Source organism: Phoenix dactylifera, chromosome 3 (assembly GCF_051530095.1).
Source record: "Phoenix dactylifera cultivar Ajwa chromosome 3, Ajwa_hap1_PhDact_Kaust_v1.1, whole genome shotgun sequence".
Taxonomy (NCBI): domain Eukaryota; kingdom Viridiplantae; phylum Streptophyta; class Magnoliopsida; order Arecales; family Arecaceae; genus Phoenix; species Phoenix dactylifera.
The window spans coordinates 6190113-6253045 of NC_143192.1; the positions used below are offsets into that span (position 1 = coordinate 6190113).

Genomic DNA, 62933 nt, shown 5'->3' on the forward strand with positions numbered 1-62933 from the left:
TGACTAACTAGACCATGCCAAGTTGCATAGAAGCGAGAGTTTTCGTTAAATTTTTCTATATTTTTTTTTGTTAAAGATCGTATTAAATATTAGCTAGTTTCTACATTTGTTACTAAAATAATTCAAGCATGTTTCTTTATTATTGAGTCATATTTGAAGCATTAGTTTGTATTTGATTTAATGCCTAAATTAGAGTTAAAGGTCATGTCATAAAAATTTTTTTGGAGAAACCTACCTTCAACCAACGAGCGGTTCTTCAATTCAATTTGCTTTAATTTGTGTATTGATTTTTGAAGTGCAACCTCTGTGATCAAATCACTCTTCACCCTTCTCGCTCTATGTATGTGTTTCTATATGTGTTATATGCATGTATGTATAGGGTATCACGTCTAGAAAGTCATTTGAATTTTTAGAGATGGCGGAATCCAAATTTGACTACATAATAAATGAGACTTCTCCTTGCTGATGTCTTAATATAATAAAAGACCTGTCATTATTTGTAGGGTGTTCATACCATCAGCCTACAATTCCCAACAACCATTTCTCCACAAGTGCATAAACTTCTTAATCTTTTCCTCTGTTATTTTATTTCGTTGGGAGAAATACCCCTCATCCCTCCATGGTTTCCACTTTCCTGTCAATCCTGGGCATTCGATGAGATTCTATGCAAGGGTGAAATTCTGCAAAGTTGTAATGCAAAAGTCTCAATTTTAGTTCATTGCATTTTCTACCCTCTCTTTTCTTGATTTCCCACATAGGAGCAGGATATTTCAAGAAGATTTGTTGCAAGGCTTTACAAAGTTGCTACTCCAAAATCCACAAAAGCTTTGTTGATAAAAGGCAATTAACACCTTAAAGCAATACCATGTGCCTCAAAGCCTACAAGATCGCAATTTCCTAGTTCCTCCACCACATCTTTCAAGCAGTCTGAATAGTTGGAAAAAGAAAACAATGATACATATCTTGAATAAAAAGATGTTACAGAACATTAATTTGAGTCAAAATATAAGTTTGTACTGCTCTATGATAAGTTTGAAATCATGTGCAGAATTTTCATGGCTGCCCTCTATGATTGTCAGAACCCATTAGCAAACTCAAATATCGAAAGGACAATTAAAACCTTGCAGTAAGCAATACTACATGCCTCAAATATTGAGGAAGGGACAATTAAAACCTTACAGTAAGCAATACTACATGCCTCAAATGCCATAAGATCTGACTTTCTTATTTTCCATATGATCCAACACCATCTCTCAAGCATTTTGAATACTTGGAAAAAAGAGGACAATTGTAACGCAACTTCAGTTTAAAGATGTAACATCAGTTTGAAACTTAACAATCTGTTCCATGATTAAGCTTGAAATCATGTGAAGCATTTTCGCTGCTGCTGTGAGTGGGGTCTTGTTGGAGCCCATTAGCATAACTCATACTGAGTAGAGGATAATTAACACTGACAGTAAGCAATACTACATGCTCAAGCCTAGAAGATTTTGAGTTTTTGTTTCCCAACTCATCCACCAGCATCTATAAAACAATCCGAGTATATGTAAAAGGAAAGGGAAAATGTAATGCAGCTTGAATAAAAGAAATTGTGATTGAGGAACATTAGTTTGCAAAGAATATAAGATGCACTGTTCTATGATGAAGCTTGAAATCATGTAAAGAATTTTCACTGCTGCGCTGATTCACTTGTAAAAGCACATGCATGGAGTTGAAGTTTGTGGCAGGTGATGGTGGCACCATCACAGCAAGGAAATAGCGTAACAGAGTCTGGACTGTTGAGGATTAGAGAGTGCAATAAAACCTAGCACAAGTAACGACAAATTTTTGATTTACCACAGATGATTAAATTCTAAACAGCAGTTGAGATCATTGTCAACTACAGAACTGGCACCAACCTCTAGTTTCTCAAGAAAGCAGTTATTCGATGAAACATGACATGACTGAAAGTGTAAACTGAAGATGATATATTATTTACCATCGGAAAATGATGGCAGTATTTGCTTGAGTTCCATGCAAACAAATGCTACTTGCTCGGCCAGAGAGGGGAGATGGTTTTCTTCTGACATGTTGCTATACACTCCAGTGCAAACTTTCTTAGCTGCATCTCTAGATCCTCCACTGGAAGTTGGGCATCAACAACCTACGACATAATCATTGAACCAAGTGTTAGTGTTGAAGAAGGCCTAAAACCATGAAATGCTAAAAGTTCAAAGTATGACTCAAAGCCAAAGAAAGCAAGCAGATCATTTAAACTGGGTTCATATCGGAGCATTTTTTTTTTAAATTAAGAAAACCCAAGTAACATGTACGGGGTAATTCGCCCACCTGCTAAACTTGTTTTAACAAAGGATAGAGTAGACTACTAAATGAGCAGGAACAACCAACAATAACAATGAATGCTATATTTTGAACAAATGATATCGGACCTACTAGGGCTACCATCATTTATTCTAATATATAGAAAATAATGGAGGTATCTCAAATCTGACAACATAGAGACTTACCGGTCTCATAAGGACAAAAGGGTAGAATAATATTAAAATTTTCTAATCCCTCCTTTCTTGAGTTAATTCTTTGTCAAGCAATTAAGCCCTTATTTGTAGATGAGATCTAGAGAGATAGACACAATAAGAGAGCATAAATCAACAAAAGGAGTGTAAATTATCACATTCCAAAAGGTTCATGATTAGTTTGCAAGTATGCACCTCTTTTCATCCCTTTACTATGTTGAGACTTGAGAAACAGGGAGATGAATATAACAGGAGATCATGTATCAGATATGGGTTGAGATTAATCAATTCCTTCTCTCATCCTAATACAATATGATATATTTTATGCAACTAAAAATTTTGCAGTGCTGGTATTGTGTCAAATGATCAAAGAAATTGTATATATGAATGATTCTGCCCTTGCTCAGGGAGTTCAACAAGAAATTCAAGGATGATATGGCAGATGTTAAAGTGCTATATAGTTCCAAACCTTTCAAACCCATCATCTTCTACCAAAATCTCAAAACCTGCATCTTAGCAATCATCCTTGGTCAATATGTCTATCTAAATCCCAGAGTAGGAAGACAAGGACTAGCTAAGCATTCTACTCTTTATATATCACTCTTCAAATGAATTAATAAGTTTTTGATGTGCCTTCCAAAAAAATCGAAAGCGGTCAGCCTTTCACAAGTAACAAGCAACCACATGTCATGATTTGTAGATCTGCAAACGGATTGGGTCAGACAGGGGCATGCTTGTCGTCAACCGACTCTAGGGGTCATGATTTTGGACCCACATCCAACCCATTAACTGATTGGGTGAGGTCAGATCAGGTCCGTGGAAAGAATTTTAGCCCTAGTGAGTCATTCAAGGAGGGTCAGGGTCAAGTATGTCGCGGAACCAATTCAAAATGTTTGGGTTCAGGTCAGGATTGAATCGAACCAGTTTTGCAACTCGAGTCGAGCATCTAGCTAATCTTCTATAGCTAAAATAAATAATTGATAATTAAATATAAAATCACTAAAAATTTAAATAAAACTAAAAAGAGCCAACTTAAACTTTCATTCCAAAATTTTTAGTTTCATCTAAATAATTGATCATTCTTAAGTTTACAAACTACAATTTTAAAATTTTGAAATGAATATGTTACAAACTCACGAGCATTATAAATAAGAATCCACCAAAACAAACAACAAACTTATGAATGTTTACAGAGAAGTAGTTGTTGAGATGAATAAAAGGAGTTAGTTCAAATGAGTATTTATTCAATGAATTGGGAAGATATTTAGGGTGAAGGGGAGGTGATTTATATGATTTGGGTTTTTGGTTGGGGCATACTGAGTTTGGGCCGGCTTGGTCTCATTTTTTGTTGAACTAAATTAGACTCCAATGACATAGGGGCCAGATCAGGTCGAAAAGTACAAGACCAAGACCCAACTCAGAATTTAAATCTGGTCTAGTTTTTGAACCAGACCCTCTTCCAATATAGATTGGGTCGGGTCTAATTGGGTCTGGGCCGAGTCGGGTCCCAGGCCTACCCAACCCATTTGCAGCCCTACTAATATGTAGTTTTCCAAACTCCAAAACTAAAACCTTTGGAATATAATCTGAAACTATAAGCACATTTCTGAGTATTGGCAAAAACTAACTTATGGGGCTAAATTCGATGTATATATAGGCCATGTATTCTAATCATTTGCATTTTTTTTCGTTTCTTTAAATTTTGGAAAGAATTTTTTATAAAATTGACTTCAATTTTTGTATGTTTTGAGAATGTTTGGAATCATTGCCATGCTAGATTCCAAAGAAATGTGAAAGTAATTTTGTTGGCATAAATTTGCCATTCTGGAGCTCAAAAATCTTAGATATTTCTGTTACTTGCTAGATTGACAATGATATAGTACACTCTAATCATGACTTCTTTGAACTTTTCATTTTCCAATAATAAATTGATTCAATAAGAAGTATCAAAAATATACATCTAATGACCTAAAACAATATAATATATTTTGAAATATCTAGTTTATTGCTCTAGACTTATATTTTTTATTTTTACTGCTTATTTTCTTCATCCTACTTGACATTCTTTAAATTTCTTCATAATTTTTGGCTGACGCTAAAGAAAAACTGACAAAACTATCAAAACAAAAACCCATTTTGTCCAGTTGCATCCGAAAAGAAATAAAAAAAATTGAAATCTTGCTTCACAAGATAGTGGACATGATGAGAGGGCAATTCTTGCTGCAAGGACTAAAGTCAATAAAAGGGAAAAGACGAAGTGAACTTGAAGCAAAACAAAATCTTCAAAACCATGATGATTTATGGTGGGAAGTTGGTCAATGTGATCCTTGATGGGGAAACGATTGTTTCCTTATAATCAATGAAAAAGGTGAACATAAAGATGATCTGTTAGTGTGTTTGCACAACTGTCATTGAATCATCACAAAATACCTTTATATATTCCTTCTTTATTAGAAAATTTAAAGGGATCTGTTAGTATGGTTTCATAACTGTGATTGAATCATCACAAAATATCAATATTGATTCCTTCTTTCTTGGAAAATTTAAGGATCTGGTATTTTGGTGTCATTCGAATGATAGCTACTTGCCTCTTACCAGGAAGAGTGAAGTTTCTTTTACCGGAGTTAAGAATAAAATGCTCAAGCTAACAAATATTCCATTCAACATCGAGGTATAAAGTCCATCCTTTTGCCAAGCAAACAAACTGATCATGATCATGGAGCAAAAACTTTTATATTGATGTAAAACATCCCAAAGCACATCCCATCAACAAAAGGAAACCTAGGACTACATCTAAGATGGTTAACGGAACAATAAAAATTAACTGAACTTGAGGGCAAGCTGTTCGCAGCAGAAATGACTAACATAGCCAGCTATGAGATTTTTTGAGCTTCACACGATCTTCATTCAAGGTTTTAAGTTTCAGCTGAAACCAATCTGTTTTGGTTGAAACTGATCCCGAGTTTCAAGCTTTGGTTAATTTTAACTAGGCTTCAATATATCCAACTAATTTAGCCAAAACTAACAGAAATTAATCATGAATGCTTTGTTGGAAATTTATTTTAATGTTTACTATCATATCAGGTCATTTCTTTATTTATTTAACAGCATAAGCTATATAATATCACTTGTCAATTTTCTATCTTTCTTTTCTTCTTGAGTTAAAATAGGGGATAAATAATAAACATGACACTAGACAAGCCGAGCTCTTAAAAAAGGCCCTTATTATAGTACCTTATAAAGATTGTTGATTGCTGTAAACAACTAAATAAAAGATATTTTACAGGATTAACATCTTCTTACAAAATTCTGACCCAACCTGCCTAAATCTGATTTTGGCTTAGACTGAACAAACAATTGAGGCCCGATGGTCTGGTTTGGGTCCAGCTTTCTCTGCTCGACAAGATATAGACTGGACTGTTCCCTCATTTAAAAATGAAAAATCATATAGGCCTGGCTTGACCAAACTTGACTGCTAAAACACTAAATACGTAATCAAACAGATATACGATAATATATTACACATTAAATGTTTCTGAACATAGTCAAAATATCTTCCTCCTCCAAAAGACCTATTCTCTGATCCCGTACCTTTTCCCCCAGGGCTATCAAACCAGAAAGCTATTTATAGACAACTCGAGTTCGGCTTGTTCAGTTAGCTAAGCTTAGCTTGTTCGAGCTCGGCTCAGTTTAGCTTAAAAAATGAACATGTAAATTATTTATATGTTTATATTATTTTAATTATTATTGTCTATATATTTTTTTATCATTTATTATAGATTAACTTAGTTTATTAAGAGTAAAATGCATGCAACTATAAGATTAAAATATTATCAGGATTATGAGCCTAAACTATATAAATGAAAGTCTGTGCTAGATCTCTTAAACGAGCTGTTTGTAACCAGCTTGAGTTCAGCTTGAAATTAAATAAGCTAGCTTAAGCATGTCTTAATTACAAAATGTGCCAATCTTGAGCTAGCGCTAGCTCACTTGTGTTCGGCTTGTTTACATCATTATTCCTTTCATTTCTTCTTTCTTGACACACTTGAAGCTAGACCCAAATAGCTTCACCCAACTCCTTACTCAAGCTGCTCATTAAAGACCATTGCTGCTCTCTAATGACCCAAACATGTCTGCCCCCTTTCCACCACTCTCTCTCTAATCACTACAAACCGCCAAAGCCAGCATGCAAACCCAGAGCAGCAACCATCTTTCCTCTTCCTCTCTCCCACCCTCCTTTAATCCCTTTCCTTATTCATCCCATCTGCTTGCACCCAACCCCTATCAACAGCTACCTCTCCCCTTCCCTACCTCCATCCTCTTTGAATCTCTCCCTATTTTTGCCTTCCTCTCTATTCCTTCTCTCCCTTCTTTCTCTTTCTCTGTGTACATGCATATGCTCACCCAAGCCTTATGCCCCATCTCCATTGTATGATACCGAGGCCAATTAGGTTTTTGTCAAGCCAAGCCAGGTAGGTCCATGACATAGCTATCATAACAGAGTCAGGCTCAATTTACAAAAACATGGTTAGATGTAGAGTCGAGCCAAGCTTTCGCAAGCAGATTTTCATCATTATATTGTGCCTTCGCCTGGTGAAATCCAGCTTAGACTAACAGATCTCAAGTCTAAAAAAGAAAAGAAAAGAAAAGAATGAGCGTATATCCAGAGAAGGACAATATTTATCATAATTTGAAAAAAAATTTCTGAAAATCTGAAATTCACCATAAGTTTTGGTTTCAGCCTGAATTGGATCTAAAACTGGCACAAGTTCACTAAATTAAGGAACCAAATATAATGTACATATAGGTTCTTTAATCTGATTTTTTTTTCATTTCTTCAATTCTTCAGATCTTAGGAAAAATTTTCTCTAATCTAAACTTAAATCAAGTTTTGATAAACAGAGAATGCCCTTCTACTGGAACTTTCAAAAAATTGTTACTGCTGAAACCATGTAAAAAAACCAAGCAACTGAATGTTCTGTATAAAACCAATCCCTGAGAAATGATGAGATAGTTTAGGTGTTACCTAAAAAATGCTTAGAAATATAACATAATTATGGATGATTATGATAACTTATTTTGTTTAAATTGAAAATTTAGCTTTTCTCTTCCGAAATTTGACACATCAACTTCGTAGATTAGTCAAACACAAAAGATTATGTGGACATTTAGAAACAGAATAGATTATTGCTCATCAAATAAAAGAGAATGAGAATTCCAACTGACATCTGACATGCACCTCAAGGAATGATTAAGGATTACGAGACCTCTGAAATATAGGAATACCTTCCATGTACTATCACGAAGCTTCTGATATTGCTGGGCCACATTCCTTTGGAACTCAAGCTGCTCATATCTCTCTGTTCCATAACCTCCTCTTTTTGCTGCTTCCTGGAATCATTCATATGAGAACAAGTTCTAGAAGCATAGAAGCAATAACACTACGGCAGCTTGAGTGGTATAGGGCTGATTTATAGCAACTTTATAACAACAGAAAACTTTATTGTAAAAGATATATATATATATATATATATATATATATATATATATATATATATATATATATAGATATATATAGATATAGATATAGATATAGATATATATAGATATAGATATATATAGATATAGATATAGATTATAGGATATAGATTATAGGATATAGATTATAGGCAGGTATATAGTTAATGATGCAATTTCTTTATTGTTAATCATAAATAATTCAAAAAATGATAGGTAGAATACAATGATATTCTGTTCAAATTTTAGAATTTTCTATAGTAATGTGCTGACTTTTCTGATGGAGACTTCATATACTTTTCATCACATAAAAAAATTTAGCAGTACAAGAAAATGAGAACATGTAATTATGATACCTCTGGTGGTAAATCAAGGTAGATTACTAGATCGGGAGCTATCAACCCTGTCTCAGGAGCCTGCAGGAAAATATCACTTAATTGGTTTCCTTGTTAGAAAAGGCTTCAGGTTGTTCACACAGTGACCTGCCTAATGGTAATTGTACCTTACACCATTCTATATCCAGTCCTTTGGCAGCGGAGAAGGCCACTCCTGAGTAGGAATAACGGTCAACCACAATGGTAGTTCCACTCCTTAACTTAGTCTCCATTGATAATCTGCAGGGGAGGCACATGATGAACTAATATTGTCTTATTTATTTGGCATGCTTTTGTACAGCCATGTTAGTTTGTTACCTTCATAAATCTGTCTGTTACTATGTCTTGCATGCTCTAAGTAAGCAGACAACTCCAAGATCACAAGTAAATAGATTCAGTTAGAATTTCAGAAGATGTTTTTGCATTCGAATTCAGTCGTTATTGCTAGATGATGCATTCATCGTAAATAAACTGTGCAATTCAACAAGCTAGTTGTAATCCCATATCAGACAATTCGCATGGAATCAATCTATGCAAGATTATTTCAGCTCATTAATGACCTTCATTCTTCTTTCCTTCAGGAACAAAACAAGGAGATGTTGTAAAATACAAATTCTTCTGAAATCTCCAGTCATTTTTATCTAAGTAGTAAGAGTACCAGGATTGATTAGCAAGAACAGATAGAACTACTTGTATCATAATCAGCTTTCCTTAATACGCCTTGCTATTGCATGTCATTTGGTTGCAGACAGCATTGACAAGCCTTCAACAGCTCATCTGTGCTATCATGCATGTGCTTGATGGTGCAGAGCTGCGTACAACCCCTTAAATGCTCCTTTTTTACAGAGGTTCAACAACATCTGATGTTTGTTTCATGAAAGAATCCATCAGGATATCAACTTTTTGCAGCACATTTATTTTTTTTTCTCTATTAATCAGCACATCTTGTCAAAGTCCCTCTCTACTAAATTTGGACTTTAGAAAAGCAACTCTAGCATCAAACTAAGAAGATTTCACTAGTAAGAGAAAGCAAATATGATAAACATGGCATGTGCTATAAAAATTAGTCTTGAAGGTTCGGCTCCCTGTTTGGGTGCCAATATTCAATGAGATCAGAAAAAGCAGCAAAAAGAGAAAAAGAATAGCACAGGGGCAATAGGAATTCAACAATTTTTTTAAAGACACTAAACGCTCGTTATGCACTTTAAGCAGAACAGTTTGAACAAGTCAATTACTGGATATCTTCAGATTGAAATTAAGAACAAAGAATTCAAATTATGGATAGAGGAAATAAAGCCATTTTTTCCTATCATTTACATTTCATAAAACCATTCATTCATTAATACCTTCCTATTAATACAAAATTCTAAACACAATAGCACAAACAACTAAGAAATAACATAAACCCAAAATTACATCTATATGTTCATATTCAGATAAGATGTTCAATTTAACAAACAAAAACTGTATATCACAGTTAAGCTTCGAAATTGTATATAAAAGTTAAAGTTTCGATGAAATCACTGATATCTTATCATCATTTACATGGATAGATAATAAGCAAATGAAAAATATTAGACTTCCAATTGCGTAGAAAAAGCATTAAAAAGAAAAACATTAGCGATCTTGAATTTCAATATTGATGACTTTAAGAGAGTGGCAGCAAGGACCTCTATAGAACAGCAAGAACCATTATAGATCAGGAAAATTTCATAAAATGAAATATAAAGGCCACAAGCACCATATATTTTACTAACATAAAGAATTGTCTGTAACCTAAAATGATCATAATATTGGCAAAGTGCATTATAAATATAGTGACTGCACAAACTTATTAGATGTAGTACCGTGACATATAATAAGTCCATATGAACACAAATTAACTGCAAAGAAATACAAAATAACCTCTTCTCCCAACGGTTTGCACTAAAAAGCAAATGAACTGCTTGATCATCCAGTTGGGATTTGTTGGCAAGATATGATGATATCATTGTACCAATGTCAGTTTTTCTATCTGGGAATCGCCATGCTTCAACTGATATCCCTTTCCCTTCTAAGTGTGAAACTAGTCTACTGCATTGAGATGTTTTTCCACTTCGGTCCAATCCTTCCAAAACAATCAGAGCACCTCTTGAACCACCATGGTGTATACTGTCCATCGCCATTTCCCTGGAAAAGCTCTTGCTAGATAATCTGAAGTGTTTTAAGGGTGTTGCAGTTCTAATCCCACCAAATTTCCTTCATTTAAGACAAATTGTTAGGTATGACAAGGTATAGCGCAAGTTTTACCAACAAATATAAATATTCTTTGCTTCAAAGTCAAATTAATCAAAACATTTCAAAAGCAAGTCTCTTACATACTGAGTATTAAAGAATATTTTGCACAAAAAATAAACTAAAACAAATCCATCTTCTTAAGGAGGTTAAATGCGATAATTTGGCAAAGTTATTATTTTAAATAATTTTATGTGCCACCAGAATATTAAAGGAGACATTAATCTGAAACCATCATTACAACCAGCAAGTGTCATCATTATGGATATTATTTTTGTTATAAATTCCTATTATGACAACAATGCATTCAAAGCAAGCCCTTTCAAGCATTTTCTTATGTTCAAGAACCTATAGTCTTTGCCACATTAATACAATTCTCCATTACAACCAAGCTTTTAAAACTCGGTTTTGGTTTCAATCCTCCAGCTAAAGTTTCACTTTCAGCAATCTTGGTGTTTTTGGCAGTTTTGCTCCAAGTTTGTCATTCTATAAAAAAGACAAGAAAAATCCAAAAAAATATAAAAATTAAGAGAAAAATGTAAGTAAGTTATGACATTATTTCATTGTGTTTTGAGTTATTTAGGATCATAGTTTGGGGAGTTTGGATAGTTTCAGGTTGAAACTGAACTACTTTAAAGCTTAATGCATTAAATGTATAATATTTTCCACTAATTTCAATAATCATCCTACACTGTCTTTAAGTTTTATAATTTTCCTATACTTTTCTCCATCGTCTATAATTTCCATAGTTGCTCTAACTCTTGCATTTAACTCAACATTTTTCTACACATATTATATTTTATTGAAATAACTCATCAAAGCAAGAAAAAACAATTGGAGCATATTTTATTATGATCCATCTTTAAAATCTATATAAGCAAGAAAAAGACCCATCCAAAGAAACCCATTTTATTTCACTATGTCATCTTAATATATCAACTTATTTTAAAAAAGATAAACAAGGCTCATTTAAATAGAAAAAGAAGCAAGGGAACATATAACACTTATTTATTAGTAAAGACACAATAAGGTTGCATCTTGCACATTATAACAACAAAACTTAGCCCCAAAAAAAAAGATGAATAGAGCCTTCATTAAATGTGATATTGAATAACTTAACAAATTCCAGAAAAACATTAGAAAATATTGAACATATATAGCTACAAAAAAAACTATTAGTTCTGGCTGGTTTCAACTGAAACTGGCCCAAATGGGCCGAAACCGGCTGAAACCCAAAATTCCCGTCAGTTTTGGATCGGTCTCAAGCCAAAACGATCCATTTTGGCCAAAACTTCAAACCTTGATTAGATCACACTATCCTACTTTAGCTACCTTCTAAGCCCCTTCATCATTACTTTTTAGCTTTGTTTTTCCTAATTTAACCAATTATTGGCTTTTATAGCTGCAAAAGGATCAGGTTAATTTTGAGATTTGCTTGCCCTGAACTGTGGAATTGCTAAATTTGGGTTCATACATTTGGCTAACACCTACACAACTTACAGATCCAGGTATAAGTTTGCATTTGGAGATCAATGATATGAAAATGACCTAGACCTAAAGGTTGGGTCGGAAAGAAGTTTGGACCCACAAAATCTAATAAAGCAAAGGGCAGGTTACCATTATATTAAAATGATCAAGACCTAACAGCCTCAAGGTTGGGTTGGAAGGAAGTTTGACTCCAACATGGCCTAAACCTGGCCAACGTTGTTGTCGTTTACTATTCTTCTCAGTTATTACCAAAATGTCTTATATTAAATTGAACACCATAGATCCATATCTTCATTACCAATAAGAAACCATGTAAACATTACATACAAGAGATAACTATGAAGATTAACACCTAGGATATTATCAAAATTCCAACTTATATCAACATACAAGGAGCCAGGTGATATCTAATGAGCTACTTGTACCTTTTAGGATTACATTAGATTATCTATGACAGTTTATTATAGGCATGCTACTTGAGTACCCGACCAATACAAGAGCACGATCCCAACTATGATGAGTTTTCTGTATCCCAACTATGATGAGTTTTCTGTATCTTAAATCTTTCCCTCCACTTACCTGACCAATACAAATTTTCATTGCAAGTCTTAGCAGCAATGCTCAAATTTACATCGGACATACCTAAACAATCTACAATCAACTCTCTACCACTTTATCCATACTAAGGAAATTCAAGAACATGCTTAGCACATGCCATTTGGTAGATTTAAGATGTATATAATTTGTATAATCTAGCTCAACCTAGTGCTTCATTGTCTCCATGACTAACAATTAAAAAAAATCAGAATTTAATTCAAGATCAAGCTAAGAACTCTAATGAGAAGTAGGGAAAAATGATAATGCACCTAGATGTCAACTATACTGACCTAACAAATAACAGCTGAGAGTTGGGCTCCTATCAGTTTTGTCAATGTCAGTGATTGAAAGTATTTATTGATTTTAGAACCAGGCCACAAAGAGCCAGTCTGGAAAGATTACAAAAAGTTCACTCACAATGTAACTACTTTAAGATAATTTTTCCATTTTCCTCGCTTGTCTAACAGAATAGGATGAAAAATATTTGAATTTTACAACAACATAGTGATATAAGAAGTATAGGTTATCTTTTCTGACAAAAAGTTCTAGACTTCCTTTTCACATTCCTTAGCTACCTAGCTTACAAATCAATAAATGCTGCCTATCCAATTACTAGTTTATCTATCTTAAATTTTCACTATGAGCCTGCATTTGGTTTACAATTAAACCCGGAATAAGGGCCGAATAAGGTCTGTATTCAGCCAAATACCGAATTTCCATTCACCTTAAACAAGAATAACTTTTTTTGGATCAACAGGTACTAACCATTTTAACTTGCATAAATCTATTCAGTTTGCAGGGACTGAATAACTTTATTCACCTTTGAGATCCCTTTAATTCATCTCAAACTGCACAAAAGTCACAATTGTTCATTTATTTGAATTTATCCAACCAAAGAAAATTTGCAGCCATTTCAGTTATTTGAAGTTTCCAACTAAATGGAATTACAGATTTATTCATATAAAAACAGGATAAAGTTAAATACAGAGGAATGCAGAGAAACAAGTAGCTTATTCAGTTTTCCTTATTCATGAACCAAATATGGCCCGAAAGTCCTTTTGCTTAGCACTCATTGAAGCAAGATGCATTTTCTTAGCCATCATCAAAAAAAAATTAATTACATAATATAAACTATACGATTAATGTGGTGAGTTGGGCTTCCAATTGTGAAGCCAGCTCTAGCCTATCTATGTTTGATATTGGGGTGGATTAGCAAAAGTTGAAATTTAGATTAACCAAGGGATTCCAAATTCTATTTGTTTTATGCAACAGGTCAATCTAGAACTAGACAAATTGTATTTATTTTATGTAACAGGCCTATCTAGAACTAGACATAGTCCATGGGTCTAATTTTTAGTCTCATAAAAGTTCAGAGATCACACAATGCTCAAATGCATATTGCCACTTTATTGATAGCAAACTGACTCTACTGCAAGTTACTCCATAAATCAATTGACTATTTTGTAAAGTCAATCCAAATAATGTAAACAATCACTATCAGGAATATCTTTGCCTTGACTTTGACTAAGCCCTCATTACCATTTGTGTGGTTTAAACTTGATTTGATTAGTATCGATCCTTAACCTTTAATGACTTCCTCCATCAATATTAGTTATTACCCATGCGTTCCTATTTTTAATTAGACTACATAAGAATGTAAAGAGATAAGAATGTAAGGGTAAGGTCATGCTTGTGGTTACCCCTAAAAAAATAATACATTATATCAAGGTTTGTCGTATTGGTGTGTAATGCCTTATAGTGAACGTACCATACAATACCGTACTGGTACCAAACCGAGAAGTACGGGAGGCATACCGAGTCTTGATACAAGGGAGTATCATGTCTCGGTACACCAAAGTGACCTCTATATCAGGTGTACCGATACTGTAATAGCGTAGCAACAATACAGGTTCGATATCAAGATGGCAATCCTTGCATTGTATCTTTCTTCGTTAACGACCAGCAAATTACATCATATCATACTTCAACATATTCTCTCCATATAGATGGAAACCCTCGGTGATTATCTAAATATTTCAATTATTGCTTAAATGAGAAATATGACTCAATGGTGAACCAAGAAATAGAAAACATCTCTATATATAAAGATTATGATTGCTTCTTTAGGAATATGTCTCATCAATTAAATTCCTCAATAATCTAACTTTCTGCCACCTTAACTCATATAACTTGTCAATTTTAAGAACAAGAAAAAATTTTGTCATCTATTTTTTACCTATATTGATATAGTTTGCACAATAATTGTTGATGCCCTCATTATTTCATTTTTCCTTTTTTTACAATTTCTCATAAGATACCTGATTGAAAAAGAATAACCTTTATTTTAATGTTTTCCCATGGCTATGTTTGTATATACTCAAAAGACTACCTTATTCAAATTCTTTATTTTGATTATCAAAATTGACATTTTGTAAGGCATGCTTCCCACTAAGTTTGTTCTGTATTATAATCAGTCTTATTATTGACTTTAAAAGAGGAGAAAAATCAAACATCAGATAAGTACAAAGAAAATGACTAGAAAGAATATAGGAATGGAACAAATACTCCTGTAAAAACAGAGAAGTAACAAGATTACTTCATAAGATATTAAATATGAATACTTGTCAATTCTATTAAGAATGAAAATGTATGACCCTTTCTAGTATCCAAAGCAATGTTAATAGTTGAGATATTGTACAATCAAAGTGTTGCAGAAAACTATTACAAGCAATATAATTCAGATAAGACATAAGAGATTTCAAATAACACCCATGGAGATATGTTCACCATCTAGTTGACAAAACTTTTGAGCTATGTGGATTGCAGTGACTTACTCAAATAAATGTCTAACTAGAGAACATGTACCAACATGTTTAAATTCTTTAAATTCCAATTAGTTAATGCCAAACTAGGGGTAAAGAATAGGAACAAAAATTCTTACTTAGAAATGCTAAAAGAATATAAATCTAGCTACACTAGAAAGCATGTATCTTTGGGCCTGTCACTTTTGCCTTCTTGGAATCATAAATAATTTAAATACCAAAACCTTATATTATATGTTTAAGGACAATGGGTAAAGCTGGAAAAAGAACTTTTAAGATTTCAGAGCATATCAAATGCTTCCAATTGAAACCAAAGAAAAAAAAAGTAGAACATTATTCACATCACATTATTTGCCAGAAAGACAGATGCATATTCTAGGATTGGACAAAACAACAAATAGAATGGCGTGACAACATGTTATAAAATGTGAATGAAGCAACCAATAATTTTTATAACATGAAAGGAAAATAGAAAAAGAAAAAAAAATTACAGAAATTTTGCGCTACTGAATGAGCAGGCATGTGACATATTCCCACCTATCCAAAGGCATAAGCTGCGGGAAAGAAGAGAAGACTTACTATCACATTTGAGATCAGAAAAATTGAAAGGCTCTTGCATAAAGATTTGGTTTATTGCGTAACACAAAGATCACATTTAACTATTAATCAACTGCAAAGATTTTAAAGTAAAAAATTTTGCATTTTGACGTACATGGCATCAGGAAGAAAGAGGTGGCAAAGTGAGATCCCTTAATCAAAGCAAAAGAGACGGAATGAAACTTGATGCTCAAATACTTCGCTTGCACCCACCGAAGAAAAAAAAATCCAATACGAAAATAAAACCCCCAATGATGAAATTAAAAGAAGAAACATTAACAAGACAAAATGGAACAACGGTATAAAAGATGGTTGCCGAATTGAAGCATTTAGACTAATGGCATACGAGAAATAATGGCAAAATAGCTGAAATCAAGGGGGGAACATAAAATAATAGGGAGTTAAAACTAAACCCACAAACATTCATAAGAAGGAAAAAGAGTAAAAAAAAAAAAACGAGAAAGTAATGATACACGATCGCTTTTTACCTGACAAATGGTGGAGTGCGGATTGCGGCAGAGGAAAGTGGAGGGGGAGCGGAAGAGGGAAGAGGAAAGTTAAGAGAAAGGAGCGGAGCAACGCAGCGGAGGAGGAAACGGGAAGCAGCGGCGGCGGAGGTGGAGATGGAAAGAGGAGTAAAAGGGGGAAGACAGTCGGAGGTCGGGAATCGGAAGGAGACGGAACATTGTATAAATTGTACATGTAGGCCCCTTGGTGTATAAATTTAATGAGACCAAAGTTTCTATTTACCAATTTATCCATACTTTTATGCTTATCTACGTGAGAGTAAGTTATTTTTTCATAAATAATATTTACCTATGAAACAAAGAAAAAGTTTTACCTACCTAAATGCTGGGTAAGATATTTTCCATCAACCGAAAAATATAATTTTTTTTAATTTTGTTAGTTCTTTTCCCACAAATAATATTTATCTATAAAATAAAGAAAAATTTTTACCTACATAAAAGTTAAGTAAGATATTTTCCATGAACCAAAAAATAAATTTTTTTTTATTTTGTTCATAAAATACGTCTAATACTATAATAATAATATAATATACTAATATAATATAATAGTATATATTACATTATTATTATTATAAAAGGGAATTATATTTATATAATGTAGTATAATATATAATAATATTATATAATCTAATATATTATATATTATTTATATATAGTATATCATATATTATAATATAATATTGTTATTATATAATATTACAGTATAATATGTATTATCTATATTGTATTATAAGGTAGTATATAATGTATAATAATATAAAATATAATATAATATAGGTATTATATATTATATATTATATATATTATATTAAATATAATAGAGTATGATATAATATATTGCTAATATATAATAATATTTATATAATAAAGGGTATTATAGAAAATATAGATAGATCTTAGTAACTTATTCAGAAAAGCAATAATACAAAAGAACATGGGTAATAGATTCGAGAGATATTTTCTAATGCATAAAAGAATATGGGTAAATTATTTTTCTATCTAAATATTGTTTGAGAAATACTTACTTAAGAAAATACAGATCTTCGAGTAAGTTTTTTACCCTCCAAAGAACAGATCTATAAAAGTATTTCAGTAGTTGAATTATTAAATTGATTTACAAGGTTTGGGCTAAAAATTATTTGAGTCTTCAAACTTTCTAAAGTTGCAATATCATCCCTGACGTTTCAAAAACTATTCATTTGAGCCACAAAAAAAAAAATTTGGTACAACGGTAGTTCATGTCAGCCTAGCATTTTCATTTGGGCCATTACCATCACTTTTTCATTGCTAATCAAACCAAACTGCATCGATGGCATGTTTTTTATGATGTGGTTTGGAGATACCACATACAGGGCTAAGACATGGTAGAGAGAGATAAATAGGAGGAAAAATTGCTCATCGTCCCATTACCAATCAAGGAGCAAGGAAGGACACAATAGATTGTCTAATGAGGAGTCAAGGCATGCAAGAGAAGTAAACAAAGGAATGAATGAGGGAAAGGAGGTTGTATTGCGCAATTTCACATTCATGTTGTCAACCCCTTGATATGGTAAGAGTAATGCCCACATTTTATCTATTATGAATGTGTTTATGTGTGTGTGTGTTTTTTTATTTATTCTGTTGTTACTGTATCTGTGAAGATGATTATTTTAAGCAGCACCCCATACATACACGCATGTTATGCTTACCATATTGAAGATCTTTTTATTAAATTGCTTTTTTACATTTGATTTGCACATCTAAAAATGAGCTGGCCATAATTTTATATGTCAGGTGTATGGGAATATGTTTGTTTGTGAGAACATGCTTGTGTGTGGGGACTCGCCACAAAAATTATTACCAAGTTTAGTTGCAGAAAGGACAGACAGTAAAGCCAACCTTCACCAAGTAAAGCCATTTTTCAGCTCCTCTTGTCCATCCTCTGTCTATCTTTTGTGACATGATTAACCTGAGTTCCAGATCTAGTAAAGCCACTTTCACCAAGTCTTTCACTAAATTGTGAAATTACCTTATTTGCTGTAGTGATTATCTACTTCTCTGCCACACTAGTATGAGCAATGCACTAGTTAATACATTAGTACTAACTTGAAAATTGGCTAGAAAATTGAAAGTGTATATATAAACTTCTGAGCTCCTCTTATCTATCCTCTTGTGTGTATACAAAGTGGGTAGCTACTGCTCATGCTATTGGTAAATGGGAACAAGGGTTTCCCTTAACCTCACTACATTGACCTCTACGAATGTATCCATTTGCAATTTTATCTTATCGATTCCATCTTATTTATTTGTGATTGCAGTCATGTCATGTAACAGCCATATGGAGATTAGACTATAATGAAGACCTAATAAGCATAAACCCTAAGGGTATATAATGTATGCCAAAGGCCTAAAGTCCATTATTTTTTTTATAATAAAAAAAATATAAATTCTAATGATTCTGAGGCTTCTTGTACTTGGCTCTCTTCTCTAATTCCTATAACAAATGTCTATGAGTATAAGTAACTAATGGACTTCTTATCTTCTCAATCAGTAAACTACTTGTGACTTTTCCATTGTCATGATTGCATCTTGAGTAGAGTTACTTAAAGACATTATGAACTCGCAACTATGAAATAATGAACTAAGCCGCAGCAATACTAAAAACCCCTCATGTAGAACCATCTTCATGGTAACAAGTTGATTTATAATAGTCTTCTTCTTCATGATAACAAGTTGAACTAATCATCTGGAATTTCTTCTTCACTAGCTTCCTGATCAAGAAAGCATTGTTTCTTGATGTCTTCCTCTTTCATCCAAAAACAATATATCTATACAGATACATACATACATACATACGTACATATACATATATATATATACACACACACACACACATATAGATATATATACATACATACATACATTCACACACACACACACACACACACACACACACACACACACACACACACACACACACACACACACACACATATATATATATATATATATATCTGTGTGTGTGTATGTATGTATATGTATATTGTTGAATTCTTGGTCAACACACCGTGCAATAGATTGTCCTTCAACCATTGATAAATACGCTTGACAACTTTCCAATTTGACTTCTTTCACTCTGCACCTTGTATCTCTTTCCACTTGATTTTATCTCCCTTAATTGGGGCATATAGATCTTTCCAAAAGAATAAATCTTTATTGTAGAATTTTATATGGACTAGTTATTCCTATTTAGACTAATCATCTTGCAGACATTTTTATGCATGACGCATACAAGAGTTTTGGGTCCCAACCCTATGCTACGGTGTCATTTGTTAATAAACAATGCTTTTTTTTGTATAATAAATTGGTAAACACAATAACATAATAGTAAAATAGGCATATAAAATTTATATAAAAAATCATAGAAAATCATAATCCACTAAGCCATAGAGGATTGCAACTTCACCTTTCAATCCAATCAATTACAATCTAAAAATTACCACTAGTGTATGCAACCTACCCCTTCCCTTAACACAAAATCATCAGGAAAGATGACAAGAAAAATATGAAAGATAAAAGATAAGAGACTACATAACAAACTTTTAACCCATGTTGCATACTCAGGATGAGAGTTGGAACCAAGATCGGAGCAATGAGAAGAGGATATTTTTCTCTCTTCCTCTTCCATCTTCTATCCTCTCTCTCCTATTTTATATTTTTTTCTCTTCTATTTTTCTTTCCACTCTTCTGCTCTCATTCGTATTCTAGAAGTACAAAACAAACAAATGTTATGGGCTTTCTATGAACCCACACACCCTTCCCCACCTTTTTCTCCTACTTTAACTTAAAAAGCATAAGCGCGGATGGGCAACTTTAGAAGAGGGCTCAGATAATCTAGACTACTCCATCAACTTGTTATTATTTTATTATATAACATTTATATTCAGAAGAACTAAGGTTTAATCTAGTGATTACACTCCTTCTCTCAGCAACTAGATGCTATAGGTTTAATTATTAGGTGGCATATCCTTCAAAGTATCATGGAGGATCTCTTCTCCTATGTTAATAGAAAGAGGATTCATATTTATTGTTAATTCTACCTAACTGCACCTAAAATTCACCCATGAACCTTTGATTACTACATCTTATTTCCATGCACACATGGTCACATGCACTTAAATTTCTACTCTTGTTTTGGCACTCACTAGCATAAGTCAATATCTTCCTACTTTGTCTTGTCTAACATGCAATAGTTTTGAATATACTTTTCTACAATCATGTACATATTTTAAAAAATCACATAAGGTATGGCCACTTGTCTTGCATATCTGAATTACTTTCTAATGAACTATCACACACATACACATGTATACACCATTGAACCTTGGATTACCCATCTTTTGCCACCTCATATCTCATCGATATATAGCTATATAGATGGCTAATGGATGAGAGAATCATTATATCATCCATCCACTATCATAACTAATTTTATTTTCTATTATAATTCCTATATCGTATAATTCTCTCACATTTAATGTTGTTTAGTGTGGGAGTCACTATGGGTGTCAGAGTTACTGTCCAGCTTAAGGTAAGCTAGATATTTATAAAGAAAAAGGCTAGAAATTTAGATCAAGGTTAGAGGTGGAGGACCATAAGAAGGTTGTGTTTCTTTTAGGATTCAATGATTTAGAATTTTTCTAGAGAAAAAGGATCGTTTAATGATCATCATGAGGAGAGCTCTTATATCTAGTGGCAGTGGTAGATATAAAATGGCAAGTTGTTATGGCAAGAGGAAGAGAGAGGAGGATCAAGGAGGCATAGGGCTAGGATTCATAAGATTATATTTTTAAGTTGTATATCTTTTAATGGATGAGATGAAAGGATAGGGGAGGATTAGGAGAAAGCTCAACCCAATAATAGAAAGAGATCCTAGATGAAGGAAGATGATGTGCCAATACTTTTTTTTCTTGGACTGATGATGTGGAGAGGGCATAGATAATTGAGATTTTGTAGGATGGAGAGAATAAAATCCAATAGAGAAGAATTGAATGTAATAGTTATGATTTATGATATATCTAAGAAAGATTTAGAAAGCGTAAGTCACTAAGGAAGTATGACACAATACTTTAAATTTAATCAAATGCATGTTATGAAAATGGTATCAAATCTACTTAAGGATAATTCCTACCTTTGACTTTTAGTTAGTTTAGGATTTCGTGCAAGAGAGAGGCACATGCATAAGGGAGGAAGTAAGAAATCAAACTAATTACAAGAAATAATAAGGTGGAGGCATATGAAGGTGCCACTTGTCATACTAGGAGACAAGTTTTTTCAGGATGATCGTAGCTAGAAGGGAGAGTGGTTTTAGCTAGGTACATACCCTCATGAAATAGATTCTATTTCATAGTTTGTATTATGATAAAAAGGAGGGAGAGAGTTTATCATAGCTGTATTCATGACAATAGATCTAGCCTAAGCCTATACTGAGTTAAGTTAGTCTAATTTTAATATATAGGGTATGATTAAGAGGCATGTATGATCAGGTTCAACTACATGTGATAAGGTGTGATTAGATATTGTTGTATCTAGTTGATTGGCTTAGGTTGGGATCTAATGCAACCTAATAACAAGATTATTTACCCTGATATAGTTGGAGATGTCTTCAAATCTCTTAATCATTCTTGATATGAGAGATATATACGTAAAAAATTCTCTTGAATTACCTAATGTATGCACCAAACAAGATCTAGCATATGTATAGCTTTGATATGCCATTGTAGAATTTTTCTATGTATCTTCTCCTTCAACATATGTTAATAATATCACTCTATATGCTTTATCTTCCCTAAAACCACTAGAGTCATTGAATCTACCCTTAATCACTTGCTAATTAATGGCCATCATACCTCCAACAATATGTGTCTGTAAGTTTAGCAAGCAATCAATTTCTTTTGGATCCTTTGACAATAGGCCTTCAACACATTAGATAACTCTAGAAACTAATCCCAACCTTACACTCTAGTAATCCGTGGGACTCTTTATTAGCAAATCAAAATCCTCCACATCATGTTTTATCTCAACCTTTAGATCTAAAGAATTCTCTAGAAGCATTAATCTTAACCATCCAACAATTCAAATATGTCAAGAAAAAAATTGTGGGCTGCATTTATGGTTTTGTAAAACCACTATTTTTTTGTATGCCCCTAGTTTTATAAGTCCGCCCCCTTTCACCTATATAAAGAGATATAGATAGGCATCTTTCAACTCAAGCATATGACATGACAACCTTCTAAAGTATGGAAGGTATGGATGAGAAATGACAAAGACAAGAAGAAAAAGTGGAAAGGAAGAAGAGTTACTAGAAATGATAGGAATGGGTATACAGGAAAGTACCCACAATCGCTTATGGTGGGCTATCTAAATATTTGTAAGTGTATTTTCCTAAACTACCCATTCCAATGGCTTCTAGTTGCTCCTTCCTTTCCTTCTATGCACCGGATTCATCTTTTTTCTTTTGTTTAGTTCCACATAACAATACTTTTTATTTTTGACTTTAAGGTATCTAAACCTTTCTTATTATTGTTGGCTTCTTTTGTATTTTCTTGTATTGGTTGAGATTTTACATCTTGAGTTCTATGGTACATTATTTTTGAATTTTGTAATACCTAAGCACAACTTTTCTAACTTCTTTATTTGATGCATGAGAAAATAATGCAAAAGTAAATTTAAAAAAAAAAGTGCTTTGTGATAACATCAAACTATCAATGCTTTTTATTATGATACAAATCAAATTACTACTTTCTTATTAGTTATTTTTATCTCTGTTTATTACTTTCATTAAAATTATTGATTTTAAAATTTAGTAGAAAGTTCTATTAATTTTTTATTGTTTCATTTTTTTTCAATTGCTTAAATCATCCTTCTAAATTCTTTCTCTCTATATACATATTTTATAAAGAGAACCAACCTCCAAGGATTTGTGTTGCCTGCTCAAACTCCAAGGGACATACTTTTTGAGCATATTTTTGATGGCTGCACCAAATTTTTGGGCCTTGTTCACCATGTATAGCTCTACTATGTTTGTAAACCTGTGTTAGTGCCTTTCTTTTGTTGCTTTCTTATTCTTCCCTTATTTTATCATGATTAACAGAATAGATGTTCTCCTACTAAGATCTATTTGATTTCTTGTGGCCCTAGAGGAGTGGATCAAATTAGAACTCTAAATCGAAGCTTAAGGAGGCATCTGGTGAATTCTTTGATTGGCATTCAACTTGATTAGTGAATAAATCGAATGCTTGTGATACCAAAGTTTGTTGATAGTTGTTTTGTTTTTGGTTTTCTGCCTTTTTTTTCCCCTCTAGCATCATTGTTTGGCAATTTGATAGAGAAGAAGATGGGCATCCATGATGATGCTAGATATTGACATCCCCTACTATGATCTGTTTTATGGTTCTCTTTGTAACATTATGGGTCTTGTGGTGTCCGTTGTTGTAATGTGTTGGCTTACAAACTTACAAGGTTGTTCCCCTCTTATGTGTTGATAGGTGCCCTTGACGGGCTCACCGTTTAGTCACTAGGCCTAACTATTTACCAGCTATTGAGGATATGATGGTTTGTACATCCCATTAGCATGTACCAAGAAGTATTGTATGACATATTTTTATGAAAGAAGAGAAATCTTTCATAGACATTTCTATAGTTTCTCTAATATTTGTTATCTATGATTTACCAAACATAATCTTGCATTATTGGATGACTGTTACAACTGGACCTTACTGAATATCAAAAGTCAAGGTAGTTATAGTAGGCACGACTACCATTAATGTTAGCCCAAGAATAAATCATTTCTATTATGCCAAGTTCAAACAAGACATGATATCCCAAAAAGAAGATAGTAAGGAAAAAACTATATCGGGTACATTGAGAGGCAGACTTTAATAGCGTAAGATAGGGCCTTCTTCTTCCAAATAGGAAGGAGTATCAAGATTGATGACTCAAGTTGCACTTAAATTGATATTGAGAAAACTATTGTGGCACTCATCTAGATCTAAGTTGAAGCCTCGCCTAGCCACAATCCTCCAATAAAGAGGTCACAAAACCAACAAAAACACTTTCAAAATAGAAACCATTGGTGATTTCTCATAGAGTACTTTCTCACATAGCGAGAAAATACAAAGCCAATCTATATTGGTATGTCGCATTAGCTTTTACCAAGAGGTATTGTATGACATATTATTTTAAAAGAATAGAAATCTTTCATGAAATTTCTAAAGTTTCTCTATTAGTTGAGTTGTTATCTATCATTTAAAAAAACATGATCTCAGAATACTACCTAGACCTTATTGAATGTCAAAAGTTATAGTAGCTATAGTAGGCAAGACCGACATTAATGTTAGCCCAAAATAAACCATTTCTATTATACCATGTTTAATCAAGACACTTGATATTTCCAAAAAAAGGTAGTAATTAGGGAAAAACCTTGTAGGATATATTGACAGGCGGACTTTCACAAGGTGTGATAGGGTCACCTTCTCCAAACTTTAGTCTTCCCCTATCAAATTGGATGGAGTATGAAAATTGTTGACCTAAGTTGTGCTCAAATTGATACTGAGAAAATCATTGTGGCACTCATCTAAAACCATAGTAAAGCCTACACAAGCCACAATACTTCGATAAAGAGGTCATACAATCTAGAAAAACTCTTTCAAAATGGAAACAATTTGTGATTTCTCGTAGAGTAATTTCTCAAGCAATGAGAAACTTTAAAGCCAATCTGTATTTGCATATTCCGTTAGTATGTACCAAGAGGTATTTTATGGCATAATTTTTTGAAAGAAGAGAAATGTTTCACAGAAATTTCTATAGTTTCTTAAATATTTGTTATTATGATTTACAAAACATGATCTCATAACAGTGGATGATTGTTACAATGATTGTTACAAAACATGATCTCATAATAATGGATGATCTCAATATCAAAAGTCAGGGCAGCTATAATAGGCAAGACCACCATTAATGTTAACCCAAAATAAATCATTTCTATTATGCCAAGTTCAACGAAGATGCTTGATATCACCTAAAGAAGGTACTAATTAGGAGAAATTCTTATAAGGTACATTGAGAGGAGAATTTTCCACAATGTCTGATAGGGTCACCTTCTCTTAATGTTAGTCTTCCCCCATAAAATAGGAAGGAGTACCAAGATTGTTGACTCATGTTGTGCTCAAACTTATATTGAGAAAACCTTGGTGCTACTCATCTAGAACCATGTTGAAGCCTCCATAAGCTACAATCCTTCAAAAGTAAAAAGGCATATATAACCTAGGAAAACTCTTTCAAAATAGAAAGAATTGGTGATTTCTCATAGAGTAACTTCTTGTGCAGTGAGAAACTATGAAGCCAATCCATACACTATCCCACCATTGGAAAGCCATCTCGAGAAACAAATTTCACCTTTATTTTTCTTCTCTCAGCCCCAACTCTGATAATTTTCGAACCTAGATTACAATTGAAATAATTGTATCAATGAAAATTAGCAAAATGATCCAAGTGTAATTCTAAACTAATTGCAATGAAATAGTATCTAATATTGGTTTATGTTCAAGTCTTGGTTCTTATCTATACTAGTCTTTGTAAATAGATGGTTTTCTTGTTTTCTTGTTTTCTTTACTTTATATTGTAGTTTATGTTTGAAAGGGTGATGAAGTTTGAAATATGGTTTGAGATAGAAAAATTGGAGATTGCTTGTGGCACTCAAAACTTTTCTCGAATCAACTAACAAGATTGAGACTGGGCAATACATTGGTTGACAAGGAAAATCAAAATTAAATTAAAAATTCAGAATTTAATATTATTGAAATCATACTAGAACAATAAAATGTAGGTCAATTTTTCAAAAATTGATTTGTAAAACTAATAAAATGTATAAGAGAAGCTAGATCAGAGACATTCTACATTGCCATAATAGCAATGCTACCTGTCTCATGTAGGGTGGATGGTGCTAATGCTCCAAGATAAATCAAATTTCTGGCTCAGCTTGGCTCCCTCCTAGCGTAATACGAGTAGGTGGGAGGTGATGACCCAATGTGTCACGCCCCCGCCTCTGCGAGGCACGTGCAGGGGCGGCCCAATACATTTGGAGGCCTAAGGCGAATCCAATAGATGAGGCCTTTTTTTTTAATAATAAAATTTTAAATAAGTATAAAATATTTTTTAAAAATGATATAAAAATAGATAGTAATCAAGTATAATATTTCAATAAAAATACAAGAATCTAATAAGAATAGATAAGAAGTCTTTTCAATTTAATATAATTTTTGAATAAAAATATAGAAAAGTAATTAATCTAAAAAAAGAGCCATGAAACTGATTAAATAATTGAGATAATGCTTAATAATACTTTTATTCTGTCAAGAGCAGAATAGGAAAAGACCATCCTATGGCACTCTTTATGGGAATTATGGTAAAGCAAGAGCAGAATTTGTCCAGGCCTTTTTTATAAAAAAAGTAGGGGCATTATGGAAAATTCACTCGATCTAATTAATAAAAATCCCATCCCACCATCTCCCTACCATTCAACACCCCCCCCCCCCCCAAGAAGTCCATCTCCAATCCCCCTCCCTCTTCCCTCCTTTTCTCTCTCTACCCTCCAAGAAGTCCATCTCCAATCCCCCTATCTTTCTTCCCGATGGCCCAGGTGGATCAGGATCAGGAGAAGGAAAACCAAGACCAAAACCAAAAAAGAGAAGGGATGAAAGATAAGAGTGGCTTCAGGCGGGTATCAAGCCAACCAAATCCCTCCTCTCTCTCTCTCTCTCTCTCTCCCCCTCCACCCAAAACAAAACTACTGTCCCCAACTTCCCAAATTGCTCCTCTGCAGGCCAGAAAACTCTCCACCTCCCTTCCATCAAGGGAGAAGACTCGTAGCCAGCTCCTGTTTCCGTTTTAAAAGGGGCATTTGCTTCCTTTTGATCACGGTGCCAAAAACTTCCTCCTCTCTCTCTCAATTTCTTTTCTCCCTTCACCTCCCGGGGCCTTCCATTGGCCCGGGGCCTTAGGCGACCGCCTCGATCGCCTAAGGCTCGGGCCGGCTCTGGGCACGTGAGACACCTAGTGCCCACGTGGGGGCCACATGAGGGGGGAACACGGGGCTCCCCTGCCAGATATTGTCCGGTTCTGGAGCTTCACGCAAGCGTCCTTCACCCCTTCCCGGTTTTGTTTTCCACCCAAAACGCGTCTGCAAGATTTGGAGTCACCCGCCTCATATGCCCAGGCTCTGGAACGAGTCTTTCCGATGTGGGACTATTGGGCCTCACACCCTTCCCACCATCGGACAAGAGCCGTCCTCGGCTCTGATACCAAATGTCACGCCCCCGCCTCTGCGAGGCACGTGAGGCACCTAGTGCCCACGTGGGGGCCACATGAGGGGGGAACACGGGGCTCCCCTGCCAGATATTGTCCGGTTCTGGAGCTTCACGCAAGCGTCCTTCACCCCTCCCCGGTTTTGTTTTCCACCCAAAACGCGTCTGCAGGATTTGGAGTCACCCGCCTCATATGCCCAGGCTCTGGAACGAGTCTTTCCGATGTGGGACTATTGGGCCTCACACAATGACTCCTTCAATTTTTAGAAAAAGATTTAAAAATATAAGTGATATAGAAAATAATAGAAAAATAGAAAGAATATGATGGAGAAAATAGGAGTGAAAGATGAAAAAAATGACAATACAAAATACGTAGACTTGGGCTCCGTTTTCAAAATTTGGTCCAAGTAGATCCCAACTGGGCTTCATTGGCTGGCGCATTTAACGCTGCAATAAGTGCTTAGGTCACTAGCTACTATGGGCTACTAATGCCACAGACAACTAGAACAATAATTAGTTGGGCTTCATGAAAAATAGAAAAACAACATAAAAGGTGGGATGGAGCAAAAGTGATAGACCACCAATGGATTTAGGGACCATAACTTAAGCATAAATATACAAAGATGAGAAGGCCCATGATATGGTTTCATATTAGCAAATTATGAGAGAATAAATTAAACCACAAGTTTTGTAGGTTGCCTCAACTCAAAATTCTAACGACACAAATCTAACGGAACAAGTTCACTTAATTTATCTACTTGCATAAACAATTATGATACTTATTAGGGGTTTCAATCTTTCAAAAACTAAAACCATCAAATCTCTTAATCAGCTAGGGAGATTCAATGTTAGTTTTGCCTTTTACAAGTGGAGGGCTAAGTTTTGATAATCAAAAGAAGTTCCATTAAAAAAATGTAATGAAGCAAAATTTTTAAGAAATGTTCACATTCAATGATAACGAATTCTAAACTAATTTACTAGGTATTTGATAATAGAAAATTCAAAAGAGTGAAGTTTGTACAATCTAAAAGATTTTTTCATGCAAATGGATGTTGTAATTTCAGCAAAATAAAATCATTATTTGACATAAAACATTTTCCAAGAGAAAATTAAGTGGAAAATTTCTAAATTTTTATTCAAAAAAAAGTAAATGGACGTATGATGATATACCCACAATAAGTTATTTTTTATACTCATGGTGGCAAATCATAATCTCATGCATCTATGATTTAAAGTTTTCAAGTTATTGAGCAAATCAAAATATTCATATGACTAGCTTCTAAGGAGAGCAATCTTGCAACCAATAATCAGTCTATTTAGTTTGTTCTCCATAATGATCTAAATACTGCTTCTCTTCCAACTTGAGATGTTCACATCTTAAGAAAGATTCTTGTGTTTTCAAATTGAAGGTAAAATGGCTAAGTGGCCTAATTTTTAAAATCTTGTTAAGGTGTTTGGAAATCTCGAAGACTTAAGATTCAAGGTTGATTAATTCCTATTTTTTGATGTAAGGATTAGGGATAAAGGAACTATAGGGTTTAAAAGTCTTTTATAAGATTGAAACTACCATTATTCAAAAACGTATTGGTTTATACAATTTAAAATCTTTGTTTGTGTCACTAATCCAACCTCTAGCTAAATGATTTGACAGTGAGATGAGAATTAAGAGAGAGATGGAATTAAATGAGGAAGATATTGATTCTATGAATTTTTCCTTTTTATAAACACTAGCTATATTCATGTGTATGTATGAGTGATTGCTAAAGACTTTTAGATTTGAAATAGTTTGGCTATAGTTTAACTAAAAATGTATTATATCTCCCCTATGTGTATAGGATCAAAAATATCTTCATTCATCCCTTGAAGATTTGTTAGAGTACATGTATAATGACATATCATTTTTAGAAGTTTTGGAGTCCTTTCTTCTATATAAGTCTAAGTTGTTCAACCTTTTAAAAGAAAAATCTAGTGAGAGTTGTTTTTGGAAAAAAAATTTATGAAATCAGACCATTTTTATATATTTCAAGGATGAGTAGAATGTAGGCGAGCATTGACTTCAGGTAATATCTATGCAATTAGTTTTATTTTCATGCTCAAAATAGCTCCTTTCTCATCTAGACTAATCTTAATTTAGGCTATAATAAGAATATGAGTTGTCATTAGTGAAGAGCTAGAGTAAGTTATAAAGTTTCAAGAAAGTAAGTTCAAAGTACAAAGTTATTTTCTAAGAACTAGAATGATAGAAAGTTGAGGCTAGAGCACCCGAGAAGAAATTTTTTTCTCTCTTCCCTCTTCTTTCTCAATGTTCTCTTTCCTCTCTCTCTTCTCTTTCTCTTTTCTCTTCTCTTTTTCCACTCTCGCTCTTTCTTGTGTATTTTACCTACAACAAAAATAATCCTTTCAAGCTTTTTGATAACATCTACACCACCTTGCACCTCTCCTTGTCCTATTTTGACTTGGAAAGGAGAGGCATGGTTAGGTTGAGTATAGGAATGGAGGGCTCATATATGCTAGACCCATCCTCACAATCTTCCACTCTAGCTTATAAGAACTTCTCCTTAATAATTTTTCTGCTTAATCTGCATCATGCCACACCCCATCTTTACCAAGCTCTAATGCCTCCCATATTTTTCATTTGATAGGGTCCTCATCACTCTTAATAGATTTCAATTTTATATAGAAACTAGTTTGCAATGCTTGCTAGTTGCTAAATAATTATCCTATCAACATAACAAGTCGACTGAATGATTTTTTCCCCTAGTGCTCACTCTACTCTTACAACTTCATTTGTCTTATACAATGAAATATTGCTTTTCTCTTCCCACCAAAGGAGATCTTTTAATCAACTTTCAATTCCCTTTATTAAAGTAGCTATCATAGCCATCTCCATTTGACTTACCAACTGAAATAAAATTCACTCAAAGGTTATTACACACCTCATAACCAACATCACTATCAATACAAACATCAACTTTTCATCAAGAAAAACAATGCAAACATCAAGCGCCTCCATAACCTTTGAAGTTTCAATATTTCTCATCTTCATAAAGCCAATTTTTTTGACCTATGAGATATAAACAAATCCCTAAATAAAGAAGCATGATAGGTGTATCATTGTCAACCATCTAATCAAATCCTTAGCATTTGAGACATAAATAAGTTCCATTGGAAGGAAAGAGTGTAACCATATAATGTCTTCTAAATACATGGTAGATGTTTCCTTGCTTTCATCTTTATCTTCCCTTTGTTTTTTCCCTCACTTTCTTTTTTTAGCTTCTAATACAATCTTTTGAAGTGTCTTACCTCACCTCAATGCACTAAGAAATGTTGGTTGCAACTTCACTTCTTAAGTTAATCAATCCCAATCCAAGGATCATCACTAGTAATAACACGAGGATCACCACTAGTACACACAACCTAGACAACTTGGATTCAATTTGCATGCCGAGGATGACATATAGAACCAAGATTGGAGCACAAAGGAGATACTTTCTCTCTTTTCTTCATTATCTATCTTCTCTCTCCTCTCTCTTTTATTATCTTTACTCTTTCTTCTTTGTTATCTTAGAGCATGATCATGCTTTTTCATCAACAACAGACTTCCAATTCTAGAAAGAATATTATATATGAGGTTGCTTGGCAAAGGCCGACGCTTACCAAGATAGCCCAACGCTTATAAGCATCAACAAAACTTCTATTTTTGCCGACGCTTTCAAAAAGCATCAACAAAACAAAATTCCACTCTCCTCTTACTGACGCTTTTGTGATGCATTCAAAAGTATCGGCGCCAAAATTACTGACGCTTATAAGCATTGCTATTGGCTCTAAAAAGTGTCGAAAAAGATAATTCTTTTTGTAGTGTTCTTACACCAATATTTTGGTGCTTATTTTAGCCTATATATAGATTTAAGTAGCTTATGAACTTTATATTCTTGTCTAGTTACTATAAAACCTTCCAGTGGATCCAGATCAAAATCTTCCTCAAGTTCACCATTAAGAAATGCTATTTTGATAAATGCTATTTTGATATGCATTGATAAATTTTTAGTTTAAATATGGAAGCTAAAGTAATGAAAGTCTTAATGAATATAATCTTAGTAACTAAAGAATAGGTATCTATTTATGCCCTTTTTCTCTGCTGGGAAATATCAAATGATACATGTGTCCTTTTGGGGCTAGTACATGCAAGTGCACGGCCATGCCAGCAATGTCAATAGCTAAAAGAAAGGTTGGGTAAGGAGGATTGGTAGCAAGGATCCTAATGTCTTAACTTTCGAAGACATCTACTATCGCAACACGCCTGCTGAAAGAGGTGGTATGTTGTATCATGGGCTATAGATCTACACTATAGCTATACCTAGAATAAGATAAGTAGAAAAAGGAAATGCAAGGTAAATGCAACAATAAAGTATGAGTAAATTAAAGATAATCTAAAGAATATAGATGTTTGATTGGCTAAAAGAAGTCCTCCTCTTATCATAACAATCTAATATTTATAAATGGCTCTCATCAATTACTAGAATAGGTATCACCACTTCACCCTGATATTTGTCTTTCTTATAGTGTGCCACATGATCCAATATTGTCATGCATAGTCGATAGTACTTTCATTTCACTCGTGTCCTGAGTAGTGGTAAGGTGGGAACCATTATTTGGTTTTGATACCTATCCTTACCATTGTCCACCACATGACCCTCTATTACTAGGCTGTTAGGAATTGTATCCTAAGAGTCAATCGTCAGTGCGCTGATGATTAAATTTTGTAAATAAATTGATAAATTAATAAAATATTATTTGGCATTGTTCATCATTTCATTGTACATCTTCAAATGAACTCTTATATGATGAAGTCCATATGACTTGTTTTATGATAAAGGAGAATTTATCTTCAAGTCCTTAAAACTATTCGCGATCAAATGATATGCTGTTACTAGGATGACAGCATTATCGAGATTAGGTCGTTGTGTGACATATGCGTTGGTTGTCCTCTTAACCAAGGAGTGTGGAGACACTGATATGTCACACAGGTGAAGTGTAGGAGTACATTTTACTGAACGTGACCAATTTCAGAACGCTCTACTGTCAAGAGATGTTCCGAGTGAATATGGGTATAAGTTTGGCCCTCCGACCTGAGACCGCAACCTGTGACTAGCAAGCAACTCGCTGTACTTTGGTACCGGGCTACCTAAATTTCTAATTCAGTGACGAAATGTCACTGGGTATAGTCAAGTACTTGCGTAGTCAGTTGTGAGTTAAGATGAAATTGACCCCTCCTGAAAACAGAAGATAATGCCTTGTGTTCAATTTAGCAAAACCTTGGCCAGAGTAATCCTTATGAGAAGTCACAGGATTTCTAAAATTGAATCACATCAAGGATGCACTTATTACAGAGTTGACAGAACTCTGAAGTCATCCTGGCATTTAGGAGTCATAGGGATAAATTATACGGTAACCATAGTCCAAGGGTTCTTGAATGTTGCTTTGCGATCATTCGGCCTATCCGAACGTCGGGTACCATTGCTAGATGGTCATTTCGATTAGTACAAGAAGTTGTTCTTGTGCTACCAGCTTAGGTTCGAACCTATGGGGTCACACACATAGAAGTTTCTAGGTTGATCAAATGGCTGATTAATTATTAAAAATCATTCAGGGGTAATTTGGTCAATTCGATTGACAAATTATCCTAAGCAAAAGTTGCATTAAAATAATTATTGAATTATTGAAGGGTTAGTTAGTAACTGGATTACTAATAAATTTAATTTGATTGAATTATTGGACTTTAATTAAGCCAAATTGAATTAGCTTCAATTTGGGCTAAATTAGGATTTGACTTAATTCGATCGGGTTCGACCCGAACCGATTGGGCATAACCTAATTGATCGGACTTGACCCAATTGGATTGGGATTAACTCTAGTCAATTAAGAGTCATTATTATGAAGAATTGTGGAATTAATTGCAATTGGATTGCAATTGGGCTGATTTAATGAGCCAAATCAAATTGGGTTCGACCCAAATTAATTTGGGTTCATGATTGGGTCAATTTGATTAAACCAAGGTTTGTGCGGGTTTTAAAAACCACATGTCGTCGTAGGATGAATATGACTTAAGTCATGTTCACACTATGCGGACTTTAAAGTCCACATGGCGTCGTAGGATGCATGCTCCCAAATCAATTAATTCTCCTAATGATATTAGGAATCCTAATGTGATTAGAAAATTAATCAATTGATTAAGTGGACACATGTCATGCATCTATGAGCACAAGGATTGGACACTTGGCAAGGATGGGTTATAGTCCCATACTCCTAATAAGATTAGGAGAAGCCCTAAACCCAATCTATAAAAGGGTAGCAAGAGAGACATTATGAATTAATTCTCTCCTCTTCCTCTCCACGCCAAGGATATAGTGATTATGATTTTTTTAAGAACTTAGAGTTCTGAAAAATTCAGAAAAGGGTCACTTCATTACTTCTCCTCTTCTCCTTCTTCATCTTCTTCCTTCATCTCATAAGATCAATCAAAGGTTGATTGATTTTAGGAAGAACAAAATCAGCCACAGCAGGGTTCCGCGCAAGCTAGCACTTCCGCGGGATCAGATCAACCCGGAGCTTCGCGTGGATCATCCGTAGAGGCCAGACACATGTGTGGCTACGAGGCTCGACTTTCAGATCTTCAAATCCAACATCTTCATTATAAGGTATGAGATTTATTTTATCTTAGTTAGGTTTAGAACTTAACAAGGATTGCTGATTTTCTAATTCTATGATTAATCATGCTTATAGTTATTTTTACATAAATAGTTTAAACGTTCCTGTAATTTGTTTTTGAGATATGATCTCCCTTGCATGCTTGGAATTAAAGAGTTTAATTCTATCTTTCCGCTGCATTTTTCTGAAAATTTTTAAAATTACATGCATGCAAAAACCGGCTTTTTCCTTCATAGGCATGGTAAATAGTGCTACCACTCTTCTCATTTTTTTGGATAGTGCAACTACTCCTTCCATATCATGGATAGTGGGAACCATTGAGTAACCACCAACCTTAGACTCTACTCTATTAACAGTTTCATCTTAGATCAATAACTTTCACCACCTTCAGTCTATACATCAATTATTTAGCCAATACCTTTGATGGACCAACCTGCACCCTTGTTGTCTGGTGTTTCAGTCAAACCATTAGTGCATTGGCCTACTACTAAATCATAGTCATTGGTCTAAATGTCGTGGAAACAATGCCCCTTACATCCTATCAGTTGATAAGCAGAAAGATGTTAGGATGTATCTAGTACTGCATCAATCGGCCTAATTTTAGATTTGTTAGTCATCCAAGTTAGTCGACTTGAGGAAATGCTAATCAAGATCATGCAGACCCATCACTCGCTTCACTAAAGAGGTTGGTAGGTTCACTCTTAAGAAAGATGAACTTGAGAAACACGTATGAAGATTCAGGTAGAGGTGGGACTTAAACTTAAGCAGTATGTAGAAACCATAAAGAATCTAGTGGAGATAAGACCATGCTTTCCCTCCAACCCACGAGTATGGGAGGTACGGCTGATTTGGATAGAAGGTGCCCAATGGCATGGCTAATACTTTCTAGCTCTTAGATTTAGTGGAACATAGGCTATAGGTTGTCGAATAGGTTGCCCTATGGTATATAGATTTAGCATGCATGGCTGTTGATAAAAAAAAGTGGTGATTGCCCTCTAAGGTATATAGATTTACCTGCTAAGGTGGTTTCCTTCTGGCCTTAGGAATAGGAGCGAGCTATGTTATAGGCTAGTTGAGTTATTACTCACCATCCACTGCTACTAAGGTACAACCACTATAGTATTAGGAATGTGTGTCGATGTGATTCCACTAATATTTCTTTTAACTACCATCTTCATATCAAGATGGCCATAACCCACTTTAGACTTAATTGTTGATCTAGTATCGATTGAGCTATTAGTTACTACTTGTTTGGTGTACCTTGATCCTAAATTTTTTTGCAAGATCCTTTTCTCATGACCTTGGTATGTCGATCTCAAGGACTCTATGGATTCTTCAATCTCGTCCTTTAGGTAACCCACTAATCAAAAATCAAGTTTCTTAAAGATCTTGACATTCTTATACTGCAAAGTTTGCTAAGCCAATTTATCCACCCTAAAGGTAGGATTGGCCGATTCCATCACTTACACACCTATGCATGCTATGGCTTGCAACATCAACTCTTAACAACAGAAATAAGCTGCTCAATCTATTCCTTTATTATGGCCAAAGATGTGATGTATGTTTTCATAAGTGGCCTCAATATTTTGACTAGTAATTGCTTCTAGTAGGTCATGTTATCTCTTGTCCATATAACATTTGAGCAACATAATCGTTTCTTGTAAAGGAGCAACAAGCAGATGGAGTAGAGTCGGAGTTGAGCCAGAGTTGAGCATTATAAACGTGGCTTTCAAAACTAGGTTAGCTAGGAGTAGAGCCGGTCTGGTCACCGAAGACTTCAACTCTTTATGGGTCTAGAGGAACCTATCCAACCATCCCATTTTAAGAATTCTAAGGTTCTTCAATATGGTGAAGTGGACTCTATGATAGTCCTAATGACTGAGCATCCCCAATCTTATAGTATTTTCATTGAAAACTTGGTAAGTGGAAAACAAGGATTTACCAACACAAACATTCATACAACATTATCAATTCACCAATCAGTAGTATGATATGATAGATTTATTTGAAGATTTATAGAAACAATTCTTGTATCAGTATTTAGTGAACTAGATCCAACAAGCACCATATCTACCAATGGGTTAGATTGATCTTTCTAACTTATTAGAAATGTATCTTTCTGACGTAATTTCTTGTGAAACATTGGGGCTTACCTCAACTATAAGATGTTTTATTTTTATTATAATTTAGTAGTATTTGATTGTGGCTTGAGTTTACCATATTTTTCTTAATTAGTTTTGCTGAACTTTTATTCTTAAACTCCTCATTTTTCTCTCTCTACTAGATTTGCCTTATGTTTGAAATCATCAGAAAACTTATACTTTTCTCTATATCTTTCTATTCAATTTGAAGAGAAGTTAACAAATCTATTTAATAGTTTAGTGATAAGAAAAAAGTTTTCACTATAGAGTAATTTATCGATAACTGCAATCACTATGAATTTTTCATCAAGATTAATACCCTCTTGGCTCATATCAACAACTTTTGCTGGCAATTCATGAGCATTATTTTATAGGGCAGCTCATTTATATGGTTCTAAAAGAGATGAGAGATAAACAAAGAGATAGCATGAGATTATTTTAACATACCGAGGTGTTGAATTACTTGACAAACCAACAAGACGTACAGGACAAGTTTTGCTCTCAAGCGGTAACAGATCATGATGTCTTGGAAAAAACACTAATATTAAAAACAATAGTAAAGAAGAATGTAAAGATTTTTTTTACAAGTTTAACAGCATCGTCAATCTTCTTTCACTTCCCAACTTCCAAGAACTGTCTTTTTTGGAAAAAAAAGGAGAGAAAAAAACAAAAAAAAATCTTCAAGCCCTAAAACAGCCCGCAAGGTGAGGGAGGTGGCCGTGGTGGTGAGCGGCGGCGGCGGCGGCGGCGTCACGGTCGATGATGTCCTGGACGTGATGGAAGTGATCAACGCCGCAGGGAATGGTGATGACTCCGCTCTGCTCAAATCCGAACTCCTCCTCCGCCTGGTGCAGCAACCCCACGAAGAGCGGGTGCTTCAGATACTCCACCGGCACCTCGAACCGCTGCTGCTCCTCCCCTTCTTGCCCCACCCTTATCCCCACCCACCCTTTCGGCGGCATCGCCGTCGCCGGACTCTTTCCCTTCTCATGTCCATGCTTGTGGCCCAGGTGCGGCGCGTGGTGGTGAAACCTTAGCAAACGATGATGATGATACTTCTCTTCACCTCTCATCCTTGGAGGGGAAAACAAAGAAAAAGCCAAGAAGAAAAGAAAAGAATAAAAAGAACCAAGAAGGAAAGAAAGAAGGCCAAGAAGAAATTATTTCCGCGAAGTTGGGAGAGATAAAGCTTGAGGCTTAGAGAGAGAAAGGCCAAGGATCGGAGCTGAAGATAGCAAGGCGGAAGAGGGTGAGAGAGAGCTCGCAGATAGCCGTAGGGACGTTGGACATTGTCGAGGCCCTTCTAACAAGTCTTGGCAAGTTTAGCTGGAGGAATTCGAAGCTTATCAGGACTCGGATACATGGATTTATATACTAGTTGGAAACTTGAAAGGAAGGTTAGGATCCGTTGCGTAGCTCGCAAGTCAGGGCTTTGGGCTCTTGAAATCGTCAAGGTTCCCAACTTGCATCCAAGTTGAATTTTGGAATCAGGAGATTTCCTGCCTTCACGAGTAGGCCAATGGTCTTACCTTCGCGTGCTTTCTCTGCAACGTTTTAAACGCGGTGCAACACGGTTACGGATATAAACGAAGTCAACTACTGTAGGAGGACAACTGTCAGGAGGTAGTGTGTCCCAGATTCGCACTCGTGGAGGAATGGGCGAGAACATGGGAAGGCTCCACGACGAGGTGTAATTAGACGTAGAAATTATTATTATTATTATTATTTTGATACAACAGCTGCTCATCCTGGCAAAATTATGGAAAAGGAGTATCCTGATCCATCCATAAAACTCCTTCAAAATACTATGTTGCATAAAAGGCGCCCCAGTCGGCAATAATGTTCTATCTCTCTATACAAATGCACTATTTGAAATTTCCATCCCCTCTCTGCCTTTCCTTACGTAACCAATCAATCATCGTGACCGGTTGGTGATGATTTTCTCTAAAACAATCAAGAGAGTTCCAGGGACCCATGAAGATGCCAACCATAATTCAGGGCTGTTTGCGGGAAAGAGGGAGAATCGGCCGTTTCCTATGGCGAGCGAGTCGCAAAATTGGGCTTGCGCACATGACGAGTAGTCGCGTAAAGGCAGCGTGATGCCATTTGGACCAATGCTGGTGTATCTGGCGTTGACTGTAATATAAGTACGCAATGTAAGAGGTTTAGAATCCTTGTTCTTGGAGAGCTAAGCATGGCCCACCGAAGGCTTCTCCGGACCAAGCTGATATTGAAGGCCAGCTGTAGTTAGGCAGCAATCATGTTTAAGTGCAGGTTTTCTTAGGTAGGAAAATTGTTTTTTTTTGACCCTCTCTACTTTGTTTTTATTGCATGTATACCCCCTACATTTTGTAAATTTTTAATTAAGCCTTTCAAGTTACTTTTTGTTATAGCTTGCGCCTTCCATTCATCTTCCTTATGATGCTAGTGACAATTATTCACAAAAAAGCCTTCTCCTCTCCTTGGTCTTCTTATTTTAGCTAGAAGTGCAAATGGGTCGGGTCGGATCGGGTTATGAGTGACCCCGACCCAAAATATTCAAATTCGGTTCGAATCCGAGTCGGATTCGATTCGGATCAACCCAACCATAGCTTCAAAACTTATATTTGTACCCTCGCGGGCTGCAGCCGCGGACCCAAATAATTTTACAGATTCGGATCAGGTCGGATGAAGTCGTAGGATTGAAAACCCAAAATTATCTAAATTTTAAATAGGTTGGATCGGATCTGAATTCAGTAAACCCAGACCGGACCCAAAAAATGAAACGGATCTAATGTTAGGACCCGACCCGGCCCCATAGGTCCTCTAAAACGGGTTGAGTCGGGTTGGGTCATGGGTCAATCCGACCCATTTGCTGCCTTAATTTTACCCTCTAGGACGCATGCACCTCTGCTACAGATTTGGGTTGTATCTTTCGTGCAAAAGAATGATGCCCTTTCTTTCACGATATCAATCGTTGGATTACGTAATAGCCACTTCAAGATCTGTGCAGGCAAATAAAAGAACTAAATTGAAGTGCTTTGAAATCTGTGCAATATATGGTCATATTACATGGGGCAGTTGCTGATAATATTACCAAACCGAGAACCTATGGGTGATGGCTTGTTTTACGGCGAGAATGCATTCTTTTGTAGAAGACTTACTTTCGTAGAAAAAAAATAGGGTTTGTGGCCTTTAAAGGTGATTTTTCATGACAAAATAGATATTTAGGCAATATTGCATACTCACTTTTAGTAATGAATTGTGAATTATATATTTGTTAGTGCGAATTTTTATTTGGTCACAAAATGTTGAATAATCTGGGATGAAATTTTCGTCGTCGAAGACTTTTAGCAATGAGGTCTTGGCTATGGAAGTGGCCAGAAAATTTTTTTCACCACTAAATATTTTAGGTAATTAAATTTGTTTTTAAAAACAAAATTATTTTGTGGCTAAACGCATAAATTCTCATAGTAGGTGCACCAAACTCTAGCATTTTTCTCTCTTAGAAAATCAAGTTGCTATATGTTCCACCTAAAATCACTACATTTAATGTAAATGAAAACTGAAGCACAATGCAGCATTCCTCGTGTGCAGGAGGCAAAACATTGTAGACATGTTCGATGAGAACATGCACATCGAAGTCATTGCACAAGCTATGGAATGTGGATGACTCAACAATAGGAAACAGAATAATTCAAGTTGTATTCAACTCTCTTTTCCTTCAAAGATGAGAAGAAATTTTCACCTTAATTGGAAAGAGTTTTCCTGAATTGGATTTTGAGACCAATCTCAAAGTTAGACACATCCCTGAATCTTGCATGCCCTAGTGTTATAGCATCACAAGTTCAAATCCCCGACCAAGTATAGCCTAAAAACATCAGTCTATGTCACATTATCTCTTTCAAAGATTTCATCAAACACCCTATCTGATTCCTCCGTCGCTAGACGCAGCATAAATCTATCTCCAATATAAAGTAAGACATGGGATTTAAAACCAAACATCCAAATCTTCTAATATTGGACATCCTCTCCAGCCAAAGAGTTGATATTTGCATTTAAGTCTTGATCAAATACAAGAAGGTATAATCTATGGACAAGGGATGGTGAGCAATTGGTTCATAAAGAAAGGATGTTGGCAAAAATTACTTTTAACCATAGAGGCATTGATGGAATTCACATCCTACTATGCATCACATTTATTTAATTTTGAGATGATTGGATGCCTAGAGTAGAGCAAGGAGGAGCTTTCCTAAGAGGAACCATTACTAAACTATAACGAATCTAGTTCAATCATTCCACCTACTAGACCACCTTCAACATTCAATATACAAACCCCCAATAAGGGCCATAACAGGGTTTGGATTCAAAACCAAGACCACCCAAACCTGACCCATTCCTTTTTGGTCTGGCATTTCTAGGCTTGGGGGCTAATGCTTTGAAAACTTTAGGCCTAAACTCCTATCTAGATTCATTTATCACCAAATTCTCAGAAACTGAACTCCAAAGATTAGGGCTTTCCATAATTGGAGCAGGTCCCTTGATCACGGTCTATCAACAATATCACTATGAAAGGCAAGCCCAATCATCACCGATGTTTCAATGTTATTCTTCGAAAGATCAAAAACTTTATCATTGGTGCCTTCATTTGATGGAAATTGAAATCAGGATCCATTTTGCATATCCATTGCAGACTTAACATCCCAATTAATAGCTACAGTAAGCATGGTCACCAAACCTACACTATCTTCTTAAAGTGCCTCATGACTTGCAAAGTTGCCTTACTTCCTATGCCATGTGGCAACCTTTGATGCCACCTTTTCTCTAATAGCTTGTTCAGGTCAACCTACCACTTTATTTTCTCCTCTTATGGTTCTTGGCACAAGTTACTAGTTAGTTGATTGTGAAGCTAGCTTCAAACTAATCACTTCTTCAATTGGGATAAACTAGGATCAGCTACTAAATCAAATTATATCTTGGCCATCTATCTTGCTATGGTGCATAAATTTAAAAAATCTCTAAAAATAACATGTATAGAATTTGGTATGAAATTACTTTGAGCATGTGCTTCACCGAGAAATCATTCCAATGCAAGTCAAATCGTATTAATCAAAGATTGGCTAACCAAGTTATGGCCAGAATATTGAAGTTATATCATTGTAGCTCATTATAACCTAAAGCTTTGAACTGATGGCTAGTCCACTTTCAGTATAGTTTGGATTGCAGAAATCTTGTCATCAGTAAGTTTTCGAGTTTGAGTCAACCTAGAAGTCTTTGGATGGTAATTAATATACCATCTATACCCAATCAATAATAGTTGGTTCATTTTCAATTAATTTTTAGCATCCAAATCACTCTTAAGATGGAGATTTTATTTCTAGAAGCCTTCTTATTCACGTTTTTTGAGTCTTAGTGAGATTTAAGGGATCCCATGAGTTTCTATCGATGCTAGGGCCCTCAAACACTATAAACATACATTTTATTTTTCTCTTCTGGACAATAGTGAATACTGTTGAATTTCAAAGCTCTCTTTGAATGTTTTCTTTGGTGCTGCGACTTTGTCTTGTTGTAGTGCAACCCCATAACAATTTTTTTCGACTCGAAGGCCTCTGATTTTTCTAATGCACCTTTGGAAGATCTTGCATAAAGCAGGTGCCATATCCAAGGATATATAGGAAGCCCAAGAGAAAATTGGTGTGACTCTAATTATTTTGAGAAGAGTAGTTGGTGAAAATCCAACTAGTTATCCTAGTTTAGTTTTCTTATTTGCTTTCTACTTCAAGATTAGACTCTCTATTTAATAATTTTCATTTTCTTGTTTCTAAAAATATTTTTAAAGTATGAAGTATAATCTATTATTTTTGTAATTTTCAAGAATCCAATTTCTATGAAAAACTAGAAATCAAATTATAAGTAGAAGCAAAAAATATCAAGCTAGAAGCAAAAATTATAAAGAAAAGAACTAGAAAATAGAACTAGAAGAGAAAACTTTAAAACGAAAGGCTAGAACTAAAGCTACAGGGATAATTAGAAGGCTGTACAACTTTCTTTCCTGCTAGACTTTCAACCTTGCACCTCCATCTTCATAGAGCCTCAACAAAAGAACCTAGACTCTTACCAAAGCCTTCTTTTGAGTCGCAGGCTCACTCTATGAGCTCTCAAAACCTCTCACCACTCAAGAAAATTAAGAGGAAACCTAAAAGAAGAGTTTTGTTAGTTTCCGTAACTGATTCTAGTTTATTACATTGAGATTGCGTTCTATTTCACACACACATATAGAGAGAGACAAAAAGAGAGGGCCTCTTGCCACTCCTCTCAGAGAAGTGCAATCTGTTTCATATAAATAAAGAAAGTTAAGCTTAGATGCTTCTGAATGTATTTGGCACTTATTGCTTCTTAGTCAAACAAAAAAAAAATGAAGGACTCCTTAAAATGAAAATTAAAATTAAAAGCTAAAAATTTTTAGTTTGAGGTATCTTGCTTATGCATCAAGCTAAGAAAAGATGAGCATTAGAAATATAACTACTTAATAAAAATACAATATAAACTATATAATTTGCACTTCTAAATCGATCATTGATCTTGATATAAATATTTTAAAATTATATAGATTAAATTTCAACTAATACGAATGTTTCTAAACAATTTATATTGTGAAATGGTCAATTTTGTTTTATTTGATACATGTATAGGAGACATAAAAAATGCATAATTTTTTGCTTCTAGACAATTTAATTTCATCGATCTTGATCAACACTATTTATTTTTATTTCAAAAAATCTTCGCTAGGAAGCATTTGGAGCTAGATGCTCTCAGAAGCATCTCAACCTAACTCTATATATATGTATAATATATATGCATATATGCATCTACATATATATGAGAAAGACATACTTAGGTTGAGAGGAGGGTATCTATTCCTCTTAACTCCAATATTAATAATGAAACATCCAAATCAAAGGTCCACATCACTAACGTATCTAGAAACTAGAAAATATGTATTTTGATAACATCTATTCTATACAATATGCGAACACAAAAATGAATTGCATTTATTATGATAATGTACTAAAATACATGATAATTCATTTTTATTGCCTATTTACACCGCATGATAACTAATGATGACATATAAAGGACACAAGTATATTCAACCACATGGTAAGACCAAGATAGGATAATGATAAGAAGTCTCGAGCCAATTATAGTGATAATTCAGAGACCGAGCGTTAATACCATTTCAAGAAATAGGCCGACTAAGCTTGAGGATGGCTCGATACAAAAATTGCTCTTTCATAGACCGAGCAAGAAGAGTGTCAGCCATAAGAAATTGAACAACTATTAAGAATAGGCCAAACGTTGACCAGTTATGGAAAATTTGAGATCGATCAGGTGTGATGATTTTGGAACCCTCTATTGGTATGGTAGATGGTACAAAATTTGGTGGTTGCTAAAATGTGGAGAGTGGAGGACAGGTGGTGCTAGTTATTGGGACTGTTAGGAAAGTGGAGGTTGGACGTGAACAACTGTCAGCACTAGAAATGAGTGGTTACTATACCACTTACCTTATTGTATATAAATAGTAGGTTGTAATCTATAAAAGAAAAAAATCCTTTGGCCATTTAAACAGTTTATCATTATCTTTATCTTTAGTTTATCCTTGCAGTTATCATTAGTATCCTTGCGTTAGTTACCATGTTCTACTCTAGTTTATCCATAGTTATAGTATAGAAAAGTAGCCCCAGCTATATCCTATCTTCTTCTCTTTCAAGTATGCAGTATCATGATAGTGAAAGTTCTTAAAGATCAAGGCTTCAGGACCTATATTACCAACCTTTCACCATATCCTTTTTCTGGTTATTGATGCTAGTGGCATGCTCGCGCACTCACTCGAATCTAATAAGGGATGCCTCTTGCCAATCATTTCTTTTAGCAAAGGATTCCACAACTAATATGCTCTTTTCTGATATGCTTGATAAGATTGTAGCAAGAAACCTGTAAAGGATAAGGCTAGGGATCTAGACCTAGGTTAACAGCAGAGAAGGAATATAAGTTGCACCCTATCACCACACTTTGAAGGACGTCCAAAATGTAACATGAGTCTCCTATTCTAGCTAAAATTTAATGCATGCTAAACAAAATGAACACAAAAGTATTAGAAAAAAAAAAGAGGCAAAGGGGGGATAGGATTAGATAAGAAGTACGATAGCCTTATATCTAAGATTTTCATGAAATTCTATGTAAATAAATCCTTTTGGCAAGGGTATCAAGAAAAGAATTTATATGTGGCCAGATTTAAGAGTTAGGGTATAAGGAGGTAGTGTTTCTTTTGGATTCAATAGTTAGAATTTTGTGCTAGAAAAAGGACTATTTCATGGTCATGATGAGAACTCTTTGGATGTAGTTGCCATGAGTGATCTAAAGTGGTATTTTCTTATGGATTGAGGGAAAGAGACAAGTATAATAGACACAATTAGCTAATATTTATAATATAACTTTTTTAGTTGTATTTCTTTTTTTTTGGTACATTTAGTTGTATTTCTTTGGATGAGATTTAAGTATAGAGAGGAGGACAAAGAGAAAGATTAGTTTAATAATGGAGAAATATTCTAGATAAAAAGATGATAGATAGATCCAAAAAGGATTTTAGAAGGCTAGATATTTTATTGAGGGGTACAAGTGATGAATATAATGCTCCAAATTTAATAAAATACGTGTTTTGGTAATGGTATCAAAAGTAATTATGGATAATATCATGCCTTTGACTTTTAGTTGGGTTAGTATTTGGTGCAAGAGAAATGGCATGGAGGTTGCTGTTTGGAGGGAGACATGACAAAAGGAGAGCGAATGAAAATCAAAGTAACTATAAGGAAGAATGAGATGAAGGCTTATAATGGTGTCATCTGTCTTACTAGGAGACAAGTGGTTCCGAGATGACGGTTGCTAAGAGAGTAATTTTTGCTAAGCACACATTCACATAAAATAGATTTTATTTCATGGTGTGCACTAGGTCAAAAGGGGGGGGGGAGTTTATCATAGGTGTATTTATGACAAATAAGCTCAGCCTAAGCATACATTTAGTTAAGTTGGTCTAATTTTGATATACATGTAGGAAACAATTTCTCTCAAATTACCTATCCTATTCACCAAGCATGATCAAAATACGCATAGCCTTCTATAGTATGGTTTGTTTTAATTTGGCAAGCCATTACAAAACTCTTCTATACAACTTTTTTCCTCCGATGAATATCAATAATGCTACTCTCGAGCTTTTATTTTCCTAAAATTGCAAGTCTCACTCAATCTACCTTTTATTTATTAATTAACCATCATGTAACCAAAAATATTTCTCCATTAGTTTATAACAATTAGACAATGCCTTTTTCTATCATTTGACAATGGACCTTCAATACAATAGAAAACTCTAAAAACTAATCCTAGCCTTACACTCTAGTAATCAATGGCACTCTTTGTTAGCAAATCAAAAGCCTCCGATTCATGTTTTATCTCAATCTTTAGATCTAGAGAATTCTATAGAAGCATTAATCTTAACCATCCAATAGACAAAACATGTGGAGAGCTTAATAATGGGTCACATTTATGGTTTTCAAAAATCATCGTTTTTTCTTGTGCGCCCTAGTTTTATATATCTATATCTTTCCCTTTTCACATGTATAAAGAAATGTATGACAAAGACAAGAAAGGGAAGAGGAAATGAAGAAGAGTTATTAGAAGTGATAGAAATGTATTTTATAAAAGTACGCATAATCTCAATGTATTTTTCTAAATTATCCATTCTAATGGCTTCTAGTTGCTCCTCCCTTTCCTATATGCCTTGGATTCATCTTGTCTTTTTCTTTTCTTTAGTTCCATAAAACCATGCTTTTTGAATTCTTAGTTTAAGGTGTTAAAACCTTTTTGATGATTGTTGATTTTTTTAATACTATTTTCTAATTGATTGAGATTTTATATCTCTTAAGTTTTATAGTACATTGTTTTTGTTAAACACTCGAACCTACCCTTGAACTTCCTGGTTGCCAGGATTTGTAAAGTTTAGGTGTCCTCAAACTTCCAAAAGCGGGTTGTTAACAAGCAGCATAAACTGATGTCGTGTTTAGGTGTAAAAAGGTTATGAAATCTCCTTTGATAACGGAACGGAGTTAGCCTTTCTTTGTCCTGATGACGCGTCCCTACTATGACTGGGCATAAGCTAATTGAGAAACTGAGACATCCGTAGAATCTATGCTCCGTCATTACCTGACTCTCGAGTCAATATAGTAAGGCTAAAGACTCAAGCGGACTCCCCCTCCCTCTCATGTGAAATGCGAGTTGAATCCTTGGAGACCGGCCCTCGAAAGTAAGGACACTTTGGGCGGAAACGACTATCTTTCATGGCTTTCTCTTTCTCTAGAAAAGTAGGGGAATTTTCAGAAGATCGATCACATACATGTGTTGATTTATTTTCATTCACATATTGTAACGTGATCTCAGATACGAAAACTTAGTCAAAGAAGATGGGCTTAGGCGGGACTCGAACCCAACAAATCTCACAACCGTTTTTAGAAGCCTACGGATGCTGTTTTTATTGTGTAATGCACCTTTTGAGTAATCATTATCTTTGAAAAACTGACTTACTCTAAGGCCTTGTAAGGATTGACTTGGATGATTAGAGCGTCTTCGGAAAAGAGGCGGAGCACTTAGAACAGCTCAAGGAGTGCTTAGGCGTCTGTCGCGCGGCTTGTCCCTGAATCCACAGAAGTCTCAGTTCTTAATGAACCAGGGACGGCTGCTAGGACACAAAGCCGTTAAGGATTACGAGGGGACCCGTGAAGGTGATCTTGGAAATGACGACGCCTGTGAGAATTTTGAAATTTCTGTAGCACAAAATTTTCTGAATCTATTTGATGTAGGAGAAAATGATACAAAAGTAGATATAAAAGTGTTTGGGCTTCAATGGTATTAGCAAACTATCAATGCTTCTTATTGTAATACAAATGAGATTATTCCATCTCCATTTATTTGTTACAGTAAAACTATCAATTTTTTAGATTTAGTAGAATTTTTTATAAATTTTTACATAGTTTCATTCTTTTCTTTTTTTTGCATTGTCCCCCCCCCCCCCCCCCCTTTCTTATTCCCTCTTTATACTTTGTAAAGAAATTAACATGAAACAACTAGGGGTGCCAATTTACTCCACCCCATCGGTTTCCCGACCTGACTCAACCCTCATAAGGGAAGTTTTATTCGACCCATAGTAGATCTGGGGTGTGTATGAATAATGGTAAAACCCAGCCCAAACCCAACCTGTATATATATAACTCTTGACGATTCCACTCCCCAAGGAAAAAATAATATCTATGCAAATTTTTGTAGTTTTTTCCGACTCAATCCGTCCAACGCATCCCATCTAACTTTACCCATCCCACTCTGCCTTGATATTTGACCCACGCTATTCTGCCCCGAGATTCTACCCCGCCCTAAGGCAGGGTGGATACCAATAGTGGACTAGGTAATAATGGCCTACCTAGTCCACTATTGCCATCCCTAGGAACAACCTAACTTGAGTTGACTAAATTGACTCAACTAACCTGACCTAATCTAATTAATCCAACTTGACCTGGATTTGGCTTATAGTCGACTTGGTTGGTCTAGTTGGGTTAGAGAACTCCTAATATGAGATCGAGGTTGGGTTGGGTAAGGATTGAGTGGTTTAAGAGGGCATTTGGTATGGGGTGATCGTCCTAAGATCAAGGATGATGTGGGTGGAGATGATGAGATCACCGCATTTGGTTGCACCACGGTGATCCTACGTGGCGGTGATCTTAAATCACCTCCACTCCTCAAATCACCCCCCAACTTGGTGATGGGATACCCGTCCTTGAGGTCGGAAATCCAAGATCACCCCAAAACAGTGATCCTAGGTTGAAAGTTAAAGACAAAAATATCCCTCAAATTAGCAGAAAATTGTTATATCAATATACCATCAATATATTATGTCAATGACTCAATGTTATATATATAATTATTATGTTGATATTATATATTATATTAATGATATATATTATATTATAATATATTACTAATCATATTATTATCCTATTATTATTGAAGGATAATTTTAAATTCTAGTAGAAATATATTATTATATTTTATATTTTTATAATAAAAATATTTAATATATTACTATATTACTCCTATTTACTTTATTTTTCTAATCAAAATAATTATTAGTATTAAAAAATCTATTATAAGTATAAATAAAAATATTAATTCTATAATGAAAAATAACATATTTTTATAAGATTAATAATTTATATGAGTAATAAATATATTTTTATAGAATATATTAATAATTAATATATTGATAAATATATTAATATTTTATTATAATATATTTTATATGATTAATAAATATATGATAAGGGCTACTAAAAGTCGAATATGTAACAAAATTATGGAGCTATCATAGAAATTAGTATATTGACTTACATTTTTAATTCATAAGAATTAAAAATACATAAAAAATCCATCTAAGATATATCAAGGATATTTGTGGTATTATGTAGTCACCCTAGCATTAATACCACCGAGGATCTTAGATCACCGAGGTGATCCAGTTGGGGTTACCAAATGCCCCCTAAAGGTTAAGATAGATTAAAGTTTTGCCCAAGTAACCCACCCGAGTTACAACCCTAGTTTTTTTTTATTATAATTTTGATCTGTCCTTGCAAGTACATAACAAACCACATACCTGCCATATGTAGTGCTAAAAATCTGGATTTGTAATTTTGTATCCATCTAGAGGGACTAGACTATTGGATAAATGTTGCAACCTCCAACAAAAATTATTCATTCAATAGGGACCAATTTTCCAGACCAAACACCATCGGAAATCATATGCAAAAGTAAAAAAGCCAACCACAGCATTTAAATGTTCTTTTCAACAGAATCAAAGGGTGCTGCAATGAGGTAAAAAAAAGAAAAGAAATAACTCACACACCAAATTGAAAAAATGCTCAATATAACAGATTGGCCATATAAGTGCAGATAGGGATGCAATCAAGCAAAGTCGAGTTAAGTAGCTAGAGGCTTGAGCTGGACTCAATTCAAAATACTCAGGTTCGAAATTCGATTCGAGATCGATCGAGCCTTAATATTCAAGCTCAAGCTTGACTCCATCAAACAAAAAAAAATGCAATACTCAAAATCGAATCGACTCGAATATCAACCGAGCCATACTTAAGCTCAAGTTCAGACTTGAATTCAAGCTTTGATCAAAATTAAAAATATGGTTAAAATAAAATACGATATAATATTTTATTTTAAATATTAAATTAATAATATATTATAAATAAAATATAATATTATTAAAATTATGTATGCTCGATTAGATTTGCATGCCTTCGAGCCGAGTAATTTGCCATTCGAGCTCGACTCATAAAACCATTCAAGCTAGTCGAGCCCAGTAATAGTCCAGTCAAGTCGAGTTTGGACCTGAATGGAATTTGAGAAGCTGTGACCCCTTAGTTTATTTGCATCTTTACCTATAAAAATGTAAATGAACAATCTATGCTTTCCAAAAAAAAAAATTCTCTCTCTACTCCAGATTTTTTTTTTCACTAAAAAAAAGGAAAAAGGGGGTGAGGAGAACCTCACCCGCGTAGCAGCCCCCACTAGGCCTCCTCTCCGCTGGAAAATGTTCAATGTGGGCAAACAAGTCTTACTCATGCCCTCTCCACCCGTGGAAAGCTCCATGTATGAGTACGTTACACTAGCCCACTTAAGCAACCGGCAGACCAAATAGCGACTCCACCGGGCAAACCAGGCGAGAGGCATTCGGTCCCGATATTTAATTGATATATGTGCATTTCGAACTTGGGTCACTCCGGTGGAATCAAAATTCCGTTTCTACGTGCTACCACCTCGGTGGTCTTTACTCCATGTTTTCAAAATCAATACCTGCAATGTTGAGACATGCAGCCATCTTAATGCCTTCTACAATATAGATTATAATTCTGGACAAGATACAACGTGCCCTCCCTATGCCACCAAATATGGAGTCCCTCTTCCCAAAAGAGAGCCGGTTTCATCCGCAGCCAGTTTCGAATGCCATCCAGGGGCAAAAAGCCCATGGGATCATCGGGTCCGCTGTTTTTTTTGTCTTGGGAGGCTCCGTTGTTCTTCTCCCCCGTACAGCGTGAACTACAGGTTGGCCCCGCAACGTACCCCCCGGAATGGGTAACGTAGCAGACTCTCACCGGCCCTGCACCACTTACTGTGGTCGGTGCAAAACAGCTAATCCTGCCCCTAGACTCGTATGGCGGAGGTTCACCCTCAGGTATGCCTAAGCGATGTCCTCCGCTCTCCGATGCGGAGACCCGCTTCCCAATTTTCTTCCCAAATCCTTTATGAACCAAGTGTGAATCTCCTATGAGGAGATCCGTGTTATCGTTTCGTTTTACTCCGGCTTATGAAAAATTCGGCGAAATGGCTGGGGAATCATTTTACGTTCCCGGGTTCTTTGATCGAACCGGCCTCATTCCACGGCGAGGGGTACTTACAGCGGGTCGACAGAGCCAACCCTCCGCTATAAATAGGGTCGGTCTCCGTTTCTCCGCCTCCCAGCTGAGATACCAAGTGCTTCCTCCCACCATCCCATATTTCTCTCTATCTCTCACTCATGGCGACGATCAAGTTCATCAAGGCTCGCCAGATCTTCGACAGTCGTGGGAATCCCACCGTGGAGGTGATCATCCTCTTCTGGATCTCTTCCTCTATTGCAATCTACGATCCGATCGTTAGGGTTTTTAGGGTTTTGGATTGGATTTTTTCTTGTAATTGGAAAGGGGGTTTCGAGTTTCAGATCGGAGGATCTCTTCTTGATTGACTTTAGTGGTAGTCTGGTTGCTGGATCTGATGGTTTTGGATCCTTGATCTTTCTTATTCTATGGAAGGAACTGGTTATCGGCTATGGTTTTCTAAAATCTTCTCTATTTTTGTTTTGTTTTTGAAATTTTGGCTAGGTGGATTGTTGTCTCAGTGATGGAACTTTCTCCAGGGCTGCAGTTCCCAGTGGAGCATCGACAGGTATTTCATCATTAAATGATGACTCATATATCTTTTTTCTGCTCCAAATATTTTTCCCTTTATTGGACCTTGAGGTTATTAGTATTACATAGCTTATTAAAAAAATGATATCTTCCTTTAGAAAAAATACTCCCAGAGAGGGAAGGAAAAAAAAAAGCTAGTCCTGATGCTTGTAGTATAAAGAAATTTTGAGATGTTGTTGAAAGAATAATTTATTGAGGTTTTCAGCCTTATCATTGAAAGGAGAAATTGCTTTACTTTATTTTCATTGGGAGCAATCGATTACTGTTTTTGTTTGATATTCCTATTTATTTAATTCGTACACGTGTACTTATCACTCGTTTTTGGTGATCAAGGTATATATGAAGCTTTGGAGTTGAGAGATGGAGGATCGGATTACCTTGGGAAAGGTGTCCTCAAGGTTAGTACAACAACTCGTTGTTCAATCAGATGGATCTTTTCATCTTTATACACATTACTGGATGATTTTTTTTTTCTTTTTGGCGTTACAGAGCCTAGTTGGTTGTATAATATGATTAGGTTCAATTGAAGAAAAATTTGATTATGATGTGTGTTAGAATTTTGTGGCTTTTCCTTTCTATCTTATTTTATTTGGTATCTCTTTTTAGATATGCTTTTATTTTTTTTGATATTAACTAAATGAAAATTTTGCTAAGAGTTTTAAGGACTGCGGCAAAGTTTTAAGAGCCTTTTATTCTGTCGGATAATACATCATAACTGTGCTTGTGCTGTGTTCCCTCTCTTTCAAGTCATCAAAATCATGATATGAGAGGTGTCCCTCATGATCCAATTACCCAAAGTTCTTTATCAACTAAACCTGTAACTTTCTTAACCACAAACCGTGAAAATTGAGATGCTCTTGGATTTTGATAATTCAAGATAGCCATGTAAATTAAGATTACAGAAAATGCTCCAAATCTTTAATTTTGTTGGTTCTAGATTTATGAAACAAAGCATAATTATTATCTGACTATCTGGCAGGTACATAATTATCATTTCAACTTTATTATTTATGCTGTGCACAATGGACTGGTTAACAATAATAACTCGAGTGCTTCTAAATTTATAATGATTAATGATTTGATTCACTGATAGACATTTAGTCTATATTTTTGTTCATTGATAGAATCACTTGCAGCATGCATCAAGCATGTGATCCACTTTTGCTATATTTTTGTCAAAACGCTTTTCTTATACAATTTCTGTCAAGTAAATTTTAATTTAGAACTTATGTACAAGTTATGTATTTGGAAAAAGATATAAAGATACCGTGTTGAATTTTTCTGTACCATCTAGTAGATTTTTTGGTCTATGAAAACAACCTTCTTGTGTTTCACAATTCTATGTTTTATTTTTGTTATTCAGTTCTAAAGCTAAAAAAGTAATTTATCAGAAGTTCTGATAACATATTGCAACTTGTTTACGTTAGGATGAACAGTTATGTAGGTATATAATCAGAGCATTCCTTGGCATGCATTTGACAGTGCTGGTTAAGGAACAGCAGCATGCTGTCATTGCTATTTTTGACACAACTTTAGATGAGACCTTTATGTCTTTATGTGCATTTAGGAAAACTTTTTTGTTGTACAGGGTCATGCAAGATTGTTTCATGTTCTTGCAGTGCTCATGCCTTCATTCTTGTTTTATCTGACACCTATTTTGTGTTATAAGTCAAACATTATAGGTGTTTACAGCTTCTTAGTTGAACTTATATCTAATTTTTCTGGTTTAGGCTGTTGAGAATGTGAACGCTATCATTGCACCAGCATTGATTGGGAAGGTATGTGGTGTGCTCTACTGTTTTCGTTTCCGGTCTGGTCTTTGATTTTCGTTATTTGCAAGTTTAAGCTGCTAAGTGATCTAGCTTAGGAACTGCTGGACCTCTGACAATCTGCAAACATAATGTCTTGCTTTACAGGATCCTACTGAACAGGCTCAGATTGATACTTTTATGGTTCAGCAACTTGATGGGACCTCTAATGAGTGGGGTTGGTGCAAACAAAAGGTACCATGCCAGCTAGAACCTGGTTTCATTGCTAGCATTCACAGTCATGATTGACTGTTACATTTAGCTCTGAATGTTATGAAGTGCCTATGGGGTTTGATCATCTGACTGGATGTTTATTGTCTCAGCTTGGTGCAAATGCTATATTGGCAGTATCACTTGCTGTATGCAAAGCAGGAGCTAGTGTGAAGAAGATTCCTCTTTACCAGGTTTGTGAGGTGACACAATTATGTACCGTGGAACATGAGGTTATATAATATATATATGACTTTATTCCTTGTGATGCAGCACATCGCCAATCTTGCTGGAAACAAGAACTTAGTGTTGCCTGTGCCTGCATTCAATGTCATTAATGGAGGATCTCATGCAGGAAATAAGCTGGCCATGCAGGTAACCTCCTGACCAGTTGTGTTCAGAAATCACGTGCTTATTGATAATCATTTCTGTTGTGCTAATTATGTTGTGTTAACAGGAGTTTATGATCCTTCCTGTTGGGGCCTCCTCGTTCAAGGAAGCCATGAAGATGGGTGTGGAAGTATACCATCATTTGAAGGTAAAAAAAAGTCCATTTACTATTTGTCTTCATTTTTAGTGATCACAGTATTCTCTAACATTTGTTGATCTTGCTTTCAGTCTGTCATCAAGAAAAAGTACGGACAGGATGCCACTAATGTTGGAGATGAAGGTGGTTTTGCTCCTAACATTCAGGTCCGCTGCTGATTCTTAATGCTTTTTCTGCAATAAAGTATTTATTTTAATAATAAAAATCTATTATTAAATGTAATTTATAATTAGATAGATATTCTTCTAGTCTTCTGCATTTGGCTCATTTTTAAGGCTTAGAGGATGGGTGTAGCACAATTCTGGACAATTGTACACTAGTTGGCTTAAGGTTATCTAATCTATCAGTAATTCTCAAGGGCTGGAAAAAATTATAGGCTTGTCTGAACAATTTGTACTGATGCCAAGATTTTGAGTTCTTTAAGTGTCCTTTAACCTCTAAAATTCAGTTACAGGTGTATTTCTATATGGAAGGCAACACTTGGTAATTGTTAAAACTTGGTAATTATTCATTAGTGAAATGAAGGGATCTGTGTTTTGGAGTAGATGAGATGATTATCAAAATGCGACCTATAATTCAATTATAGGGAAACTAAATCTTTCATATTAGAACTTATGCTTTTCATGCCCCTTATTTTTTTCGTGCTTGAAATGTCTTGAGAAGTGAAATGGCTAAGTACACTCAAATGAAGATGATAAATTGACAATCTAATTTGTCTCATTTTTTTCTCTATTTTTGAATTCATATTGTAGCAAGAAAATTGTAAATGAACCTGGTCATCTATTTTTCTTAATTTTATTTGTTTTCTAGACTAATACAAGAGAGGAGTTTGATTGGTAATCACGCATATATCTATGTCTGTATCTTTTTGTCAAACTTAAGTGCACATCCTCAGGTCAGGTCCCTTGTGATCTTATGTTTTATACTTGGATTTCTCTCTGTGTTCCATTCTCCTAGTTTGATACACACATTTTTGAATGCTAAGTTGGCTTCTGTGCTATTGTCCATGTTCATGATGCTTTAATAGGAAATCAAACTTGAGATATTTTAACCATTAATCATTTAACTTTTGTGTAGCCCTTGTCAGTGTATATTTATGATTAGCACATGTTTGCAGGCAAAGCTGGTCTTAACTGTGTCAAGTTCAATTTAAATTTTTTGAAGAATGTTTCACTTGTATTGGTTGTTACTTCTTTATTTTAATATATGTTGTTACAGACTGTTAATATTGGCCTTTCAGAATTTTCTGCTGATTGCATTTCTAATGAATGATAACTGGTCTTGAACATCTCATCATAATTATGCCTTTTCATGGAAGTGCAGGAAAACAAAGAGGGTCTTGAACTGTTGAAGACAGCTATAGCGAAAGCTGGATATACTGGCAAGGTATTTGCTTTCCTTCAATATATGTCCCTTGTATTTTATGTTTATGTGAACTTGTTAGTTTCAGAAAAGCTTGAGGACTTGGGAGGATAACCATATTTGTTCTACTCGGTTGTTATGTTAGGTTGTTATTGGGATGGATGTTGCTGCTTCGGAGTTCTACAGTGACAAGGATAAGACATACGATTTGAATTTCAAGGAGGAGGTGAGCTTAATCTTGTTGCTTATGTTTTTTGTCATATTTATTTTTCATCCAAGATTATGCCGTTAGCCTTGAGATAATTAAATTCATTGTTATCTTTTCTGCTTCGTTGACATATGGCTGGCAATTTTCACACCACTAAACTCAATGATTCTAATTATCTTTTGCTGCAGAACAATGATGGGTCACAGAAAATATCTGGAGAAAGTTTGAAAGATGTTTACAAGTCCTTTGTCAGCGAGTATCCTATTGTATCAATTGAAGACCCATTTGATCAGGATGACTGGACCCACTATGCGAAAATGACAGAGGAGATTGGAGAGCAGGTGCAGATTGTTGGAGATGATCTTCTTGTCACCAACCCTACGGTAAATATCAGTATAAGACTACATGGAGCATTTGGAGAGAACTTCCTTTGTCATAAGTCTAATTTGTCCCCTAATATTTCTGCAGCGTGTTGCTAAGGCAATCAAAGAAAAGACGTGCAATGCTCTCCTTTTGAAGGTAAAATAAGAATGCCTTGATTCTTCTGTTGTTGTGGGCTGAAATGATTAATTCTATTTTCCTTTCGACATTTTTTGCATATTGAGATGCATGTTTTTTGTTGATGAATTACAAAGATGAATATGTTCTTTGTCTTTGGTGATACAGGTGAATCAGATAGGGTCTGTGACCGAGAGCATTGAAGCTGTGAAAATGTCCAAACATGCTGGCTGGGGTGTAATGACGAGCCACCGAAGGTAGAATATACATATACACGAGTTTTGTTAGCTTTAAATTTGATGCTATACGCTAGTTTTGTTAGCTTTAAATTTGATGCTAACTTACATTTTTCTGGTTTCTAGTGGTGAAACGGAGGACACTTTCATTGCTGACCTTGCAGTCGGTTTGTCTACGGTACGTCTCTATCCTTTGCAGATGCTAAGATTCATCTGTTATTCATGAGCTTAGATTGTAGACTTAAGGCCTGCTAATTCTGCACTATGAAACAGGGCCAAATCAAGACTGGAGCTCCATGCCGTTCGGAACGCCTTGCCAAGTATAACCAGGCAAGCTCTTGCACCACAAGCCTCCAAGGCTAATTTTGCAATCAAAATCAAGATTATCTTTATGCTGATCTTGATATGAAAGATCTGGTTTAACTTATAACAGTCCATCCTTCAATACGTTCTCGGTTTTCCTAATAATTGTGACAAATTATGAGCTATTGGTTCCGCGGAAGCAAATCTAACAATTATTGTGAAATTTATATGTGCTCACCTTTGTCTGTTTATGGTTGATACAGTTGCTCAGGATTGAGGAGGAGCTTGGTGATGCAGCAGTCTATGCAGGAGCAAAGTTCCGTGCACCTGTGGAACCCTACTAGGCATGTGACACTTTCCTGCACGCATGTAGAACTCTATAGGGACATGACTGTTTTCTGAGTCTGCTGTTGAGATGCATGAATTTTGTCGATTTGGGTGTGATGCCCTTTGTTTTGTCAAACTGCGGTTGTTTTGCCCTGACGGGAGAAATAAATTGTGGTTTTGCCGTTGCAGTATCATCGGCAGAACAAGTAATTTTAATGCTTAAATCTATGAAGTTTATTTTGGCTACTGCTATTCTGATTATGTTGTCAGCAATCATATAATTCATTCCAGAGCTTTATAGATCTTTTGAAACCTGATTAATTAGAGGAGAATAAAGAGTCTCTTTCGACATGTTGATACCAGCAACAATGAAATTTATAGGAGGAAAATCTGTCTGGCTCGAGAAATTGTGAGAGTTCAAAACCCCTTTGACTTGCTATTTCCTAACTATTTATCCTTTGTTTGCTTTTTCATTTCTCATTTACTCTGCTCTTTATTAGAACATCTTATGGAACATCTCTCATTGGTGGTCTAATTATTTTCCGGAGATCCTAAGGTTCTTCAATTCGTGCATTATGTTCAGAAAAAGTAATTCTGGTTCTGGTGGAGACTTATTTTGCGATGAAGAGATGAAAATGCCACCTCGTCAAGTTCTGATAATATTACTCATTTCTCATTCGTGTTTCGAAAGCCAGTAAGCCACAGTTCTTACAGAAGCCTAAGATTTAATAAAGAGATTCTCTCACGGTCATGCTTAAAGCTAAATGAATCATGGATAAGCAAATTCCACAGAAGTACTTGATCCTCCCAGAATGTTGGGAATCTGGAAGCACTACAAACCCTGCCGTTTTCAAAAACCATGTGGAAACTAAGAAAAGGATCGACCATTGTAAGTCATGACCAATGTCACCACCACAGCTGTTACCCTTATGATATAAGCTCAAAATTGTGCCAATCTTTGTAAGCCTCTTAGCGGACGGTCCGTGCTACATTGCAGATTCAAAATCTCCATAAATATCAACAATGTTACTAACCTTTCCTTTATCCTTCCATATAACTTCTAGGAATGTACAGTCCGCAAGATTGCTGATGGTTTGAAATTGGCACAATATAATGAATTTAGTCAGTCAACTTGATCTTATTCAAAGTTGTTAAAATCACAGATAATAGTGATCTCCATCCTATACCCTTTTTGAAATATGTTCGATTTTGATACTTACAGATCATATGCTCATACCAAACCACTGCAGTTGCTCTCTAATAGAAATTTGGGATGCTGATTTATTTCTAGGCAGAAAACAAGAACGTACAAGGTTGGGTCACTTCGGATGTGATGCTTCCAGCCAAATTAATGGCATCTGCTGTATCGAAGTGCCAAGGTGCGGCTGATACCTTGCTTCGTGTTTGTCGTGTGGTAATCTTTGGTTTACCTCTTCTTATGGTTTTGCATTGTGTTTGTTTTTTCGTTTTCTTTTTTCTTTTTTTTTTGATGCAAAAATTTTAGTTCCTGTTGCTGAACATAGTGTTTCTTTTTAAGTGTGGATATATGGTTTTGTATGAATGGATCTCATTCTAGAGGACTATGATGGATAAGGTATTAAAGGTCAAAAAAAGAAGGCCCCATTTGGGAGAGCTTTTGGGAGGCCAAAAAGTACCTTCTGTCCTTCAAAAGTATTTTTGGATGAAAAAAAGATATTTGGTAAAAATTTTGGGAAGCTATTTTAGCTTTTTCAGAAAGCTGAAAACAACTTTTTAAGAGAAGCTTCATTTTGGAGTTTTTCGAAAATGCTGTTTTTAGCTTTGTTGGAAAGCTGTTTTCTTACCAAAATACCCCTATTTAAAAGTTCCTTTTTTCTTTCAAAATCCTCCAACCAATCGCCTCTTCCTCTCTCTCTCTCCCTCTCTATCTCCTTCTTCTCAACGTCGCCGGCCGTTTCTTTTTTTTTTTTTTTGGTGAACCTATGGCTGCCCATGGTGGCAGTCACCATGCCGGCCACCACCCGTGGCTGGCGACCCCTCCGCAGGGCGTCGCGACGTCACCCGTGGCGCGCGGCCGGCCCGTGGAGCAGCTGGGCTCGGGCGTGGAGTGGTCGGGCCTCCGCTAGCCGCAAGACCACGGCGTCCTAGCCGCAGGACCGAAAAGACGAGCCGCAGCGAAGCCCACATGGCAGCCGGCCGTGGGGTGCTCTTTTGGACGGCAGCGTCCGCCTGCGGCGACGTCGCTCGCGATGGAGCTGTGGGGCGGCGATGTCCGCCCGTGGTGGTGGCAGGCGAGCCGCCTCGGCTCCCTTCTGCCGAGACTACCACTAGCCAGCTGCGGCCGCTGCCGGCCATGGCCCGACCCCCTCTCGCGGCCGCCGCGGCGCGGCCTCCTTCCGACTCCGCCGGCCTCGCGGGAAGAGAAGAAAGGAGAAGGGAAGAGAGGAAGAAAGGAGAAGAAGAGAAGGAAAAAAGAAAAGAAAAAGAAAAAAAAAGAAGAAAAGGAAAAAAAAAGGAAAAAGCGGAAAAAAAGAGAAGAAAAGAAAAAAAAGAAATAAATAAATAAATGCATAAATAAGGAGAAGAATAGAAGAAAAAAGAAAAGAAAAAAAAGTAGAAGAAAAGGAAAGAAAAAGAGGAAAAGGAAAGAAAAAAAAGAGAAGAAAAAAAGAAAAGGAAAGAAAAAGAAAAGAATAAATACATAAATAAATGCATAAATAAATATGTATATAAATGAATGAATAAATTAATAAGAATAAATAAATATATTTCAATGACATAAAATAGTAAATAAATAAATAAATATAAGTAATTATTTAACCAATTTTATCACTGTTACTGGGGGTCCAAACCGAGAACGATTGGCACAGCGGTGTGAATGGGGTTCCCTTGGAATTACTTCGGTTGCGCTCCGCCTTCCGCCGGGAGACCTGCAAGCAAGCCTCGCACCACCACCGGGGTAGTGGGGGCCCTCCGACGATCAAGTTAGGGGAGATCGAAGGAGAAGAAGAGGTAGCAGGTAAGATAATACTCTGGAAAATCTTGCTTACCCTCCCCTTCCTCCCCAGCCGCATATATATCAGGCTGGGGGGTTTTTCTGGGGATTGGTCATCGTGTGGCACGATGGGGTTGCCACTGACATGGTCATTACAGGGCGTCGTGGGGCAGCGCTGGGTACGGCCATGGCAGGGCGTAGTGGAGCTCCGCTTTGTACGACTGTTACAGGGGATCGTGGGGCAGCGCCGGATACGGCCGTTGCAGGGAGTAGTGGAGCAGGGGGCCGCGGCGTGCCTCAGGGGAACAGTCTGTTGTTGTCAAGAGATTGCCGACTTGGGGTCGGATTGCTGGATCAAGGGGCACCCGACTCGGGGTCGGGCTGCGGAGCCGAAGATATCCGACCCGAGGTCGAATTGCTGGATCAAGGGGCACCCGACTCGGGGTCGGGCTGCGGAGCCGGAGATATCCGACCCGAGGTCGGATTGCTGGATCAAGGGGCACCCGACTCGGGGTCGGGCTGCGGAGCCGAAGATATCCGACCCGAGGTCGGATTGCTGGATCAAGGGGCAGCCGTAGTCTTCCTGGGCGCGCGTGCCGGTCACGTGGGGCATGGAACCAGGAGGGGAACGGGTGAAGGGAGTGATGCTTCGAGATTGCCGCCATCCCTCGGAAAGGCGCGCGCGCTCCGAGCTCCCCGCCTTTTTTATAGCGTATGGCGGTTGTCGCTGATCTGGCGGTCTGCGGATTTCGGCGGACATCCTTCCTTAAAGGCGTCGATTCGCCTTTGGGGCGCGAACGATCCTTCGGTAGCCAGGCGTCCTCTGGCGTCACCGAGGCGTCACCCGCCTTTCTGCCTATTTAACCGGGGGCCCTCCCCCGTCCGCCTTTCTCTTCACAGGCATCCTCGAGTTTCTCCCTTGTGCTGCTGCCGTTGCCGTCGGACTGTTCGTTCGCTCCTCCTTTGACGCTCTCGGAGCCGTTCTTCCTTCCCTTCCGGTGAGTTGCCCCACTCTTCAATTTAGGGCTCTCCGTACTTTCTCCTTTCGTATTAGTGTACCCCAGTCGTTCCGGTCCCTTCTCCCCTCTTGACCCCGTCCTGACCGTAGATTCACTGGCCGTTAGGGATGGACGAAGTAAGAGCGGACCGCATTCAGTCGGAGCTGGTCCCCGAAGACCTAGATAGGTTCGTGGCCCGGTACCACCTTCCCGAAGCCTGCAACGTTACGCTTCCGGGGCCTGAGGAGAGGATGTCCCATCCTCCTCCAGGGAAGGTCGCCATCAATGAGGACATCCTTCGGGCTGGGTTCCGCTTTCCCCTCTCGGACTTAGTCGTGCAGGTGCTTCGAGGTTTAAGAGTGGCGCCGACGCAACTGGTGCCGAACTCATGGCGTACCCTGACGGCGAAATGAGTGATGAAGAAGCGGGTGAACTGGTCGAAGGACCGGATTGAGTCAGCCTCCAGCCCGGCGAACCACGCCCTCGCCGGGCCACGGAGGGTTGCCGGGAAAGCCTTGCAGAGAAGGGGATCTGATGCTCCGTGGAGGAGCATAAGGGTCCTGAAACTCTCGACGTGATCCCGCGGGTCCGCCGCCCCGTCATAGGGCTCGATCGCCGGCATTTTGAACCCCGGCGGATTCGGGGTCCGCAGGATCCTCGAGGCAAGCGCCGGCTGGGAGGAGATCTCTAAGTCGGCGAAGGGATCTTTAGAATGGCCCTTCAGGACCTGGAGTTGTCGGTGGAGATCGTCCACCCGCCGGTCCAGGGAGCGCGACCGGTGGGTGGGAGACAAGGAGCGGCGAGAGGGGGACCGACTGGAGCGAGGGTTCCTCAAGGACTGGGGGGTCTGGGAACGCGCCCGGGCCCGCCTCTCGTGCCCCGCGTAGCTCCGGTGTGAAGGTCCCGGCAGAATGGAGCGTGCTCGAGAATCCTCCTCGCGCCGGCGCTCCTCCCCATGGGAGAGGAAGGAGCGCGGGTTGAGGAGGACAGGCGAACGCTCAGGCAGCGGCGGCTCCTGAGCCCGCTGCGGCGCCCGGGACATCGCACCCTGCAGATTCTGCACCGCCTCCGCGAGGGTGCGAACCTGCTGGGTTAGCTGGTCGAACTGGGCGGCTTCGACCGTCTGAATGGGCGGTGGGGCGGTGGAGTGTTGCTGAGAGTGTGTTGGAGATGCAGCGGCCTCCCGGCCAGAGGCGCGAGAGGCCCCGCGACCGGGAGCATTGGAAGCTCCACGACCACCTCGCCGTGCCATTACGATCGCTCTGAGATCCGGGCCCTTCCTCTAGCGCCAACTGTTGCTGGGGGTCCAAACCGAGAACGATTGGCACAGCGGTGTGAATGGGGTTCCCTTGGAATTACTTCGGTTGCACTCCGCCTTCCGCCGGGAGACCTGCAAGCAAGCCTCGCACCACCACCGGGGTAGTGGGGGCCCTCCGACGATCAAGTTAGGGGAGATCGAAGGAGAAGAAGAGG

At 36.4% G+C, this 62933-nt stretch overlaps 2 protein-coding genes and 1 pseudogene across 12 annotated transcripts; 1 reads left to right on the forward strand and 2 right to left on the reverse strand.

Annotated features, from left to right (window-relative positions):
- Nucleotides 1-1085: 1085 nt before the first annotated feature.
- Nucleotides 1086-16893, reverse strand: ZEU1 (P-loop containing nucleoside triphosphate hydrolases superfamily protein). Of its 11 annotated transcripts, XM_088717551.2 has the most exons (9): nt 16671-16844; nt 16077-16139; nt 13529-13611; nt 10310-10642; nt 8533-8644; nt 8387-8446; nt 7800-7904; nt 1979-2143; nt 1086-1524 (listed from the first exon to the last, which is right to left on the reverse strand). In XM_088717551.2, exons 4-8 carry the CDS (start codon nt 10567-10569, stop codon nt 2027-2029), a joined length of 654 nt encoding a protein of 217 aa, XP_088573677.1. In that variant the 5' UTR covers nt 10570-10642; nt 13529-13611; nt 16077-16139; nt 16671-16844; the 3' UTR covers nt 1086-1524; nt 1979-2026. The 11 variants fall into 11 exon arrangements, 10 of the variants coding, with proteins under 10 accessions (XP_088573677.1, XP_088573673.1, XP_008798518.4 ...); XR_003386837.4 differs by lacking the exon at nt 13529-13611 and having other exon boundaries at nt 1478-1804; nt 1899-2143; nt 16671-16892; XM_008800296.6 differs by lacking the exon at nt 13529-13611 and having other exon boundaries at nt 1478-1524; nt 16671-16892.
- A 20687-nt stretch (nt 16894-37580) lies between these two features.
- Nucleotides 37581-37973, reverse strand: LOC103713388 (auxin-responsive protein SAUR32 pseudogene; annotated as a pseudogene).
- A 13457-nt stretch (nt 37974-51430) lies between these two features.
- LOC103713403 (enolase) lies at nt 51431-57734 on the forward strand. The gene is made up of 17 exons (XM_039116485.3): nt 51431-51625; nt 51903-51966; nt 52323-52387; nt 53720-53767; nt 53906-53992; nt 54121-54201; nt 54281-54382; nt 54465-54545; nt 54626-54700; nt 55878-55940; nt 56062-56142; nt 56313-56507; nt 56593-56643; nt 56791-56879; nt 56985-57036; nt 57132-57188; nt 57425-57734. The coding sequence occupies exons 1-17, from the start codon at nt 51560-51562 to the stop codon at nt 57503-57505; spliced, it is 1338 nt and encodes a 445-aa protein (XP_038972413.2). The 5' UTR covers nt 51431-51559; the 3' UTR covers nt 57506-57734.
- The last annotated feature ends 5199 nt before the right edge of the window (nt 57735-62933 follow it).

What these genes read in the sequence shown, in the direction of transcription:
- ZEU1 (XM_008800296.6), bottom strand. Translation starts at nt 16,114, where the DNA reads ATGTCACATGCCTGCTCATTCAGTAGCGCAAAATTTCT. An exon ending in TTCAGTAGCGCAAAATTTCT is followed by an intron (nt 10,643 to 16,076) that starts GTAATTTTTTTT and finishes TCTTAAATGAAG; the next exon opens with GAAATTTGGTGGGATTAGAA. An exon ending in TTCGTGATAGTACATGGAAG is followed by an intron (nt 2,144 to 7,799) that starts GTATTCCTATAT and finishes ATTATGTCGTAG; the next exon opens with GTTGTTGATGCCCAACTTCC.
- LOC103713403 (XM_039116485.3), top strand. Translation starts at nt 51,560, where the DNA reads ATGGCGACGATCAAGTTCATCAAGGCTCGCCAGATCTTCGACAGTCGT. An exon ending in TTGGGAAAGGTGTCCTCAAG is followed by an intron (nt 52,388 to 53,719) that starts GTTAGTACAACA and finishes TTTCTGGTTTAG; the next exon opens with GCTGTTGAGAATGTGAACGC. An exon ending in TTCTTGTCACCAACCCTACG is followed by an intron (nt 56,508 to 56,592) that starts GTAAATATCAGT and finishes ATATTTCTGCAG; the next exon opens with CGTGTTGCTAAGGCAATCAA.